This window comes from Ambystoma mexicanum, chromosome 4p (assembly GCF_040938575.1).
Source record: "Ambystoma mexicanum isolate Mex_15411 chromosome 4p, UKY_AmexF1_1, whole genome shotgun sequence".
Taxonomy (NCBI): domain Eukaryota; kingdom Metazoa; phylum Chordata; class Amphibia; order Caudata; family Ambystomatidae; genus Ambystoma; species Ambystoma mexicanum.
Window position 1 is genome coordinate 71739161 of NC_090927.1, and position 72089 is coordinate 71811249.

The 72089-nt window shown below is 46.8% G+C and overlaps 1 pseudogene; it reads right to left on the reverse strand.

Annotated features, from left to right (window-relative positions):
- Positions 1-24897: 24897 nt before the first annotated feature.
- On the reverse strand, positions 24898-25746 carry LOC138452764 (zinc finger protein 567-like; annotated as a pseudogene).
- Positions 25747-72089: the final 46343 nt, after the last annotated feature.

Sequence of the window (72089 nt, forward strand, 5' to 3'; positions counted from 1 at the left end):
TATACTGTAGGTTTCTCCCCACTGTTTAGGTTCTGACTATTGCTCAGTGGAAAAACCCAAAGGCCAGGGCCTTATCTGTCTAAAGTCCCCCTGGGACTTCCTAAACGGACCCTATATTAGCAATGTGATGATAGGGTGTGCCTCTCAGACACAGTTCCTGACTCAGGGCTCTTCTCATCATGCTCACATGCTCCTTCCTTTCCCCCTGTCTGTCTGGTGTTCTTCTCTCGCTACTCTCCAGCTCCCAACTCCACCCACCTTCTCTCCTTCTGCCTGCGTCTTCCTCCTCTGGCCCTCTGGGCTTTCTCACTCCTACTTCCACTTGCCCCCACCCTTCAATGTTACTTTTTCCTCCTCCATACTCATAGCCCCTCTTTCACGCTGGAGCTTTGCCGACCCATCCAGCTGCAGGAGCAGCTCCCCCATCACCTTCACCCCTCCGGGTGCCAAGGTAAGGTCTGGGCAGCATTAGAGAGCCCGAGCGAATATCGCGGAAGTTTCCTCATCCCGCGACCTAATTTCTATATACAGAAGCATCCGTTGCTGTTGCAATATCCACCCGTAGCCTTTTTAAAAAAACGTGGATTCTCTACTTTATTCTGCAAAACCGAGTGCAGCCGCCATTGTGCACCACGAGGACCCTGCACACTTCATGATGGCCGCCCAGGCCTCCTGCACCCTCCCCAGCCAGTGCCTCTGTCTCAGGAGCATTGTGAATGGCAGCCAGCTTTAACAACTAGCCAATCATCCTCGCCGGCTGGCGAGCGCCGGCCCACGAAGGAAGGCACAGGAAGAAAGGCACCTGACTGAGCTGACCAAGCGTGCCGCGCTGCGGGCTGCTCAGGTCTAAGCTCCCCTAGTGTGCATTGCCTCTACTCTCTCCAGGACTGTTGCTACCACGGTGAGACAATCCTTAAACAATTCCAAATGGTATTAAACACTGCATGATACTACAAGCCCTTCTCACTCATACCAGTGACTCACTCCATATCTACTAAGCATAGCGTACTACTGCTACTGCCCTATCTTGTCTGTACCCTATATGTGTTCCGCCCGAGGCACGGACGTGTGTACTTACTAGTGTACCTTAACGCTCCAAACGCTATAGTGTGACGCTGAGCAGCTTATACTATATTTAAACACAGCACTGCCATGTCTCTTTCAATGTCATTGTCTATATCATGCATTTGTTTTATACACAGCAGTATACAGCATGCCTGTAGGTCTTTAGCAAGCCCTGCTACTGCAGCTGTCTCAAGCACATAGGTGCACAGTCACTTTCAGCCTGATCTAATGTGTTTAGTCAGTACTACCTTTGCCCTGTCTAGCACATAGGTGCACAGTCGCTTTTAGCCTGCCCTAATGTGTTTAGTCAGTACTACCTTTGCCTTGTCTAGCACATAGATACACAGTCGCTTTTAGCCTGATCTAATGTGTTTAGTCAGTACTACCTTTGCCTTGTCTAGCACATAGGTGCACAGTTGCTTTTAGCCTGCCCTAATGTGTTTAGTTGGTACTACCTTTGCCTTGTCTAGCACATAGGTGCACAGTCGCTTTTAGCCTGATCTAATGTGTTTAGTCAGTACTACCTTTGCCTTGTCTAGCACATAGGTGCACAGTCACTTTTAGCCTGCCCTAATGTGTTTAGTCGGTACTACCTTTGCCTTGTCTAGCACATGGGTGAATAGCTGCCTCAGATTGGTCAGATTGTCATTAACAAGCCCAGCCTTTGCCCCTGCTCACATAGCCTAACCTTACAACTAGGTTACCTCTCTCCACTATAGAAACACCTACCTTGCACGTCTCCTACCCTCCCAATTAAGTGATAGCCTTGAATAATGTCAAGTTTACTTAGTATCTACTGCATCATGGCCACTGCTATATTCCGTGCCTCCAGTAATCAGGTCAGCCATACAGAGGTCCCCCTAGGTGGACCGGTACCCTTCTCGCTCCTATCGACTGACACTACCACCGACACTCCTGTCTACTCTGATCATAAACACCAGGCTATGCCAGCCTATGACTCCCAGCCTAGCTCTACATACGATAGAAATAATAAACTACGAGCTAGACTTAACAAACTTCACGAGATACCTAGACGACTCCTCCCTCTTACAAAACGTGAAACGAAACCCCACATTGATAAGGATTGTAATGTTTCCAATACCACCTCAGCCACAATGAACCTACAAATACCTAAATATAAGACAAAATCTAGTGCTAAGAGTGTTCCAAATCTTACACAATTTAAAGCAGAAACTAAGGATCACTCCTACAAAGGAGCGCTTCTCAATGCTAGGTCATTAGTCGCCCATGCCCTCGACATAGCTGATTTACTCACTGAGGCGAATTTAGACTTCATTGCAATAACTGAGACCTGGCTACACAAGGCAGCAGGCCTGTCACTCATGTTGGCCATCCCTAACGGCTATACCATATGCAGGCAATACCGAGAGGGCACCAGCGGAGGTGGTATTGCCATTATTTCCAAATCGAATCTATCGCTAAGGCTAGCTCCTTCCCAAACCTATCAATCTTGTGAAGCCCTCACTGCAAAACTCATCATAAATAATACTCAATCCTTAACCGTTTACCTAATCTACAGACCTCCAGGCCCGCTTGGGACCTTTGAAGAGGATCTGCATATGCTACTAACCAACAATGCTAAAACTAATTCACAACTGCTGGTACTAGGGGGCTTCAACCTAGGATGATTTAACGACCAAGCGGACGTGCACGCCTTGGCCATTGCCAACGCCATTAACTCCCTAGGACTCTCCCAAAAAGTCAATAATTCTACCCACACGAAGGGTAGAATATTAGATTGGGTCGCCGACTCTAACTGTACAGCAGCCATCTCGTCTATCTCGCCGTTATCATGGACTGACCACTCATTAGTGTCCTTCAACCTCTTAACTTCCTGGCCATCCCCCATAGCTGCTCCTACGGCACCATCGTGCCTGACCAGAAACAAGAAGAACATGACAATAGACAATGCCATTCCTGCCATCCTCCCCACGTTAAATGCATTAACTGTCAACTCAGACCCCAGTACTCTCGTTCATGAGTATAACAAAATAATGACTGAGACTATGGACAAAATTGCCCCACTTAAAATGTGCACAAGTAAACCCAAAGCCCACCTAAACAAATGGTTTACACCTGAACTTAAGGCCCTACGCCTTACTAAGAGAAAATGTGAATCTAACTGGAAACTATGCCCAACCAATGAAAATAAGCCCAACCTAATATCCATCTCACGCCACTATAAAAAGGAAGTTTGCCTGGCTAAGAGGGAACTCGTATAACGATCGTATTGCCAATTCTAATTCAAGCATGAAGGAACTCTTCTCCATACTAAAGGAACTTGAATCACCCATTGCCATACCAGAGACCGGACCTGGTGCACAGATATTCAACATGCCCTAGCTAACAAAATAAATACCCTCCAAAACAAAATCCAACTAACAAAAAGAATCGCTCAACCTCGCTAATCTGCCCATGCCACCACCTAAGGTCACCCACAATCCCCAAACTAGTAAATTCTCCTTCACCAAAACCACTACACTAGAGGTAGAGAAAATAATCCTCACCCTCAAACCATCCAACTGCAAAGGCGACATCTGCCCAGCACAGCTAATAAAAGACGCTGCCAGAGATGTATCACCTTTTATCTCCAAACTTGTTAACGCGTCCTTCTCCACAGGCATCATACCTGCTAACCTAAAACAATCTTGGGGGCTCCCGCTGCTCAAAAAGCAGACATTAGACTCTCTGATCCCTACTAATTACCGTCCATTTGCAACTATGAGCCGCAGTCTCTATCTGTAGAAGAACTACAACAAGAAAATGAATTCCTGCAGATTTTGTTATCCCAACCAGTGGAAAACACTCATGTGTTTCCTGACAATTCTTCTAACACTGCTACAACTGAATTTTCTGCTACACTAGATTCTGAAGCTTTAGATCAGGCTAACGGTACATACCTGCTTCAAGAACAACTCCTACGCCTTAGAAGACAGACCGAAGATCTCTATGATGACTTTGTTTATTTACATAGTAAAAATTTAATGAAGGGACACAATATTCCAGACCTTCTGACACTATGTCCTACACTCGGTATTCTGTCTTTAAAGATCGACATGATAAGGCCTGGAATTGCCACGCAGAAAAGAATACAGACTTTTACCAAGCAGATGGAAGACCTAAATTTAGCATATGCATCCCTTCTAAAGTCTGATACAGCTCTTTCACCTTCAAACTACAGTAACTCAGGTTGTTGTACAGACAGTAAAAAATTAACTCCTTCGGTGGGCCAAATCACTAACACTGCCATTACACCACAAGACAATTGCAATCTTCTGATTAGAGATCCTCCTGAGTCAAAGGATTGTTCCGCTCTTACCTCTGACTAATGTCCTTTACTCACACTTACAGCCTCTTCTGAAGTGATCAAATCAGAAATGTACTCTGCTTCTAAGGGTTTTTATACCCCTGACCCACTTAGCAATCTGAGCACACCAGACTTTGAAGATCAGCCTTCAGAACGCCTACCCTATCCTGACCCACATCTGTCATACTACCTGTTACTCTATCTGCTAACCCAATCTCTGATGCTCCTCCTGTTAATACTTCTAAATCTGCCACTGTTGCAGCATCTCACATCACTCTTTCTGCAGTAGAAGCACCCCCTTCCTCTCTGCCTGCAAAGACAGAACCTGTTGCTAAGTCAGATAACAACTTTTCTTTTAGGACTACAGCTCCGGTTGTTCCTGCAGGTGCCTCTGCAGCACTAGAACTACCAGAATCTACTGTGTCAGTCTCAGGTGCGTCACTGGCCACTGGTTCTTCTACGGCACCCAGACACCCAGTTGCTACAGCATCGGAACTATCTACAGCCATTCATGATCTCCCTGCTGCGGTGGCTTCTGAACTTCTTACAAATCATGGAGAACCCTCCACTGTGACTCCTGAACTTTCTGCGGCTAATCTTGACTTTGCCATTGCTGCTTCTGATGCCTTGAAAAACCTTCCTAGAGCAACCAACTCTGCTGTACCTCTGGCTCCACCTTCCAACACCTTACTGTTGCCTTTCAAAGCAAGATTTGCCATGGAGCCTTCAGCAGTTTTTCACAGTTCCTCTGAACACACTGTTGGTTTTGTGCTCCAAAGACTTTGTCTTTTCTGAATTCTACCTCAAAGGTTCAGAACATTAATACTGTCTCCGTCCTTCAAGACTCTCACCTTGCAACCTTAAACAGTTTTTGGTGCCTCATGATGTGCCTTTTTGGAAAAAGGCTCTTTCACGGTGTGACAGACATTCTTCTTGTAGGTCGGTCTTCAGGGAGCCTGAAGAGGGGCCTGGAGAGGGGCATACTGTCATGCCTGCGCCATGGGTGCATACATTGGCGATCATTATGGACTAATGGTTATTCATTTATCTACAGAAAACTCTTGGATCAACTGCTATTCACTTCTTGGACCTTATTTCCCATTTGCAAGACTTTGGTGCTTTTCTATTTTTCCCAACAAACTACATTTACCACAATGCACTTGGCTATAACTATCTATTCCTGGCAATTCCTATTTGTCATCATCGGAACTACAATCCCCAGAAGCCCTAGGGATCAGCTCTGCTTCCACCAGCTCAGGAACAGAGAGGGAGGAGGCAGGGGCTCAGGCTCTTGCATTAAGAGTCCTTCCAGCACCTTTTTGCTTCGAGCTACGGATCTTTGTATGCGGTTCCTCCTTACTCCGGCTTTGGATCCAGTGCCCTGCCGGGCTCCTGCTTTGCAGCCGATCACGCTCTGCTGTTTTCCAGCCTCCGTCCTTGCCCTGCCGGGCTCTCTGCTCTGCAGCCAATCACGCTCTGCTGCTTTCCAGCCTCCGCCTTTGCCCTTCCGGGCTTCTGCACAGGTTAGCTGCCAGCATATGTTAAAGCAGAGGTGTCTCTCGTCCTTTTTGCATAGACTTGCATAATAGCCTGGCAGTTAAGGGTTTAAGCACAATTTAGACTAAGGCAGGACATCTTTCTGTTAGATAAAAATGTCATAAGTCAGGGTGACTCGTAAGCTTTCTCGAAGCACAGTTCAGCCCAAGGCCAATCGCCTGTCTTTTAGATAAAAAATGGAACAGACCAGGTGATTTACGCCCTTCAGCATAACTCCTTTTAATAGGTCACCGTGTGATGGGCACTGGTGGACATTAGCTATCATGTTTAAACATGTACCTTCCTTCTGTGGTTTGATGCGCTAAAGAAATGTCCCTTCAGATGGAAAACCGCAGAGAGAATTGAACCTGACATGCCTCCATGCTACTTCTCCCTCCTCCCTGCTACTACTAACACTCCACCCCACCTTCTACTCAAAAGTACTTTGCATTCACTCTGTGCACTCCCTCCCAACACCTACACTCATCTAGCCTTCACACACATTCAACGTATTACTGGTTAAACCCCACAACCAATAACTCAACCCTCCCTAAAATCCTGTCCACGATCAAATTCACCATCTTTCCTCCTGCTGGTCTCGTTTGGTCTCAATACAAGTTTGGGGTGCAGTAGAAAAGCAGCAGTGAATCCATTACTGCCACTTTTCCTACACCACCGAATAATCGTTTGTGGCAGATTTACAGCAAGCGGGATTACCACACAGTAAATCTGCTGATTCTCATAGGTAAAGTGACAGATTCACCTCCAGCTTGTTGCCAGTGGTAACTCCTCCACTTTACCATAAAAAATCAGTGGATTTACCATGCAGTAATTCCACCAGCAGCAAATCCACCAAAATATTGACTCCAAAAATGGGGAGTTAGCACCACTGGTAATCCCATGGTAACCCTATGGGACCAAGTGGCGGTAACGGTAATTGAATTTGGTGGTAATTCAGTGGAACTACTGCCAAATTCGTACTGAAGCCCTTAGTCTGCTACCTTCTTCTGAAAACCCCCCAACTTCCTGTTTCTTGTGCTCTTTCTCATCACCCTTTCCGTCCTCTGATTGGATGTCTGATCCTGACCAATCTGGTCCTATCTTCCCCACCTGGGAATGGCCACAAGTACAGAAAGCTTCAATGAGTGTGTTAAGCCCCACCTCCTTTGCCTGCACAGGACCCCTATGTTGCAATAATGGCGAACTGTGTGGCCGGGTGTCCGGGTTTGTGCTAGGTGCCTGTGTTGCTGATACCCTCAACGTAAGACTGTTGGAGCGTTTCTGCTCTTGTATTTGTGTCTGGTGGTCTATTCTTGTCAGGTTTTGGCAGCAACTCACCCATTAGGGCTGGTGATTGCAGCATCCAGGAGAGCCATGCAGACTCTCTCGGTTCCCCTGGGCTGATACTTCCCAACCGCGTTGTATCTGTGTGTCGTGGCTGGGCAGCCTTGCAGTCTCCTGTCCTTCCCGCTTCGCAGCTCTCTTCTCTGGCTGGCTCTGCTGGTTTGGCGATGTTTGTGTGAGATCTCCGGTGTTACGGTTTACAAAGTTCATAAGAGAAGTTGGAGTCAACATTTAAGTTTCCTGCTCGGATGGAAGATACATGGGTGCCTCCTATGGAATGGTGGTGTTAGGAGCAGGTAAAGGATAGGAGCCTCCATATTTATTCTATGATGAAGATTGATGGGAGAGACAACATGGGAAGAACAGAAAGCAGCAGATGAGTATTGTAAATCAGTGAGGATAGTGATCTCCACAAATGACGGTCAGCATTAGTGGAAAGGAGGATGGTCAGAAGACAGGGGTGAGGAAAAGGATGGGGGCAAGTATCTATGGACCCCCATGGATTATATGATGGACAGGAAATGTGTGTAAATTCTGTGACTCAAAAATGAGGACCCGCATTTATATAGAGTGATGGATAGATCTATGCAAGAGTGGATGACGGCAGTACAGACAGTGTGTCACACCGCAGGGGTGGGGGTATTTGTAACCCCTACCTAACCACTGAACTCAAATGGAGTACTACACTCTATGACAAACCTGAGGGTATTCTCACTCCTACTCCCCAGGCATCCTCTTCTCAGGTGGCCAGGAAACAGCCATCGCTATTGGATCCAGACCATAGTGGTGGAGAAGCAAGAGAGGATCACCTGGGTGGAGGGTCCTTGGAGATTGGGAGTGGGGTACCCAGAGGCGAGACCTGGTATCCCCCTTTCCCTATTGACAACCAGCCCTTCCCCCAGCCTTTATAGGATACTTTAAAACCTCTCCCCTCATTTGCCTGCATTTGACCTCTAAAAGTACTCGGGAAGAGGTGACTGGGAGTAATGAACACTAAGACTTCAGTTCACTACTTTGGTACTGGGACGAAGAAGATGCTTGCAGAATGTTCTGAAAGTCAGGTATGTACCTTTAGCAAGGGTCGGGCACACCTAATTGGGAATCCACACCTGCAACCTGTCAAGGGGCTGCTGGTGTATAAAGGAAGACCAGTGAAACAGTCTAGAGAGCAGCAAGAGGACCAGCAGCAGGGACACCTGTATGGGAGACCAGCAGAGAACCTGTGTCATGAGGAAACAGTTGTGGTGGGACCTGAGAGGAAGTCAGTACGTTGGCCATGCCCCAGACAGCCTTTGGAGCGCAAGGCAAGTCGAGCTGTTAGGCTGCCACAGGTGTGGGAGCCTCCCTTGCCCAGAGAAAGCAGCTGAAGCTGCAAACAAGGAACAAGCGAGAGGTGACGCTGTCCGCGTCTGTCGAGTCGGGTTGCAGAGCTGCTGGCGTGTGCTTTGAAGTACCTGGAATATGAGCGGGGCTCGGGTAGCCTGGCCCGCGCACCTGTGATGCGGCTCAGAAGTGGGAGGCACCTGAAGTGCAAGCGTGAATTGCAGAGCCCGGCCCGCCCGTGAAGCTGAATAGAAGCCACGAAGCAGCCGGAGGAGGAACGCCAAATACCAGTGAGTGGAAAGAGGAGTCACTAAAGTCTGGGGGCGCTCCTTGGGGCTATGCGTGAATACTAAGGTGATGTACGACCAATATTGAACTCTGAACTGTATTATCTATACTGAATACTGAGCTGAATGAAATCTTGAACAAAGTTTAAATTACATAGATTGAATACTGAATTGGTGATCTTTCACAGGCATAACTAAGAGTTGATGAAAGCAGCAGGGGAAGTGCCCTTTTTGAAGCAACCCGCAGGAAAAGGGCACCAATGTGAAAGCGTGTGACAGAAAGGTGGGGAATACAGAAAACCACCTCAAAGGGAACCTTTATGAAAAAAAAAAGTGCGGCCAAACCAAAGATTGACAAGAGGTGTGTGACACATAATGGCAAAGCCAAGAGGTTAACCAGGAGATGCCATTAGAGTGTGAATCTTTGCATAAAGCCAAGATGCAGACAAAGTGAAGCAAAGTGCTAAAGTGCCTAGGGTTCCTGGTTGCGCGACCTCTGATGGGTGGGCCATGCGGTCTGACAACTGCGCCTAGACCAGTGAGCTCTACCTATTGGAAACTAAAGATATTGAGCCTCATTACGAGTATGACGGTTATTCTGCTGTAAATCCGGAAAACTAACTGGCGTTACCGCCACTTGGTCAGGTGGAATTTCCACCTGATTACAAGTGGTGGTAGCATTGTAAATCCCTTTTATGTTGGTTCCAATTAAAGGCAGCAGTCATTCCACCAATTCTGCCAATTTTTTGGCGTTGAATGGGAAGATTTACCTCCAGGGTTTTGCTCATAATTTGGCGTAGTGAGAAAATTGAGGTAACTCAGTTACCTCAAATTTTAACCACTTACCGCCAAACTCGTAATGAGGCCCATTGTGTAATAAACTAAGGTGAAGTGCCAGAAAGCTTAGGGATCCTGGTTGCATGACCTGTGATGGGTGGACCGTGCGGTCTAACAACTGCGCCTAGATCAGTGAGCCATACCTATTGGAAACTAAAGATATTGTGCAATAAACTAAGAAGTGCCGGAAAGCTTAGCGATCCTGGTTGCGTGACCTGTGATGGGTGGATCATGTGGTCTGATAACTGCGCCTAGACTAGAAAGCCTTGCATTGTGAAAGCCTGAAAGCCAAAGATATTGCAAAATGTAACAAGAAGGAACTCTACAAGTAAACTGGTGAGGCAAACTAGAAGAGGGTCAAGCTGGTCTGGATTTGTGTTGAACTTTGAACGACTGAACACATCTCAGTTGTTGCATTGAACTCTTAGGGAAGGGAACCCTGAGACCTGAGGAACTACAAATACTGTCTTGAAGACTGAGCCTCAAGACCTGTTTCTTTTGAATTGTGTGGTTCGTAAATTCAGGAGGGGAACCCGAGAATTGTGTGCAACCGTATTGCAGTGAACTGGAGAAAGGTAACCTTGAAACCTTTGTGGAACTGTTTTGAACTTGGGGAAGGGGAGCTGGAAAAGGCGCTAGAGCTGGAAGTAGCTAAGAACGTTATGTTGATCACCATTTACTTGATTATTAACATCCCTACACGTTGTTTTGTTTTACTTGTGAGGGCGAGCATAGGGTTTGGACACAGACAGACCTTTAAATTGAAATCTTTGGCTCAGACTTTCCGTAGTTTCTTTCAGGTAGTGAAATCCCACCTTAGCACAGGGCAAGTTAGACCACCTACCATCCTGACATTTGAGTTAATAAATGACTTTGTTTTGAATCTTGAATCTGTTGTCTGTGTCGTACTTCATGATGCCTTCACACCTCTACCTTGGTTGACACGGGTTCCGTGATGTTTGCAAAACAGGTCACCACGGGACAGTCAATGGGGGGAAGAGGGTTGGGGAGAGGTTGTGGATAGAAGACTCTGCAAGCAGGGAAGAAAGCTTCCTGTTCTAACCTCAGGAAGAATTCTTCCCTGCTTGCATTCACAAAATAACCCAAACTGACGGGCTGTAATTAAATCAAATGTTATGACTTCCTCATGTCCAATGAAACATGAATGGATAGGTACGGGGGTTGTAAGGGAAAAGTCATGCAAAACCTGTACACATCTGTAACACCCTCTTAAATGAGTGTCTGCACAGTCCTGTTCACTCGGCGCTCCCAATAACCCCAAATCCTGCCTGTAACCTATTTAACCAGAATAATGGACATACACACGAAGAGAACCTAATGATACAAATACACATGAGCGCAGTACACTGAAATGATGATCACAGGATGACATGAAACATAAATGAGAGGGTAAACATGAAAACCTGAGGTACCAACACAGAGGCTACCTATGCCCCCATGAACACTGCACCCTGATTTGCCTTGCAATAGTTGCTCTCAGCATTCTTTCTCATAGCTCAAAAAAGACTGTCTGTGCTTCCAACCCTTGTACTTCAGCGTATGGATTGCAGAAGGGGGAATTCAGAAATCACCACACTGTTTCCTCACAGGGAGTGCATAGGCACACAATGAACTCCCAAAACTCATGTTATGCAAGGCAAATCACAACCCCTGCCTGGGCGCAACTTAACAGTAGAGCACTAGCGTTCCACTTATACATTCATTAACTTGCTTCAGTGTAGCAAGGTACTTATCTTAGGCTCGAGGAGACTCTCGGCATCCCCGAGCATGTACCTGAGGGTGTGATACACTAATCCGTTGTTCGCAACTGAAGACCCTGCAAGCAGGGAAGAATGCTTCCCGTTCCGACCTCGGGCTGACTTCCCAAGTCTCACCGCCGCTTTGAGGATGTGGCGAGTGGGAAATGACGCTTCCTGCTTCCGACCTCAGGCTGGCTTCCCATTCCTCCCTGCTGCCCCCGCAGGTTCACGCCCACCCAGAGTCCATCTTAAAATCTTGTGTCCAGCATCCTGCTCTGTGTCCTGCTCCGTGTCCTGCCTGGGCCCTAAGGATTCACAGCACCAGGGCTTGTCAACCCACAAATGATGGCTAAAGCCACACACAGCCCCACACACCCTTACAGTACCTTCTCTCCAAGGACCCCACATAGGGCCAGGTTTATCCGGATGTCTCCTGTGAAATAGTCTCATTAGTCTTGGTGAATGTACTGCTTCAGCTGGCTCCCAGGAGCAATCCTCAGGTCCATATCCTTTCCAGTCCGCTAGATGCCAGAGTCGTCTATGACGCCTCGTGGAATCCAAAATACCAAGTACCTCATAGTGTTCTTACCCATCTTCCATGATGATGGTGGCTTCTTCGACCAGATCCCAGGCGTTTCTGGTTTAATTATAGTTACATGAAAAATAGTATGTATTTTCAACGTTCAAGGACATTTTAATTTAACGGCAGAGTCAGAAAGGCATTCAACAATCACATAAGGGCCAATAAAGTGGCGTGGCATCAGTTTACATGCTTCCACCATGCAAATGTTTTGCGTGTACAACCAAACTCTGTCCCCCACCATGTACTTAGGGGATTCTTGGCTCCGTTGATCTGCATACCTTTCATAAGTGTTGTGCACTCTTTTCAGGTTTTGACGTGCCTCCTGCCGGATGTCCGTAAGCACCTGTTTGCGCTCCATGATTGCCTGCGTTTTTATTATCATTGGAACGTGTTCTGGGAGCATGTTTTGTTCTTGGCCATATAGTCACATGTTTGGTTACATAACTAATTAAGCACATTCAGAGTTATTATAAGTGATCTCTGCTACCCAGAGAGCCTTTCCCAAGAACTCATACCCTCTGACAGTAAGCACCGTAAATATTGCTCCATGGTCTGATTCACCCATTCAGTTTGACCATCTGTTTTAGGGTGACAACAAGTAGATAGAGCACAGTTGGTTACTAGCAATCGACCGAAAGCTCCCCAAAACCGCTCTGTGAATTGCGAACCCCTATCAGACACAACAGACCGCGGCAACCCCTGCAATCATACAATGTTTTGCAGGAATAACTCTGCTAACTGGCCCGCACTCGGAACACCAATACAGGGAATGAAATGTGCCTGCTTTGAGAAGTAATTTACCACTACCATGATAGTGTCATACCTGTTGTCTTCAGGAAAAAATCAGTAACAAAATACATTGAAATATGTGACCAAGGTCTTCCGTTGTAGGCAAGGGATTTAATAGCTGATGCTTTTTCACTGGATCAGCCTTGTTCCTTGTGTAAATATAACACTGTTGAATGTAGTATGTACCTATTGATTCCTACCTAGCCACTAAAAGTATTTTCCAACCTTTTTCCGTATTTTTCAATCCCTGGCATGTCCTGCTAGAGGGAATCGATGACACCACAGCAGTGCCTTCCCCTGTAATTGTGCAGTGGGAAGAAGCAATCAATTTGCACGGTATGGCAAACTCTCCCGCATTGACCTGCGAGAGTCCCTTGACACCCAAGCTTGCTGCTTCCCTTTTGTGACATGTTGCGTGACATCTTTTAAAAGACTCTGGGCCTCATTATATGTTTGCTGGTCCAGAAACAAGGGTGCCAGTAAGCTCACTGGCACCCTTATTTCTGGACCGGCAAACTAGGAGTCTGCCTGCCAGAGTCACTGTGCCTGACAGGTCTGACCCTGCAGAATACCAATTAAATACAACTACATAATCATCAATGAAATTGTGGCGGGCTGGTGGAAGTGTATGTGCAGACATCAGGTTGGTAATTGCTGCTAGAGGGTTGTAGGGATACAGTAAACAACCACTGAGTGTGGGGGATGGCAGGGAGGCACTGCATGGGTACAACTGGTGGCTCAGTGGCCCGTTTCGGAGATCAGAGAGTGGGCAGGTTACTAGTGCATTCTCTCAGTCATCCAGGACTCCAGCAGGGGAGAGGAGGTAGAGAAAGCTCAACACATGAGGAAGCATCAGAAGTGTCCCCGGAACCAGAGAAGGTTCACCTCCAGTTCTATTGAGGCAGGGAGGCTGTACCAGAGGGAGGCCCTAGCCGAAGATAGACACTAGCCACCAACTAATTGCTGAGAGAAGTAACTGACCCTGATGGAGTAGGAAAGGGATGATCAAATACCATGAGAAGGAAGTGAATTGGGAAGATGGATTTGAAGGAACTGCGGCACCAGGACCCATAAGGCCATGTGGAGAATGCACAGTGATTGCAAATGAGCAGTGGTAGCCACTAGGATCCAGAGCCATCATCACAGTCCCAGGGAGAAACAATACCTGGCACCAAGACAAAAGGACAATCCCCACTATCCAGGTCAAGATGAGTTGCAGAGGGAAGAGAGTAGAGGCACAGAAATCTGGGCATAGGCCGTTGCAGTACCCCACTATAGGTATGACCAGTCCTCTGGAGACAGTGAGCTACTGGGGAAATGAGAGAGAAGGTGGAAACCCCTTGAGGAGGTGCAGCTGGCAGGGTCACCATTCAGAGGCGTCAGAGATGTGCGGAGAGAAGGCAAGTCTGGAGAGCAAGATTGTCACAGGCTATCCACCATCACAGGTTGGAGCAGGAAGAGGGCAAAGAGAGCCTGGACAGAGAGTGACATGGAAGGAGTGAGCAGGTGTGGTGATGGGCTTTGTCACGGTGTGCAGCACATTGTGCGTATGCAGACTGCAGGACAACAGGCATGTGTCAGTCCACCATGACATGGTTCACCCATGGCAGTCATGTAAATGCAGGCAGAACTGGCAGACAATCATTTCACTTAATCCAAGCAACATACACATGTCCTGGACACACACGCATCACCGCTCACCAGACAATTCCTCGTAAATTGGCAGGTCTCCCACACCTTGGATCTGCTCCACATCAATCATAGCACCTATGATCTCCTCATGTGGAGTGATTCCTTCGTCCTCTTGTGGTAACCCACCTCCAGTCACCAGAGTAGAGGTGTAGTTGGCACCCAGCTTATCTTTGGCCTGGCACTGGAGGTCATACCAACGCTTCATTGCATCAGAAGCTGAGCGCCTCTCATGGCCCAAGGGGTTAATACGATCAGTGACACACTGCCAGTGGGCCTTACGCTGGGCAGGCGTACGTGGGCTCCCTGGCTGCACAAGCATGTTGTGTTCATGTTCCTGCACGTAGTCCACAAGGATCTGGAGTTCCTCATCACTAAAGCTCCTCTTCCTCGACATGTGGGACTCCTGTGCCGTGCCTTGGGACTGAGACTGTTTGCCTACTGCACGCTTTGCCTTCTTGCAAGGTTGTGCAGATCCTGAGTGGCTGGACCCCTTGGGTCAGTAGATGCTGGAGCACTGGTGGACTGGGCTCTGTCATCACCCACTGATGCTGTGACTGTAGGTAGACTTTCAGGCATCTGTACCTGTGTGCTGGAGGCTGGACCTTTGTCACACGTCTCTTGGCCTTGGAGACACAGACATCCGCCCCAGGGTCTCTGCGGGCCTGGACCGGGACCACTACATGGCTGGCTGGGTGACCCTGAGCCAGGGTGATGGTTGGTGCAGTTGCCCCTGCACCTTCCTCACCCTGCCTGGTGTGGACAGCTGATGGCAATGCTGCCCCAGGACCACGGGTGCTGGGGATGTCCGCATCAGCTGCATCTCCCTGACCCCGTTGGGTGGAGGGCATGGTTCTCCGTGCACAGCCCCGGGCACCTTGGCCACCTCCACCTCCATGGCCACCTCTGCCTTTCTTCCAACTAGGTCCCCTTCCAGTCATGACACTGATAGATTAGTGTAATGGGAGGTGCAGCTATCAATTGTCATGGGAAATTTGAGTGAGGGAGCAGTGTATGTGATGTTAAACGTACCAGTGTGCCCCAGCAAGGCTCAATGTAACCCCTGGGGAAAAATTGAATGGGCCGCATAACGCACATGCACCCCGAATATGAAAAAACATGTATGCGACCCCTCGGTAACCCAGGTGTAAAGGAAAACCTAATGCAGTACACTGTGGCACCCAGCAACACAAAATATACGTACAGGAAGGACACGTAAGCTACAGTGATGTTAAATAAGGGTTTACACGAAACACAGTGGCACCCACCGAACGCAAAATGCATACGCAACTCACCATCAGCCTCAAAAGTGCACGCGTGTGTGCGCAGAGGCAATCCACCACCAAAACAAGAGGCTTGCACGCAGTGAAGAGATTGCGTGGAAACAAAGTCCACACGTCAGTCCACTATAACTCGCGCAAGCGTGGGCTGGTCTCCTGCGCAATACTTTATCCTGATCCTGAACGCCACACCCAATGTTCAGCACGTGTCATGTAACTTACGCGCTTAGGGCCTTTCCTCTGATTTCACCCTAATGTGCTGTTTTCGCATGTGCAGAGTCACTCTGTTTCCGGCTGGCCATGCGAGTAACACGGAAGACCCATGCTCCTGCCTATCAGCCCATTTACCTGCCTGCAAGTGCCCTGAGCTGCCTCCTACGAGCCATCTACTGCTGCCTGCCCACTGTGTGCGCGCCTGCTGCCCACGTGCCCTGCAATTTAGGTGCCTGCTCTACAGCCATTGTCAGTGCTTCTGTTGTCATCGGACCTGTGACCACCTCTTCAGATCCAGAAGACCAATGACATGCAAGACCACCGCTCCACAGCCCAGCCCCAGGACCTACCTTGCCCACCCACATCTACCTCGGGGGTTGTCATGTCTGAACCAACATCATAGGAGGCAAGTGGCAATACCCCAGCAGCGAGGCAGAGGGCTGTCAGTTTCTCATCCAGGGAAGTTGACATCCTGGTGGAGCAAGTCCTGGGGCATCATGATGCCCTCTTCCACAGACCATCACAAGTCGGCAAGGAAGGACGGAGTAAGATCTGGGCGGACATCGTGGGTGCCATCAATGCGGAAGGGGTGGCACCCTGCGACTACAACCATGTCCACAAGCGCAGGGAGGACTTCAAGACCACGACCCACAAGAAGGCCAGGTGCTTCCTCCCGGCTGGTGAGAACCAAGGGGGGCGCCAGGGCCGTTTGAACACCAACAACATGCGGGTCACCAACAACATGCGGGACCTGGAGCAGTTCTACCCAGTGCTGCATGCCCAGGTCATGGAATTGCAGCTCTGTATGGAGTTGACTGGTAAGTGTCCATGTGTTGTTGTCCTCGACCGGGCATGTGCATGTTGATGTGTGTTTGGAGTGTGCACCTTGACCTTATGTCAGGCATGGCTCATGTACAGATGTCGGTGTGCATATCCCATACAGGGCTGCATGTGTGTCCATTCCAGCATGTGACACACCAACAGCGTTTCTCTTGCAATGTGTGATGCGCGGCAGCATGTAACAACATGCGCATGGTTGCATACATGTGTTTGGGCGTGGCCATGTGAGAGGTGTGACATGTGTTTTTGGCAACATCATGGACATGCATGGTGTACATCTGCATGTGTCTGGGAAGTGAGTCTGTGACTGGCCAATAATCCTGGATGGATGTTACTGGATCATTTGAATGTGTGCTTGACTCATGCTGGCCATTTTAGCTTGAGTGGACTCTAATAGTTATGTGGCCTGCTTCATTAATGTCAGATGATGTGTGTGGATGCAATGTGTATGTCCCATGATGTGAGGGAGATGCACAATATTGAGGTGCTGACAGTGGCTTGTCCTAGCATGTGATTGTCTGTTGTCCCGTGCACTGTTTTGGAAAACTTTTATTTATGTATTTGTTTCATGCACATTTTATTGATTTTATGAGAATAAGTATGACTTTAATACTGGTTTATAATATATTTTTTTGTTGGTACTCAAAGTGGTGTTTGGTCGCCATGATTTTGTGCACGTTTCACTCTTCTTTACTCTGTTCTGTGTCCATTATGATTAGCAATATTGTTCATGTGTACGCACACATGCATGCATGTGTCATGTTTGACATCCATTTGCATGGGACATGTTCTGGTGTGCATGACCAATGAATGGGTGGTAAGGTGCACTTAAGAGTGTGCAGCGTGTGGTGGCATTTCATTTCACATGTGCAGCAGAAATGTGTATTGGTCCACATTGTGCTGGGGGGGCGTGGGTTGGGCGAGTGATAGGAGTGTGACATGTTTTCAATTTTGTCACAGGATTAGCTTGATGCAGTGTAAGGACCTTCGCAGCCATGTATTTTTGCTAATTTAATTGTCTCTCATGTACTTTGACATCCTGCTTTGCAATTCATATACACATGGATGCAACCCCAGCAAATTCACGTGGAAACTCATTGCGTACCCCAGACGCACCCCAGCCAAACCGCGTGGGAACTCATTGAGTACCCCGGATGTACCCCAGCCAAGTCGCGTGGAAACTCATTGCATGCCCTGGATGCACCCCAGCCAAATAGCCTGGGAACTCATTGCAGACCCCGGACGAACCCCAGCTAAATTGCGTGGAAACTCATTGCGGACGCACCAAAGCCAAATCGCGTGGGAACTCATTGCGTATCCCGGACGCACTCCAGCCAAGTCGCATGGAAACTCATTGCGTACCCGGATGCACCCCAACCAAATTGCGTGGGGCCTCAGCGTGTACACCGTACGCACCGTACATACGCAATTTGGATGGGGGGCTGTTAGCTGATCCAGGGATGGTGCAGGGCTTTTCACTGGTAGGCATTTCGCTTGCTTTTTGCTGCGCGTGGGGGCATGTTGGAGGTGTTACCGGCGCAGCTTGATGTTCCTTGCTAATGATGACTCGAAAAATCCATGAATACGTGTGCCGCGCAATTGTTTCCTTGCACCATGGCTGGCGCACATGTGGCGCAAGCTCCTTCTCGGCGCTCAGCACTTGTACCTTTTCTCCGCTGGATTCTATGAATCGGGCCCTTAGAGTGCTCAAATTTCATCTGTGAGCTCACTAGTACCATGCCATTACAGCCATCCAATTTAAATTCAGCAAACATGTCCAGTAAAGGGACAGACAATATCATCTTTCGGGCCAATGTCCGACCTTTGGTAAAGGAAACCTTCCTTTTTCGTTTCCTCTGGCACTAAGTTGAAGAAGGTAGATGCCCTTGCCATCATGGAGTGGAACAACCCCACTTCATCTGGGGGAGAAATTCTGGGGGCATCATTGGCACCTATCGGGTCCCCATCCACAGGAATAAAGTCGTTGAACTCATCCAGGTCGGTCGGTGGTGCGGTATCAGTGCTTGTTGCAGTATCAGTCTGTGGTGTGTCCCCCACTGGTGCCGCTGGGCCAGATGGTGGCATTGGTGGACGACATTGGGTAGCCGAGCGATGACTATGCGAAGGCCTTGGAGAGCTGTACCTGGGGTCACACCCTGACGGGGCTGCTATTGGTGGTAGCTGCTGTTGTATCTCTGAGACCAGAGAACTCAGCACAGTCGGGATGTCCTGAGACATGTCCCTAGTGGCCTGTGGGGGGGGTGCAGGTGGAAGCACTGACGGGGGCTAATGCATCTCACTGGGCTAGTATGCTTTGTGATTGTATGTGGCTGTTCCCACCCGTGTCCAGGCATTCCTGCAATGTTTCCTTCTCATCTCAGAACTTGTGCAGATTGCCAGGATCGGACCGCTTGCGACCTTCTTCCGACCCACTACCAGTTTGGGAAGAAAATCTGTTGGTGGTAACAGATCCTTTGGTCTTGTCACCTACTTCACAGCAGAAGATACTACCGGTGCCTTTACCGACTGAGAGGTCGTAGTCGACGAGGCAGTAGTTGTGGTCGGAGTGGTTGTGGGCCTTGGAGACAGTGATGCCCTGGATTTCTCCCTGGTCATCGATGGTGTCACCGACTGTGCTGTCGAAGGGGATGTGCCGCCCACAGTCGTCAACCGAACAACCCTCGACGGGGGCCTGGTAGTTGAAGTCGTGGTCGTAGGCATCGCTAACGGAGGTCTGTGCTTGTGCGGCATCGCCGCCGATGAACATAGAAGTCGATGAGGACCTTGACATGGCCTCTGTGCAGGAATGCTTTCTTGGTTTATCCTTCGACGAAGGGCCACGTTTCGAAGGTCTCACAGATGAAATAACAATAACACCCACCAGTAAGTTACTGTGGACGTGTATGGTGACGGAGAGCATGCGTGCCCCGGACCAGGACCTGCAGCCACAGCGTCTCAAGTCGGCTCAGCAGCATGGTGCTTGGCCTTACGGACACCCTGTGGGGATACATCCTCAGCTGATCTCAACCTCTTACCGAAGGGAGAGTGCTCCAGAGGTCGCCTGGATCTGTGATCTGCCTGAGCGTATCTGGAGGCCACGCCTGGGGGCCCCGTCTTCCTTTAGCCTTATGGGCCATACTGCTTTTTCATGGGTTCCACTGCTTCCCATTGCCGACTTTTCCCTGGTTCGCTTTCCTGTGCATCTTCCTCTAGCGTAGGGAGGCTATAGCAGCATGTTCTGCCCGGCGTCTCACTGGGAAGGAAGCACTACCTCGTGTTCATCTCCATTGAGTGGGTGCCTTTTGAGCTGGTGTTGCTGCGTTGCGATTTTTGGGGGGCCTTCTGCAGGCCCTCTACCCACGTGATCTCTACCTATAGATTGGCAAGTGGCTGGTATAATATCACTAATCTGTTCTCACTTCTCCTACTCAGTGAGTGGGGATAATCTCCTGGTGCCTCTGGTTTAGCAGATTCTCATTATAAAAGTGTTCGGATGATACTCTCCAGCTTTTGATAGTTGTTTGAGGGAATACCTAGATCCAAGTGCATGGATGCGGAAATCACAGGTGTCCCATAGTCGCGCCTAAAATGGTAGACAGGACTATACTAGAAGAGGTTCCTATTAGTTGCAAATGTAACCAACTGTACATTGGCACACAGCTATCGCAGCTTATCAGGGGAGGGGCACATCTTGTAGGGATTGCCATAGCTAATGCCCTGTGCTTTTGTTGGGGTGTAACCTGTTGGTAGGTAACTTGTGCTGCCCTCTTTTCTCTGAATATCACTAGGGCATTTCGTCATGCTTATTGTGGCAAGAGAACAACCATGTTTTAAGTGTTTGTTACTGCAGCCCTCCCATTTCTCGAGTACTACACCATTCTGTGTGGCTAGCTGCAGTGCAAACATTGCCAACATGTTTTGTCAACAATTCATATTCTGCCTGTGCAAAAGGATCTTTGAACAACGTCTTGCTAAGAGCTGTAAAGTCATATTTTGCTTATAGTGGGACGTGTTAGGAAGGTTTTTCAAAGTCTCTAACTGGGATAGGACTTGGAATAGCCAACCTTGGGTTAACAAGGTTTCTTTCAACCCCAGCTGATCAAGCCACTTACTGTAGTAGCATGACCAAGCAGCAAGGCTGAACTAAGGAGGAAAGGGGCACTGTTGTGTAGTACAACACTTAGCAGATCAGGTAAGTAAAAGACCCACGCAGGTAAGTTCTAAAAATAACATTCTAATTACAACGCTACACCAAGGCACATTTTACTATCATAAGGTAAGTACAGGTCATATACACAACTCACAGTTGGTCACCCACATGGGTTATACACGGCATAACACATAGATAGTTCATGCAAACTGTTAAGAGAGCAGGTGATATTATCTCACAGGTAGGCCCAAACGCATATAATAAACTTAAAAGCCCAGCCCTAGTCTACCCCAAGTCTCTGAAGGTCTTTTACTGGTTCCAAAAGTTTCTAGAGGATGGAGGCGAGTAGTCAGGAGGACATACTCAAATTGAGCAGGTACAGTACAAACTTTAGTTAATGCATGCATAGGAGACAATAGAAGATTTGGATTTAAGAAGCCTTCAGTCTGGATCTGGTTCAAAAAGGAGCAGCTACTACCCCTGGTAGTCTTGGGAGTGACCCACAGAAGTATTGACCCAGACATCACTGCCCTGGGACAGCCTCAGATAGTGCTATGGTAAGCAGGGCTTTTTCCCAAAAGCAACCCTATGGGGAGGGAAGTAGATCAATAGATATAAGCAATCTCAGAACCCCGATCCCTCTAAAGTTAGGAACAGGCCCAGACGATAGCAAATCTCTGGTAGAAGCAAGGCTCACTGTTGTATTTTTCAGGCAGCAAATCTCTGGTAGAAGCAAGGCTCACTGTTGTATTTTTCAGGCAGCAAATCTCTGGTAGAAGCAAGGCTCACTGTTGTATTTTTCAGGCAGCAAATCTCTGGTAGCAGCAAGGCTCACTGTTGAATTTTTCAGGCAGCAAATCTCTGGTAGCAGCAAGGCTCACTGTTGAATTTTTCAGGCAGCAAATCTCTGGTAGCAGCAAGGCTCACTGTTGAATTTTTCAGGCAGCAAATAGTTGGTAGAAGTAAGGCTCACTGTTGTATTTTTCAGGCAGCAAATAGTTGGTAGAAGTAAGGCTCACTGTTGTATTTTTCAGGCAGCAAATCGCTGGTAGAAGCAAGGCTCACTGTTGAATTTTCAGGCAGGGTCACGTGATCACGGTTTCGAGGTCAGTAACCCCTGGTCCTCTTTGGAAGCAGCTGGTGGGCTCAGACGGTAGGTAGGACACCTGGGTTTGGTTACACAATGAAGAATGGGCCTCTCGAGGAGATCTTCACAAATAAACTTTTGAATTGACCCCGGGCAGGGTTAGAAGACACCCGACTCAGCCTTTATGATGCCCATGTTGATTTCTAGCCATTTGGGCAGCTGGATGTCCATGCAATGGGAGTGCACGAGTTCCGGGCCTTGCAGAGCAAATGCAGCAGTACATACTCCAGCAGATGAGAACTGGCAATCAATCACGAGCAGGACAGGTGACTGGTTGGTCCCACTAGTCTTAGGGAGAAAGGCACCTCGCAGAGGTTATCCGTGTCCATTAGAAGGTCGAGGTGTGTAATGCAGTGGTTTATACTGGTCACTGGTGCAGTCCTCCGGCGTCCCTCAGTCTTCTTCTCCTTTGAGGCGCTCCTGGTCCAGTGGTTGGCTGAGTTCCTAGGTCCAGCTCATTTCCTTATATCGAGAAAGGGGCTGGGACTGAACACAGCCCTCCAATAAGGACACTTGTAACATTGAAACCTGGAGGTGGCTGTCCAATGGGGGATAGCCAGCCTTCCAGCATCTACCACAGCAATAAACGGTCTCCTGGAGGAACGTGGTCTGGGGGCGACCTCTTCCCACTTTCTGCCAGCACACACACACACAAAGCAGAGGCACACACACAAAGGAGAGTCTTTGCTGTGCTTTCTGAAAGAAAACTTCAAAGGTGCATGAAAGGAAAAGCCCCCCAACCTGGAAAGGAAGAAGGTCGGCCAAAAAAGGACAGGACATCTTGAACAGGACTTAAAACGGCAAGGGGAGCCATTTTGACTACATGGCCCCCTATAGTATATTATCGTGCAGCAGCCTGGATGAATGCATTCACAAATTAGGCAAAAAGAAACAAATACCACCAGCCTGTTCAGGGGATGCCTAGAAAGTATTGTCAATTTCAACACAGTTAAGGGGGTATAAAGTGTCCCCACAACGCTCCATTGGGTATGGATGTACTGCAATTAGTAGAAAATACCAGTCACAAAACTATTACTGAACTGGGGCACCTGGAGACACCCCAGTGAATCCAAAACGACATTGCAATAAGCACCCTATGGTTTCATGGTAGCATACTACCTATGGTTGGGTCTGCCATAGGAAGGCACAGGGCTAAAAAAAAACTAGGGGAGTGGGGATCTCCCCTTCACTGGCTCTCTGTAAGAGGGGTCCAGTGAACCCCAAAGTGCATGCAAGAGGTGGGCGATACAAAAAGATCTCACTCACCTCTGGAGTGAGACAAATATCCTAGAGGCTCTGGCAGTAGTGCTGGAAGGCTCAGGACAGAGGGAAAGATTTGCAAACCTAAATCCCCCTATCAAGATATGTTATGCAACCTTCAAGCAAGTTTATATGGTTGATGTGCTTCAGAGCTAACTCGGGGTACTTATCAGGACCATATAAAATGACAGTCTCTTCTTATGTGCAATACAGCATTAACATAATGGGCTCGATTGGTGGGCACTTTTCTGTATGTATGTAAAGTGTGCCTCAGCTGCTGTGAAGTGAGCAGACAATGCTGGGACTTGTCTTGATGCAACCTGAATGCTGCCACCCTGTAGTAGACTGGTATTGGGACATCAAAGTGCTATGCCATATTCTAGGCACAAAAACAAAATCATCTCTTCCTCTGTGTTAAGTTTAACAATCTGAATCAAACTGGCACTTCTTCCATGAACAGACAGGAGAATTCACTTTTACCAAAAAAGGCAAGCTTTAACGGTCAAAGATATCACATCTGATGTGGGTATTACCCGCTGCCTTGCACAGTAACTGATCTTACCCCTTACAGCCGGTGTTCCCAGCTTATGTGGTCACATAATATTGCAAAACATTACATTTGCCGACAGCAGACTTACCAAAAGCAATCGTGTTGTATCTTTATTCGTTTCAGCAATCAACAAGCTTAGAGTAAGCCAGAAATATATTGTGAACATTTCAACAAGTTACTTCCTTTACCATCACATAAACAAGTAACTTGGAGAGCATACAAGTTAAATAACGTATTCAAATAGGTATAAAATGAACCAAACAAAGACAGGCTGCTGAATGAATTACCGCTAGGATATAACAGACACACAGCATATTCAAAACAAATGCAGAATCATTGTACTCCATATTATTGGTATTCAATGCCAAATATGGCATCATTAACCATTTGCATAGTGAAGCATTGTTTATTCACACAAGAAGTGAACATCCAACAAGTTGTCTTCAGTACAACAATTCGAATGGAAAGTCCCTTGATTGCAAGACTCCACTTTTGGCAGGTGTCACGTTGAGTGGTGTTGCATCGTGTATAACATTTGACATGCAAGTATATAAAAGCACTATGAAATTCCAATTTGATAATGATATTTAAAGCCATGAAAACTTGAAGGCAATCTTGTTGAGTTCTGTGATTCATCAAAAGGGTCTTTGAATAAATCATTCCATAATCAAATGTGTGGAAGGACTCGGCCAGGACTGCGTGTTGCAGGGTTCCAGATGCACGACGAGAATGTTCCTCTTAGTAACTGCAGAGAGCTGTGATCTTTAGGTGAATTGTTCTCATCAATCTGTTGCCTCTTATCACGCTCGTGAATGAGGATTTTCTGTCATTAAGTGCACTGCTATACTTTTCCCCCCCATGAGGATTCTCTCATATAGACTTAAGGTTTCCTGTGATTGAAAGCACTTGTAAGGATTTACTCCTGTGTGGGTTTCTCATGTATAATTAGACGTTTTTTCCTCACTGACAATTTTCTGCTATTCTGCTTTTCTGACATACAGGACATTGATAAGGTTTTTTTTCTTGTGTGGGTTTTTTCATGTCGAGTTAGATTTTATTATCTAAAGCTTTACTGACATTCACTGCACTGATAAGGTTTTTAACCTGTATGGGTTTTTTCATGATGGCTTAGATTGGTTTTCCCACTGAAGCTTTTCTCACATTCACTGCACTGATAAAGCTTTTCCCCTGCGTGGGTTTTTTCATGATGACTTAGATTGGTTTTCCCACTGAAGCTTTTCTCACATTCACTGCACTGATAAGGTTTTTCCCCTGTATGGGTTTTTTCATGATGACTTAAATTGGTTTTCCCACTGAAACTTTTATCACATTCACTGCACTGATAAAGCTTTTCCCCTGTGTGGGTTTTTCATGTTGACTTAGACTGTATTTCCTACTGAAGCGTTTCTCACATTCAGGACATTTGTATGGTTTTTCTCCTGTGTGGCATCTCTCATGTCGATTTAAAATGACTTTCTGACTGAAGCTTTTCTCACATTCACTGCACTGATAAGGTTTCTCTCCTGTGTATTTTTTTTCATGTTGACTTAGATTGGTTTTCTGACTGAACCTTTTCTCACATTCACTACACTGATAAGGTTGTTCTCCAGTGTGTCTTCTCTCATGTCGCGTTAAACTAGTTTTCCTACTGAAGCTTTTCTCACATTCAGTGCACGGATACATGCATTTTGTCTCCTGTATGGGGTTTCTCATGCAGAGTTACACAGCTTTTGCATCTCAAGCATTTCTGATATTCTGTGGACATATAGGGCTTCTCCTATGTGGGTACTCTCATGTTAATTTAAAATGAGTTTTTGAGTGAAGTCTTTCTGACGTTGAGTGCACTGATGAGGATTTCCTCCTGTGCGAGTATGTTCATGTTGAGTTCCTGAAGCTTTTCTGACATTCAGAACACGGATTCGTATTTTCTTCAGGGTTCATTTCTCCAAGTTCGGTTTTAGCAATACACTTAACCTCATTTCAGAGTCAGAATATGTTTAGCTAATGTTAAATAAACATCTGCCTGCAAAGTGTTCTTTATAATTGAATTTAGTAAAGGACAGCTCAATTTAGAAGCACATACATTGCCATCTCTTTGGCCAATTCTATTTTGCATTTACAAGAACTTCTCCCAGGTTTGTGCTTTCATGGATAATCAGATTCATTTTATAGACAAAGTTTCTCTCTAAATGAGTCCATTGGACTTATATGTTCCCCAAGGTTATTGTGTTCAGGTTAGGTAACCAGTGCTGGTGCATGGATAGGTTTACCTCTCATTCACATCCTGTTGTAAAATAATAGCTTGCCCCTTTAAATGAATGTTTTATTAAGATTTGTATTTGAATCAGGTATACTGTTCGCCCATTTGCTTTGTTCACTCTTGAGAAAATAATCTTTATCCCGATTACCCTGTGACACTTTATTATGGAGTGCATCTGATTAACAATAACACCTTCATCAGTAGCTTTCTCTACTCTTTCTCCAGTCCTCAAACACATAGGGCATCTAGAAGCCGCCCATTCTCAGACCGCTCTGGCATCAAGTTGCTGGTGTTTTTAGGCATATTCACTGGAAACCATCTTGCTCGTTGGTGTGTCTTTCAGTCAGCTGTAAGAGTAAAAACACAAATGTAAAGCAGCACATGCAAAATGACATATTTGGTCTGTTTAAGTTTTGATGCTAATACTTTAAGATGTGGTACAGAGACTCAGATTCTTTGTTGCTTTTCAGGCAAGGTTGACAGGGCGAAGGACAAGTGTAAAACATGAATTATTTCTCATAATAGGACCGCTGAAGAGATCACCAAAGAGGCCGCACATAACCACATCACAATCAAACCGCTGCAAACATTACTGCCTCAATGAAGCCTGACTTACCTGAACCTATGGCACACACTACCCCTCAACCAATGATATCCCACAGGCCTACTTATGATAAGAGACTCCTCCTAAGAAAAGAATGGGCTGTTCCACCTCAAATCAAATAACTCTCTCAAAAGCACACAAGCTCCTCAGTTTATCCCTTTGACCTCATTAAACATTGGCCTCATTAATATTACATTTTTATCCATCAATCTTCAGGCCGTCACCTTTGGTTCACTGCTCTAATAATGAAATGGATATCCTTATGATCACTGGGACCCGAATTACGAACTGATTAGCAGCCTTGCTTGCCCCACCAGAAAATGACAAAGGAACCAGGCCCCTGAATACTGCATAATCTCAGCCGGCCACCATTCTAGGGCCACCTGGTCCCAAGATAACACCTGGACCCTATATTTCTTTGCTCATGAAGCTGCATGAGTTTCTACAAATGGAAGACATTGAAGGAAAAAACTCCTGGACGCTACGCCATGTACTTTAATTAATGGTCAGTCAAATGAAGACACCTTCTGATGATGACACGTGTTTCGGCTCAAATCAGGGCTGTAACAGAAATACTTTAAACAAAGTTTCCACGTGGCGGTTATCAGGTAAGTTATATAAGGGTTTAATCCCAAAGTCCAAGTCTCGTGCAGCTTCTGTCTCTTGCGTCGGCTGCATGAGCTGCACAAGTCTGGGAGTTTTTCCTTTAATGTCAAGCATTTTATTACGGTTTAGGCTTTTTACCTTTACACTCCAGCGAACTGCGACGCTGAATCTATTTGGTTTCACTACAACCTAATCCAAAGGAGTGAACTAAGAATTGAAAGGAGTCGCCTGGAGGATCAACTTTCAACAAAGCTCCCTTTTTCTACAAATGGAAGCCAGCTAATAAAATATATTATGATGCACCTGGTGTAAGGTTCAGCTGTGAACCATGCAGGATGAGGAGAGCAGAGCCAATCCTCAGAGATCCTGAGAATGGCAAGAGGGATCCACTAAGCCACTCAATTTGGTTATATCCTGCATTATAAAACGAGACACAGATCCTTCCATGGTAAAGGGGGTTTGGAGGGTGCCTGGGTGTTAGGGAGAATTCTCATTTATGGATAATTTCCCTCACCTAGTGAGTCCCTCAGGAGCTTTGCTGGATTTCAGGGGTTTATTTTTTTTCATCTGAAAAGAGTGTGAGCCTTTTTTTCCCACTCTTACGTGTGTTTTGCTGTGTGTATTTCTACTTTTTGTGTGATCTTGGGCCCTGGAGCTACACCACTCCATGAGCCCCACTTTTGTGTGTGTTACACAGCACCTTCAGTGCAGTGACGCAGGGTTGTCTTCGAGACTTCCCACTGACTCAATTTTTCTGGGGCTGACTACTGTCCCCCAGAAACATGTAAAGTTGCCATTGACTTTATGTAGTCTTTTAAAACTACAGACCCAGTACACCCCATCTTACATGGAGTACTGGAAAGGGTTGATTCCTACCCCTTTTTGTCTGTGCCTCTTGGAGCTTTGTTTTGCTCTCTTAACATTTAGACTTGGCTGGTGGCAGTGGTATCTACCCTAACTTTTCTACCGCGATTATACTATATAAACGTAGTACTGTTTTAGGCTATTGTATTAGCCTCGAACATAAAACTGCTTGACCAAATACTTTTTATTTTGGCTCCGGTCAGGTTTAGTCACCATTTCTTTTGTTAAGGTCCTTCTTGTGTTTTACTTTTCGCGCCAAACCAGGTTTGCATTCATTGTTCACCGACCTTTGGCAGGCTTCTGTCCAGAAGCCCTCCTTTGGCGTCTGGGTGTCTAGGTGGGCTGAATGTGAGGGAGGGGTTTAGTCACCCCCTGCACAGGGTCTCCTTGGAGATCCAAGTCGCACTTTGTGTTGATTGGCTGAGGTGGTTGTCCGGGCCGGACAACACCCTTGCTGAGTGATTGACAGCCAGTCTGTGTGAATGGGGGATTTTGGCATAAAAGGCAGGACTCTTGGGCTGGATGTCAGAGTCGCCACTGGAACTGCAAGAACCGAAGAGAAGCGGAGAAGACGGCTGTGGCAACTCCCGAGTCCCGATGAAGCCCTGCTGCAGTCCTGAGCTATCTACCCTTCAACGACAGAAAATATCCAGTCCAATGAATGCAAACCTGGTTTGGCGCGAAAAGTAAAACACAAGAAGGACCTTAACAAAAAAAAATGGTGACTAAACCTGACCGGAGCCAAAATAAAAAGTATTTGGTCAAGCAGTTTTATGTTCGAGGCTAATACAATAGCCTAAAACAGTACCACGTTTATATAGTATAATCGCGGTAGAAAAGTCTTCCCTTGAGCCTGGTGGGATCAACCAGCTCATCTTCCACAGCCAGAGGATCCTCTTCTTGTTTGAAATTGCTGCACACAGATGTAGTGGTCCGGATAGCCATCTGAAGAGCCTCTCCTGTTTTAAAGGAGCACACCTTTTATTCACGGTTGCTTTGCTGCTGCTGGCCTCACCCCTGGGTAGTGCAGATTGCTCCAGACGTCCTTCTTGTCCCCACGACTGAAGCTCGAGGAACCGTGAGTCTGCAGGAACTACCAGGAACAACTGCCATGGCACCAGCTTTCTGCAACGAATAAGGTACTGTGTCTGACTTCGAGGAATTGGGGTGAACCCTTCTTCCTCACCAAAGGCTTGTCCTTTTTCTTCCTTCCCTCTTAAAACTTTTGCTTCCCTGTGTGACAATATCTAAGTACTCCTGGTACTCTCCAATCGTGAACTGTACTAACCGTGTGATCCCCGGCAAAAGGAACCCTGTTCCACTTGACACTGGCGCAGGCCTATTGACTTTTTTTTTTGTAAAATGTAAGTTTTATTCGTTTTAACATAAGGGGGAAACATACATATACTGCGCGTATTACGCACGCTTTGTTGCTTGAATGTTACATGAACATGAAACTAAGGTAACAATATAGTAACAAATAACTTTCCCCCCTACGGTGGAGTGTCAGTTTCCTCTCCTCGCCCCTACTGTATCTGGTTTCCGGTAGAAAAAGGATGTCGAGCTTCGCTCTCTTGAACTCTCTGGACACAAGGTACCTCTTGGTGGGGGAATTAAGTCCCTTAACGTTCAGTGTGCCGACTTTAATTGTGCCATGCCTGTCCCTTGTTGTGTCATATTTGTCGACCACTTGTAGATTTTCTTGATGGTGTCGAGTCCCGTCGACCATCTCTCGGTACTGCTGCAGTGGAAGTTATCTGATGAAAGCCCCTGATTAGCTTAGGCTGTGGTATTATGAACTGCCCTCCCCCCTCCCTCCCTCTCGAAGTATTCACTGTGATACCCCTTGCCCTCTGTTCACTTTCTCCCTCTTTCCTCTTTTCAATGAGGGTCATCGTCTTGGTTCAGTGGCGTCCGGATTGGACCTGTGGTATGCAGCCAGTCCAATATCGGACCACCTGTGGGGACCGTTGCTGCACGGTCCCTGTCCCAAATATTGCCGTTATAACGTTGTGAGCCCCTGCCCCCCAACACTTAAATTCCAAACAATTACTTATACGTAAAGTAAATACTGATACATGTGGTTTCATAGTTCCTTGTCGGCCGGCTGTTCCCTCCTGCACGTTCTAGCAGAGGCTTCCGTGTGGGTCAGGCCCCGCATCAGAGGTGCACAGGATGCCGAAGTGGTAGCGTATGTCTGTGCAGCATCATCCAGACACTCGTTGCAGTGATTCAAGATGGAGGGGAATATTATAATTTGTTGCCCTCTGGTGTATCGTTGGGCCGCCTGTTACTTCTTTGATCCCTTCACTCTTTTCCTCCTTGGGCCCTGGAGCTCCCATCTCGCTCTGTTCTGCTCTGGCTCCTCTCTTGCTCCATCGCTCGGGCCTGTTCCGAGAAGGTCTGTGATGCAGTCTCTGATCTCTTCTTTGGATCGCAGCTGTATCTTTCTGCTTCCGTGCTCGAACGTGAGGGAGAAGGGGTAGCCCCACCTGTATCTCGTGCCCTAATCCTTGAGCCATTTTGTTAGAGGGCTCCAGAGACATCGCAGGGCCAGGGTGAGTGAGGACAAATCCTGGAAAATGGTTATCTGCGAACCCCCCCAGCGTGAGGGGGCCCCCAGATCTGGCTTTCGTGATTATCCTCATTCTGTCCTGATATCGATGAAATCTGACAAGGGCAGACCTTGGGCCACCTGGAGGATCACCCGCTCTATGTCTTCTCTCGGTTGTGGGTTCATCAATGTTCTCATCTGCTGCCAGGATTTTAATGATATCGTGTATCGATTGTTTGAGGTCCTCTTCTGTTTCCCCATCGCGTTCCGGTATTCCGAAGAACCGTAGGTTGTTTCTTCTTTCCCTATTTTCCAAATCGTCCACCTTGAGACGAATTTGCTCCTCCCACTTCTCTATGTTGCGTGTCCTAAAATCCATTTGGGTTCCAAGGGTATCTATTGAGGCTTGATTGTTCTCAACACCCTCCAGTCTCTCTTCGATGTTGTCTACTCTCTGGCCCTCATTCTGACTCAGGCGTTAAGGGGTTTACGGCGCCGTAAACGGCGCCGACCCTTAACGCCTGATTACAAGGTTCCCTTTGCGGGATGGCTTTTAACGGCTGCTTTTTTGCAGCCGTTAAAATCCATGCCGCAAAGGGACCTTGGCGATAATTACGGCACCGTAATTTACGGTGCCGTAATTATCGCCTTTCCCCATTCCCATTATGCCCTATGGGGCGAAAATGGGAATGGGGAAGGGTAAAATGGGAAATGGGGATTTACCGCCCCACTCACCTTGGAATGGGGCGGTAAAGCCGCCAACCACCATGGCGTAAACGTAGTTTACGCCATGGTGGTAAGGGTATGACCCAGGCGATAACTTACCGCCTGGGTCGTAATGAGGGCCTCTGGGTCAACGTGTCAATTTTGCCGCCGAGGTTGGCCCACATGAATTTAGATTTTTCTCACAAGGCAGCTATGTCGCCCTTGGTGGCTGCCGCTCCCATCTCTGAGGCTTCGGTAGACATTGTATTTTGTGTTCGGAGCTCGGGAGGAGTGGAGCGTATGCGTATTTGGCTTACTTGCTTGTAATGGTCATGAAGCAGTCGTCGGGACAGAGGAGGCACACGCCCCTATTTTGGGGGCCTTACCCTCTGTATTAGCCCGTTGTGGGGTGCGTGGGCTGTTATTTTTTCCACGCAGGCAGGGGCTGGTTTTGGCATTGAGTTGGGACATCCGATGCGCACTGCTGGAATGGTGGTGGCGTCTCTACACCCTGTGGTATATTCAAATTGTCCACGGGGTGGGAGGAGGCACTCGCCCTAGTTCCAGGGGCCCTACCCTCCGTCCGGCCCGGCGTCTATTGGCGCATCAAGTGCGCCTCGAGGGGCGTCTCGGTGTTCAAGATGACCTGTGCATGGTCTGTGGAGGGCCTGGGTGCAATTGGTATCTTTATTTGGAGTCTGAGGCACAGTTTCAGTCTCAGGGGGAGGCACTGGTTTTCTGTGTCACTGCTAGCCACTTGCGTCCATGCCAGCGCATTCGGGGACCGGCCGACGGCTCATCCGTGCCGCTGAGAGTCCAACACCTCAGCTTATTCGGAGGAGGGCACAGATTTGGGGGCCCAACCCTCCAAACAACCTTTGATGTGGCCGTGACCCCCCTTGTCTTGTTCATCGTATGCAGCGATGGTATGTTCCGTGGGGGTTATATGGCTGGTCCACTGTTGGGTTCTGGGTTATCTGTTGTGGTGTTTTGGATGGGTGAGCGAAGGCTGCGGTGTAGGTTGCCCAATCCGATGGGTGGGGCTGTGGTCTCCTTGGCCCGGAGCGCTCTGGCGTACTGGGGGGCTGCATAGGTGTCGGTGGCTACTGCAGCTTTATGCCAGGGCCTGAAGGGGGGGTCCTGTTGTGGTCGTTAGTATAAGGTATCACTGGGTATTGGTCCACCCCACTCTGGTATATGGGGGTCTGGGGCACTTTGTGGTCCGCTGGCTTTCACTTCATCCACTAGGTTAGAAAGGCCTTTCCGGGGTCGGGACTGTTTTGAAGTACCCAAGGTACTACTGCACTCTTTCAAGGGCTCAGTTCATGGGGTTGCCGGGCACAGGTTTGCAGAGTTGTGGGTTGGGGCGGTGGGTTTCGTGTCCTTGGAGGCTCTGTGAGCTGCCCGCTTCTGGGGCAAGACAGAGTGCGAGGTGTGGTCACCTCACACTGGGACTACGTGCATCCAGCCAGGAGGATATTGTGTGTGATCGGGCCTCCCTGCGGGTCCGCTCGGAGCTCTCCACTATGCCGCTGCACTGTTTCTCTGCCCGGCACTCGGACACCTTTGTGGCACAAGGTCCAAAGCAGGCGCGCGCTGGAGGGCCGCGGGGGCTCGCAGCGGAATGCTGGGCCTCGGCCCACCCCGGGGGGAGGGCCTGCAGACCACCCCAATACGGCCTGCGCATGATGGAGCGCAGGGGTTTGCCTACGCATCCCCTCTCACCGAGACCGACCTCTTATTCCGCTGGGGCTGTGGGAAGGAGGACGAAGGCTCCTCTGTCTGCTGTGCTGGTGCGCGGCCCGCTGCCTGCAAGCCCACGGCGGGCGACTGGGCCTCCCGATGCTCCCCTGGGCACAGCTCTTCTTCTCTTTCCGGCGTGCGCTGTGGTGGGGGGGGCACAGAACGGCAGACTTTCCGCAGGGAAGGTTTGTTCGTTTTTCTCCAAAATTTCGCTCAGCAGGTGGGGGGCTGTCTCATGCTGGTGTACACCGGTTGTTATGCCCTCGAGGGGTCAAAAGTGGGGGCTCAAACCACTTCTTGAGACCGTGAGATGGAGCTCACACGGAGGTGTTCCGCATTCGTGCGCCCCCTGGTGGCCATAGGCCTATTGACTTTTACTCACTTGTAGGAAAGTGTCCTCTGATACTATCTGCCTTGACAAAAGTATTGCCTATGATTTTTATCTACAATTCTCTTGTGGTAATTCATGTGCTAAGTGTGTTTGACTTCGGTTCCATTTCTTCCCGCGGGTACACTTATGTTTAGTAAGACCGAACTGTTCTGCACAAGGGGATCTGGTTGTGTGTAGTGTATTTGAAGTGTGGTTTTATTTTACTAGAAGTGAAGTGTTTTGTGAACAGATGGTTTAAAAAATAAATGTACTTACATTTTTTGACCAGAAACCTTGAGTCAGTGTTTGCTTGAGTCACAGTAATTGTAGTCCTTTGTCTAATCACTACTACTGCTCATTTACTCTTGAGACAAGTCTGGCTGCTCAGCCATTGCTACCACTCTTTCTGTGTAGTACTGGCTTGTAGCAAAGGTGAACTTGTATTGCCACTTGTAGTCTTAATTGTGTGCAGTGGTCCCTAAGGGCACTGCATATGATGCTGCCTAACACTGGGAGTATGCAGGCAGGGGGGCCTGAGGTGAGAAGAAAGAATGGGAGCAAAGGAGAAAGAAGTAGAGAGATGAAAATACTGGACATCGGGGAAAGGCTGCAGCTGGACGAGGGAGAGAGGCGAGAGACACATCAAATGGGGGGGGAGTAGTAGATTGGGAAAGGCTGGAGGAGTGAGAAAAAGACATAGGAGGAAAGCAAGTGCAGCAGATTTGTGAGGTAAAGGCTGGGTCAAGGAGGGGAAGAGCAGGAAAGAAAAGGAAGCTAGATGGACATGTCCAAAGAGAGACTGAGCAATGCTAAAGAGTGTCTGGGTTGGCAGGAAAGGACCCTGGCTCATAACGGACCATGGATCCTGCCCCAGACACAATGCATTGCTGAAGGCCGGTGAAAAAAAGGGGCAGAGGTCAAGCGCCCTTAAATTGAGGCATACCACCCTTGGCTGAGGGGCATGGAGAGAAGCAGCCGGACAAATAATCCATGATAGATGGGGAAGAAAATAGATGGTCACTGGCTAGTCTCTTGGGTATCAGGATTATGATGACCCGTTAGATGTTTATCCTTCCACCAGGCCCAGAAGAGCCAACCCTCTAACATGTCCAGAAGGGACAATGTTAAGTTTACTAGAAAATACCACCTGGACCATAAATTGTTGTAGAGTAAGGACTGGGTGATCTCACTTGTATCCCTCAGATTAAACAAGGTGCGAAGTCCTGCTTTTCAGCCGTGTGTTATAATGCAGATTTTTCCTTTTTCGTTCCAATCCCTTCAACTGTTTACAACCAAGGACGTTGTTCAGTTGTTCCTTGACTTGGGCCACTCAGTTTATCTGGGTCCGCCCGGACTTTGACGAGCACAATTTATTAAAAATGCAGCAGGACGTTTAATTACCAAACCAAGCCCATTGTCTCCCGATCAGGCAACACGTCCAGATTAAACTCCTCTGTCAAAGTCTTTGCTGCTTCTAACTTTAGGCTCGATCGTTCTCTCCTCTCCTCTCTTTATTCTCTACTATTCTAGCAGAGCTTATTGATACACTCTACATTTGTGGCAGTTTGTTTGCCATTTTAAGAGTTAGAGATCCATCTCATTTGTGGCTGCCTCTCTGAGGGACTTTCTTCTCCATTTCTTGCAAATATTATTATTGTTGTTCTCCAGGATCTGGCATGGATTCACATGCTAATGAATATTACCCACCATCAGGCCGGGAATACTCAGTAAGAAAAAGAAAGCAGTCTTGCCTTAAAAGCTTGAACATGGCCTCTCTCATATTATCCAATCACTGGAGAATGGGTCATACTGTACCCATCCAATGACAACTGTCTCCCTGAGTCCCGCCCCCGGCGGTCATCTTTGGATTGTTATTGTAAGCATCGGTGCAGGGGGTCCACATGAGTTGCCCTTCGAGCTAAGATTGTTGTTTTTTTTCAACAGAAAAAAAGATTCCTATTTTTGTCCGAAATTTCTTGTCCGTTGACTCATAGTCAGTACCTGTAAGGTGATCCGTTGCCGGGGAAGATCGCCAGCTACAGCGTCGAATCTTCATGACAAGTTTGGAAGGCCTGCTGAGGCCTACTTCGCCCCTTGCCATGTCAGAGGAAGGCAAGTGGGGTCTGTTCAGGCTCTGCACCCAGTGTGGTTTGAGGAACAACAACTATGTGGAGGACAATCACACGAGGTGCCTCGATTGTCTGCATCCCGACCATGAGGAAGACTGACGTGACATCTGCCAAAGTTTCCCAGCAAAGACCAGAAGGGACTGCTACTGATGGTTGGTGGCATGGCTGAAGAAAGACAGGCCCCTGGCGTGGCCTCCTGGCATGCTCAGGCAGATCACAGATCCATTTGACTTCTGGAGCGCTCTCCCTCGGGTAAGAGGTAGAGATCAGCCAAGATGTATCCCCACAGGGTGTCCGTAAGGCTCAGCACCATGCTGCTGAGCTGACTTGAGATGCTGTGGCTGCTGGTCCTGGTTCGGGGCATGCGTGCGCTCCGTCACTATACACGTCCACGGTAAGCTTAACGGTGGGTGTTATTTCATCATTGAGACCTTTGAAACGTGGCCCTTTGTCGAAGTATAAACCAAGAAAGCATTCCTGTAAGGAAGCCATGTCAAGGTCCTTGCCGACGTCTATGTCCACAGAGTCCTCCGTCAATGATTCCTACGACCACGACTTTGCTGACCAGGCCCCTGTTGATGGTTGCCCAGTCGACGACTGTGGGCAGCATATCCCCGTAGACAGCGCAGTCAGTGACACCATCAATGAGCAGGGAGAAATCCAGGGCATCCCTGTCTCCAAGGCCAACAACCGCTCCGACCATAACTACTACCTCGCCGACTACGACTACTCAGTCGGTAAAGGCACCGGTAGTATCTTTTGCTCTGAAATAGGCGGCAAGACGAAAGGATCTGTTACCACCAACATATTTTCTTCCCAGACTGGTAGTGTGTCATAAGGAGGTCGCAAGCGGCCCGATCCTGGCGATCTACACAAGTTCTGAGGAGGAAACGTTGCAGGAATGCCTGGACAAGGGTGGGAACCGCCGCACAAAGTCACCAAAGCATACTAGCGCAGTGAGACGCATTAGCCCCCCATCAGTGCTTCCGCCTGCGCCCCCCCCCACAGACCACTAGGGACATGTCTCAGGGCATTACTGTGCTGAGTTCTCTGGTCTCAAAGATACAACAGCGGCTACCACCAAAAGCAGCCCCATCAGGGTGCGACCCTACGTACAGCTCTCCAAGGCCTTTGCAGGCGGCACCAGTGGGGGACACACCACAGACTGATACTGCAACAAGCACTGATACCGGCACCACATATATGGATGAGTTTGACAACTTTATTCCTGTGGATAGGGCTACCCCAGAGTTTCTCCCCCAGATGAAATGGGGTCGTTCATTTTTTTGCACTTTGACACATAGAAAAATTATTTTTTCCTCTGTAAAAGAAACAATTAGAGTGCTAAAAATTAATTTGTGCGCTCACTTGGACCATGCCATTGTAGACATCTAATTTAAGTTCTGGAAACATTGAATACATTTTTGATGCTCCAAGGCAGACAAACTCAACATTTTACCTGATACAGAATTCCATGTCATCGGACCGAAAAAGCCAATTGACACAAAAAGTTGATTTTGTTTCCCTGTGCATGTTCTCCCTGTTTGTAGATATCCATTCAATGCAGCTTGTTCTAAAGCCCCTGAATACAAGCTTTAGCTTTTTTTCCATTTATTGCATTTCTCACAAACATTTTGAAAATGTTGCACATTGCGTCACTGGTGATGCAGAGAGAAATGTGTTTTTTCTCAGTGTAGGAAGTCGAAAAAGCCCTATGACACAAACAGTGAACAAACTATTAAAACGGCTACCTACCTATGTGATACAGACCAATACATGACCTGTGAGTTAATTGATGTTCTAATGCCTAAGATACAAGCACACTTCATCTCCTGAATGTTTTTGTATATTTAGGTTAGATGCATATGTGGGACACTCCACTGAATATTTAATTCTTCTTTGTATTCGTAAATGCTGCATCATGGAGTCCGTGTTTCTCTTCGTGCTTCAGGTACATCGACATTCTTAAGTATTTTCATATCATTTCAACATAGGTGCATATATTTTCTTCAGGATTTTCTTTTGCTGTCATTAGACTTTGTTTAATGTACATCCATATCAGGAACCCTTTTATTCATGGCTGATTTTCGACAACTCGGCAAGGGACATCCTTCCTGGTAGTTTTCTTCCACTGTTTCAAAATGGGGGTATCTTCTGAATGGCTGCCTGAGTGCATATCGTTTTTAATATAGTCGACAGGGTATGGACATATCGCATAAACTTGAGCATGGGTTCCCAATTGGAGCTACTCGTCTGTCATTCCAATAGGGCGGGGGTTAGGTGGCAGTGACGAAGGAGAAAGCATCCACCTGCTCCTATACAATACAATTGACAATCGTGCATTACTGCCAATTAATGCAGGAGAAAAATAAGGAAAAAGCTGAGAATAGAGAACAGGAGGAAGCCAAGTTAGTTCAGAAGTAGTTTTCTGAAATAGCCATTGAGGGAGCGGTACTGGCAAGTAATGAGGGAGGGGTGACACAGGAGACACAGCCAGCGCAGCAAAACAATGCAAGACATCCCGTGGATCAGAGTGGGTACAATTTCTGGTCTAGAGGAAGAGGGAATGGATATAGAGGTGGACGACGAGGTGGATTTCGAAACTTTCAAGGAAGAAGAGGATTTAATGGTGGAGAGCCACAGCAATGCTGGAATTGTGGGAGAATGGGACATATAGCTAGGACATGCAGAAGCAGAGGATGCATGCAGGAGAACTGGCAAGCTCCAAAAAGGGGGATGGGATATGCTCCGCGAAATAATACAGAACCACAGGAATATTATGCCCAAGATCAAACGTATGCTCAGACATATGCGCCACAACCCCAACAAATGCAGCCAGTGCTGCTGCAAATGCAATCACCACAAGGGAAACCACATCAGGCACCCATGCAAGCACAATAAGTACAACAGCAGCAAGCACAGATATAGCAGACTACGGTACCACAATGGAGCATGACTGCGGGAACACAAACTAGCAAGAACAAAAGAAACGACCACTGGTATAATAAAATATTTTCTAGATCGTAATTCAGATCTTACTTATTATGAGTGGGGATTGTAAATGTATTATCCCACTTACCATCACCTGGTCAAGACACTATCCGGAGATGTGCATACATTTATATTTTATTCACATACCATAGTTTGGTTCAATCCATATGCAAAAGTAAAACAACAGTCAGTGAAAATTGACAAAGAATAAGTATAAATGCAGACAGATACTCCAAAAAATGAAGATTAACCAAGGAACAAGACCTTTGAAATACATAGATTGAATTAGAAAGAAAAAAGGGATTAAACAAAGTAGGAGGCCCAAAGAGGGTTATGAAAATTAAAGCAAAATCACGTTGGTGATACAATTCAATAATTTTGTTCTCCATAAACAATGAATCATGAATAGAGAAAAAAAAACAAGATCACATTTAGAAAACAGTTCTATGATTATTTCTCCTGAAATTACTCCTGAAGTAACACGCTGTGTGGATAATTTTACTGTTTACAGGTATACCAGAGGGACACTGAAAGTCCGCAGACTTGGAGAGCCCAACTGCCTCCCCCAGGTCAAACGAAGGACTCAGTCAACAGCAAGTTCAAACTGTGGTTTATTACAGGCAAAACCAACAGAGATCAGCACAGGAAGAATCCATGCACATCTCGCTCTTCCTCGGCTCGAAGGCCGGTTTTACTACCCAATGGCATCAGCATTTCATCACAACTTAGGCCCCTTTCCAGAAAGCCTATCTGGCCATGTGATTGGGTATTGAGTATGTCATGCACAGGATGTTGTTATGCTGGCCCTCGCATGTCAGATGACTGGCCTGGTCCATCCCCAAGTTGCTAACTATAAAATTGTTGCATTATTGTGGACTTACTATTGGTTTCCACCCCCTAGGGTACTAAACTGTGATTGGCTAGAGCGGTTGTCCCCAGGCCTGGGATCTGCAAAGATTCTCAGCTCACTGACTTTGGGCCTCATTCTGAGATTGGAGGTAGCCATGGTGCTATTTGCGCCATGGCTGCCTCCAATACCGGGTCTGGCACCGGTCTGGTTGAATGGGGACGTACCAGGTCATTCCGACCCTGGAGGACCCGGTAAGTCCCTATTCACCAAACCATTCTCCATTCCCATTTGAGCCCCCATAGAGCTCCATGGGAATGGGGAAGGCGCTAATAACGGGCCCGCGAATAGCAGGCCCGTTATTAGCGCCCTGGTCCCTTAGCAGGACCCGTAAAGGACGTGTGGTCAGATCACACGTCCTTTATGGTTCCCGCTAAGGGACCTCGGAATTGGGTGGTAAGGGATTACTGGCACCGGTCTCCTTACCGTTGCCCGGTATCCCTTACTGCCCACCTCGGAATGAGGCCCTATGTGTCTGTATTGTAAGTTGTGTGTACCACCTTATCTTATGAGAGTGCTATCCTAACCGGAGCAACACTTGTTGCATACTTGTTGCTGTCTGTGACTGGCAGCCTGGGATAAGCTCTCCTTTCCCACCGCTGATCGCTGTTCGTTGTCTGCTTTGGCCGTGTCACGTGTTCACAGAACACACATTTGAGCTGTGCAGCTCTGAATTTTGAGGATTTATTAGTCTTTTCTGCAGATGGTCCCTTTGTCGTCTGGCGATTGGAATGTCATCCATATCTCTTGACCTTAGTTGCGGGTCCTGTCTCAGACATCCTGCTCTCTGTCCAGCCTGAATCAGCTCAGCTCGTCTCTTGCTCAGAGATCTGAGGCCCGCTGTAATTTTCCTAAACCTTACAATGCAGTCTCTACAGTATTCATGCTATAGTACATTTCCATAGCTAAATCACCCTTGGTTCTGTCAGGTCCCATAGGTGCTCCTGCAGTTCCATAGGGTTATTTGCGTGTAAGCATCTGCTAGGTTTGCTTAGGATCTCTTGCTTCTTGTGGTTTCCTGGTTGCTGCGCTTGGCTAATGACAAAAATAATAAAGCAATGACAGTGTTTTTAAATGTCTGTCCTCTAACTATAGAACAGTACACTCATGTTCTTCATGTATGTGCGTGTTTGTGTCCGAAGTGTGAATGGCTCGTGTGCTTCATGTCTAACGCTGCTATATCATGGTGTCTCCAATGACGCAAGCAACATGGCTTTCTGGTGTTTAGTCCAAACTGTCCATACAAGTGTCTTTAATCATGGCCTGTGGCTGTTCATCCACACATGGATAGATTTGTATGTCCCTTGATCGTTATCGCTGGCTGAGGGGATACCTCTCAACATACTTGTCAATCATAGGTCAGCTGGGAATTCATCCAAAATAGAATGGGTGATTGCAGTGCCTTCTGACCTTCTTCTCTGTCATGAATTTAGCAGGAGGGGGGTGTCAGGCTACCCAATCCCTCTTCACCTAAATCTGGTTTCAGCTATTTATTTGCATTCCCTAGGATGCACTGAGAACCGGTTAATCTGGCAGCTCATCATACACCTAATTATCCATTGATCTGGGGCAGTTGTAAGTTGTTTAATAGGGTCTGCCAACATGAAAAAATGGCTGTGTAATGATAACTGGGAAGGTCGCATATGGGTGTAGTTTTCCCAGAAAGTTCACGTTTCTATGGTACCAGTGGTAAAACCGCCTTCCTCATGGCATGAGTTAAAGACCCTGAAAAGACATACATAAGTGTTAGGAGTGTCTGGACAAGTGATGGTAAAATTACAATTCAAATGCCTCTATGGAGAACCCAGGGGTTGAGTTACCCTTAGGTTATAGCTCCATATCTTGTCCCCAACGGGTGGAGGGGGGACAGCGGTAGATAGCGGGCAACACAGGCATCTGCTGGTCTACGTGGACGAGATTACCCCTGCAAGTGAAAAGGAAAAGGGGCTCCTCATGTGTAGCTCACAAATCCTGATGTAGAGAGAAATTAACCCCTGGGTGAGTTGGAAATGATTGTAAACCGGTGGTCCCACTCTTCCTTGTAGCAGCGGGGCGAGTCTAGTGCTCGGGGTTTTGTTACAGGTGCATAGGAATGGGTAGGGGTTGCAGTGGGGTCCCTTTGGTAGTGGTGGAGCCTCTCCAATTGCAAAGGAGGTGACCGGGTGAAGCATTGTGAGGAGACCAAGGCCTGATCTGCTCCTGGGCAGAGCTTGTCCTCTTGTAGGGCAGAAAGGCGAGTGCATATTAAAAGAAAAAAATAATAATAAAACATGTGTCAAATACTGGTGGTTGGGAGATGTGGGTGGATCATTCTGAGTGATAAAAGAGGTCTGGTGCAAGGGGTTGTCTACTGTGTCCCCGTAGGTCCATGTGTTACCTATGACCGCCTTTCGCATATATGCAGGGGAGTAGCCGTGACTTTGGAGCGCTTCTTTCTGCATCCCCTGTGTCAGATCAAAAGGCAGGTAGGAGAGTGTGTTAAACATGTAAAAAGCAGCATCAGAATGCTGGGGGGATGCTGTCCTGTTACTCTTCTGGCGTCAGAGCTTACCTGGATTCATGTGCGTCTCGTGGAGAGTTTGCGGCATCTACAACCCAGTCAGTGTGGATACAGTTGTATGCTGCGTAGTCATTGAAACCGCATGGAAACCAATGCGATTGTCCCACGGGTTGGGGCTTGTTGGCATCAAGACGTACCAGCGTCATTGTCATGGAAACTGGGACACACCACTGTGTTCTATGTGGACGTGGCTTGACTTCGGTATTGTTGTAGCTCCTATGGGCCGCCGTGATGTGGCTATCATGCAAGGGTGGTCACCCGGGTGTGATCACACAACAGGCACCCGCACCCAAAATGGTGTGTGTGACTGATCGGAGGAAATCTTTTAACGCTGTCATGACCCCTGGCCTTGGCAGTCAGGCCACCTGGGCTGCACTACGGTCTTCCATCATGGCCCCAAGGGCCCCATTATGTCCCCCAAGACTCTTTTGCAGTCAGTCCTGGCGCCTTTGGAAAACTGGAACTCACAATGGCATTTTCACAACATGGATGCCCCCCCATGGCTCAGTTCCAGAACTGAGCCATGCGGTCTACCATTTAGGGTGTGGTCAGGCCTGGGGGCACTTGGGATACCTGCAGACTCTATAAGCCATGCCCAAGCTGGAGAACGCGCTTCACGTTACTCTGCTGGTCGCAGCGTGACGCTCACCGCAGTCTGTCGGATCTTCCTCTGCATTCCGGGCCTGATACCTGCAAGAACAAGAACACTGTTAGTATTTGCTTATCTATTAGCGAGCCCTGCTTCTGTCATCCGCTCCAGAATCCCGAACATCCAGCATCTCGGTGAACGCTCGCTCTCTCTTGGAAGTCGCAACCTGAGAAGAACAGAGAAGCAGAATTGAATTAGTAAGCGTTTATTCTTCAACATTGAAAAAACAACCAAAAGGCGCACGCTTACCTGAATTTGACTTGCTTTTGGTCCACATCCATTCCGGGCCTTCCAAACGACCTGCAAGAATAAAGACAAGGTTGATTAACAGGCATAAGTGCTAGAAGGTGGTTCGAAAAACACTTTACTCACCGCTCTCCATCTTCTCGGTAACATACACCCCGGAACATCACGGCGGCCTGCAAGAAAGGAACAACAAACAGGTTAGCACAAGAAAAGCACATAGCACCGCGCTCCGCGCTTTCACTTATCATCTCGTGCACAGCCCCAGGCAGCACGGCATCACCAGAACTCCTTCCGCGCTTAAGAAAGAAGGAAATACATTAATAGGGGCAATTACAAATAAAGGACAAGCTACCAAAACAGCAGACTTACCTGACAAACTGAGTCGCAGTAGGTCTGGACTCTGGGGGGCCTGCACCAGTGAAGCAACTAGATTGCGACGCGCCCTTCCACAACGCACACCTTCACAGAACAGCAGGACCAAGAGCGCACCATACCAAAAAACAATGTGAGGAGAGCACTAAGGGGTTGTTGGGTCCACAAGGGAGGTGGGCTCTGGGCTACAAGAGACAATAAGCTAAAACCTAAACACCCATGTATTTTCAGACCTGGTCCTCAGCCAAACAAGAGTCCAAGGGGGTGGGTCCAAGGTTGGAAGCAGTCCATCCAGATTGGGTGGCGTCCCCGTGGATACCAGGTGAGCGTTACACACAGGTACAGGGATGAATTTATATCCACAATAGGACAGACTTGATGTGTTCAGTACGATCAGTGACATTGCACACCCCCAAGAGGAACCAAGGGTCAAGGTTACGATAGGAAGGAAGATATTTTCATTTTTAGTAGACACAGGAGCTACTCGTTCCTATGTCTGTGGGGGAAAATACCCAATGTAAGGTACTGCCATGAATACTCAAGGGATTTCTGGGGCAACGTATTCAGTTCCTTTTACAGACTAATTACCAATTTCCATAGGGGAACATACCATGATTATACTCCAAGCAGACACCAGTCAATATATTGGGACGTGACTTAATGACAAAGCTTAACATGACAACATCTTTTGCTTGTTTGTTTGTTTGTGCATTTATATAGCGCTCCGTACCCTCAGGTATCTGAGCGCTGCTTATTTCCCACGGTGTGTGGTGCTCATTTATCGACCTCAGAAGGATGAAAGGCTGATCCTTAAAATGGAAGCCATCTGTCAAACCAAGAAGATCTATATTGCGTTTGTCGACCTGTCCAGTGCATTTGACACCATCGATCGTGGAATGCTCTGGGATAAACTGGAGAAACGGAACTGTCCAGGAAACTTATTAGATCCTATTAAAGAGCTACACACCGACACGGAAATTAAAATCAGATTAGATGCTGGGGGGACGCTCAGCGAATCCACAAAAACAAACAAAGGAGTAACACAGGGTTCCCCGTCGGCAGCAACTTTATTTGGCTTCTACCTGTCCGATATCAGAGAATCCATCGAAGCAGTAAACTCCAATCCACCGAGAATGAATGGAACGAGCGTAAACTGGTTGCTATATGCAGATGATATCGTACTGCTCGATTTAACACCTATTGGACTGGCAAGAAAACTAAAGAGTCTGGAAGAATATGTGGAGAAAAATAAATTGAAAATCAATCCTGCAAAATCGGAAATCATAATTCTACAAGATCTCACACGAAATAACAAGCAAGTCAAAAGAAATAATTTGACCTGGAAACTGAACAACGAAAAATTGAATTGCGTCAAAAAGGTAAAATACCTGGGAATGTGGATTAAAAGCAACATAAATGATGCTCCGTGGGCCGAAAACGCAAAGCAAAAATGCAAACAACTAGCATGTCAAGGACTGATAATAAACAAAAGATATGGGAAGTTTTCCTTGCTACCTGTTTTAGCTCACTACAATCAAAAAGCAGTCCCAACATTGATTTATGGAGCATAATGCGCTCTAGGAGTTGCCTCGAATCTATGGGGACAACTAGAAAATCAATACTGGAGGAGTGTCCTTCAACTACAAAAAGGCATTCCAAACGCATGTCTACGGTATGAACTAAATCTAATATCCATAAATGCACGAGTCTTGTGGAACATGCTGTCAACCTACAGGAAAATAATTATTGACAAATGTACACCACAATTTGTAATATTACGAGATGCAATGGAAGGAAACAAGGAATCTGTACTGAAAAAATGGATTGACGCATGCCAAAGCCATCTTGCTGAAATAGGCACTAACTCGGAAATGCTGAAAACTAACCCAAACTATGTGAAAAAAAAGCTATGGGTACGAGATTGGTGTGCAACAGTGGACGATAGAAATCGCCATACACTGATGAAAGATGTGGCTACTGAAGCAAAGGACCAAAAAAAACAGCTACAATACGTGGTAAAAACAGCTAATGCCAGACACAGAAGGATGCTCCTAAAATTCAGGTTAAATCTGTTTGACACAAGATCAAGTTTAGCCCTGAGATATCGGAAGCCTCATGTGATAGAGAGTTGCCGATTCTGTAATGACCACTCTGAGACATTAAAACATCTCACGTTATATTGCTCTGGTCTAACAGATTTGAGAACTGTGCATCTGAGCAAGGTAATTAACCAATACGCTTTGGTTGAAATTTGCAAATCCACTACAGAAAGACGTTTTTGGCCTGATAAATTTCCTACAAAAATTGGAAATCTTATTATCAACGGAAAAATAAGAGACATTGCCTGAAGAATCGGAAACTACAAAAGGGCAGAGATGCCGAAACAGCAACCGGAGAGACTAACTGAAACAACATACACTGATGAGCGCATAGTAGCTGTGATCAACGTGGATTGAACTTTACTCCACCGTGAATAGCCTCTATTTTTAGTCTGCTTCCGACACCTTTCTATGTGATGAATGGAACAAACTGTGCTAACTTGGGCCAATAGGGCTGTTTGCGAAATCTCTGACTTTTGTAAATGTGTATCGAAGGGAAAATATTTCAAAAAGTTTGTATAAACTGAATGAAATTAAAAAAAAAAAAAAAGAAAGGTTGATTTTGGCCCTGCCGGGATTCGAACCTGCGTCAGCTGGTTCTGCACAGATGTCAAAGCAAGTGCTCTACTCACTGTGCTATCTGACCGGCAGACAAAGGAATAGTCGCTCTACTCCAGGGATACACTATATTAATGTTGGAGAGTTTATACTAGCTTTTACAAGCCAGACGGCATTATAAGGAATACCTTTAGATTCAGAAGTATTTTTGAATGGGGTAAACATTCTATTATCCTGGTTACCAAGGTTGGAAAGTTAAATATTGAGAATACCTGATTAATTTTTGTTCAGACCAGAAATCCCCATGGACAATGAGGAAGGGCAGATCATTCCCTTAGAACAAGAAGCAGTAGTTGTCAGAGAAGAAAGGGTAGTGCTACATGGAACAGACGATGAGGGAAGGGGATGGAGGACAGCAATAGCCCTCAGTGAAGGGTACAGGTTGACAGATTTGTCTGACGAAGAGCTGTTTATGGATGACTATTCTGACGATGAACTGGTGCTAGTATCATTTATTGAATTAAATTGAAAAATCTAGCTATACAGCAGAGAATGGCATTAGTAAACAGAAAGATGCATTTTTTTCAGGAAGACTTAAAGAAAGTGCCAGAGATTTTATTGACTAAGAACCCATATGATGTGGCGCTATTAAAAGGGATAGGTGCAGTTAAGAGTACATTAAAACCAGGAGCTCTTTTACCATGAGCAAAGCAGTATCCCATGTCCAGAGAGGCGGATGAAGGTATATTTGAGACCATCTCCGTTTTAATGAAGCAAGGCATATTGGGGCTATCAGATTCATTGTGTAACACGGCTGTGTACCCTGTAAAAAAAATCAAAGGGGGATTTGTGAAGATTTATCCAGGACCTTCACTCCCTAAACAATATAGTCAAAGCCGAGTTTTCTTTGGTTCCAAACCCTGGGACAATATTATGTAATATCCCACCCATGGCCAATTATTTTAGGAATTACCCTAAAAGACAGAAAATAAAAGACCTTCTAGCCCAATTGTTCATTTTCAGCTAGTACCAAAAGTTAGGTTGATACAGAATCTCAAATCACAATAAATTGTCTTACCTTTTTTAACGTTTTCTGTAAATCTTCACCTTTAAATCTTCTGTTCTAATATCTTTAGCTTCTGTAAATAAAGATGTATTTTTTATTGCAATACCACATTTTTTAAACTACTTAATTGCTTATGAAATGAGATACTTCACACATTTTATTTATAAATTAATTTTGAATTTATAATGAACTTTCTGCTAGCTAGCTTATTTTAATGTATTTAATTTCAATTTTGCTGTTTGTCCACTAGATGGCATTCGTTTCAGACTTCACTATTGAGAATATAGTAAACCCATTACGTTAAATTACATTTTCTTGTTTCTGGTTTACAAGCGCTGACATTTTTTTTTTATAGCAGTCCTATTCGTGTGTTGAAAGAGTCCTGTTACGATTCATGCCCCTGACTCCCTGACTCCCCCCATCCCCCAAGTACAACAGCCCCCCGGCAACAGTGGGACTACAGCTCTTAAAAGTGGCCCCAAGGGCCTTTCAATACCTTAAAAGAAACACTTGGAGTCAGTCCTGGCACCCCTGGCGCCAGGCTCAATATCAAGAATAGGACAAGTATCCTACATGGGTCTAAACCCAACATGGAGGCTTGTAGGACAGTTTTGTTTCTAGAACTGAACTATGTAGGCCAGTGTTTTGGGTGTGATTGGGGCCTTCGGGTGTGGCTGGCTATATAAGCCACACCCAAGTTGGAACAAACGCTTTGCGTTATTCTACACTCCTGCAGCATAACGCGCACTGTGTCCAGATCCTGCTTACCTGCTTACCTGACCTCAAGCTCGATCCTGAAGTCCTCGAACTTGACGCCATCACCGATCTGGAGGAAAATAGAAGAAGAACAGCATTACTACCAAAATTTACCTGGATAAGCAGTGGACCTTGAAACCATTCCAGCGCTTCATTCGTTCACTGCTCCGGAACATCACCGCAACCTGCAACGGAGGGAGAAAGAGAAGAGAGAATAAAAAAAGCAGGTTAGCATCTCTAACAATAAATCTACGAACAGCGCTGCGCTCCACGCATCAACACTTACCTGTAATCTTCGCCGGCTGGGGCTGCAATCTCTTCTTCATCCAGCTTCTCATCAAGAGCTCTAGTGGCTGCTATACCTGCGGAGACAAAAGACATTATTTGGAGATTTATAACATCGAAAAGAAGGACAAAACAGAGAGAGGAGAAAGGGAAAGATTAGAGACTGAAAGGCCACATAACTCACCTCAAGGCAGCAAACAAGAGTCACAGCCACAGCTGGTCTGGATCCGATACAAAGGCCCACGGACCAGTGAAACAACTAGGTCCAACGGAACACCCGCACTCACAACTGCACCCCTCCACAAGAGAAGCAGGACGGAGAGCTCAAGACTTATCGATCCAAGGTGAGAAATAACCCCAGGGGAAAGGGATTCGAGATCAGAGGGAGGTGAGAGTTTCTCCAACCAAGGACCCCAAACCTAATTGCTCCTTTCACCTGTCATAGGAACTGCTCCCACCAGGCGAAGAGCGAAGCAGAGCATCGTGCGGCGCCCCTGTGGAGACCAGGTGAGCGTTACAGAACGCAAAGCCTTAAAATCAAATCTCCACCTGGGCGTCATGGAAAGCTCAGAGACTGACCAGCTAGCTCAGTTATTGGGGGAATTACAGGCCGAGGTGCACTCCGCCCGGCAAGAAACTAACGCTCTTAGGAGGAAGTTGATTGTCACCAAGGATTGCACCGATGAGTTAGCCAGACAATTACTTCAAACACAAGACGGCCAGGCCCTGTTGCCAGGAAGCATGCCATCAGTTCCAGCTTCATCCGTCATCCCAGTACAGGTAGTTCTTCCTGGAGCAGTCCCCTTTGCCCCACCGGAACGTTTTACCGGGGATCCAAAAAAATATGCAGTGTTCATGAACCAGTGTCGCCTCCATTTCCTCTGCAGACCTGGAGCCTTTGCTAATGACCAGTCGTGGGTTACTTTCGTGCTGTCGAACCTGGGTGGCCTTGCCGCAGATTGGTCAGTACCATTGGTGAGCCAGGATGACCCACTCCTGTGGGATTTCAGAGGGTTTCAACAGGAAATGGAAAAATTGTTCCCCCGACACACCCAGGGTCAAGCCCTGGACAACAAACTCCTATCTCTCTGCCAAGGCAGTCAAGATTTGCTAACGTATATCGCTACCTTCAACAGACTAGTCATTGAAACCGGTTGGCCTGCAGAGAAACGAACCACATTATTCCATCGAGGTCTACGAGGGGAACTAAAAGACGTGCTAGCCCAGGTAGTAAACCCCCCAAAAGACTGTGCAGAGTTCATCAACCCGGTTGTACAGTTAGACCACAGGCTGCAAGATCGAAGAACTGACCAAGCCAGAATGGACAGTCGTGCTATCTACGTACGCCCAAAAGAGACCATCTCTCGATCATCGGAGAACTCTTCTGAACTCATGCAGATAGGAGGAGTACAGAGTCTGTTGACCAAAGCTGAAAGAGACAAGGCAACAGCAATTATGTCTGTACTGTGGGAAATCAGGTCACTTCTTCTGAGAATGTCTTGTGAAACCTCCTAGGAGAACAGTTGGAGCTACAGACAAAGAAGAAGAACGAGTCAGAAAACTCCCAGGCCCGGCAAGTGTAGAGGTACGTTTGTCGAGCGAAAGGAAGGAGCCACATACCTTGCACCTAGCCCTGCCTGTGATTTTGATCGGTCACCAACAACCGTCTCGGATGCATGCTGTGGAGGCATACATAGATAGCGGAGCCGTTGGTAACTATATAGACCAAGACCTGGCAACAAGGATGGGGCTTCCCCTCTGTCAAAAAATGACAACTGAGAAGGTCACCACTGTCAACGGCACAGAAATATCCTCTGGTCCTGTGACGCAACGCACAGCGGAAATGACCCTTCTGTGTCAAGACGGACATCGGGAAGCCATTGCCTTCGACCTTATCAAGGCCCCTCATTTTCAGCTGATTCTAGGGATGCCGTGGTTGGTGGCTCATAATCCCAACATCGACTGGCGTGCAAAAAGTCTGACCTTCTCCAACGAGTGTTCTCATATGTGCCAACAAGTAAAAGTGTCATTGTCAGAGCCGAAGAGACTTGTCCAAGGTAAGGAGGCAGTGGTACTGGCCGTAACGAATATGCTACCAAGCGAATATCAAGTCTACCAATCCGTCTTCCAGAAGGAGCAGGCCAATACTCTGCCACCTCACAGGTTATATGACTGCCAAATCGAGCTCCTACATGGTGCGCAAATTCCATGTAGTAGGATTTACGCACTCACCGAAACTGAGAATCTCCACCTGAAATCCTATCTGGACCAATATCTGGCAAACGGTTTTATCTGCCCATTCAAGTCCCCGGCAGCCTCACCCCTCTTCTTCATACCTAATAAGGAGGGGGGCTTGAGAACGTGCATCGACTATCGAGCATTAAATCAAGTGACTGTAAAAAAACGCTATCCTCTACCCCTTATCCCAGAATTGCTGGACCAAGTCAAGGATGCCCACATTTACATCAAACTGGACCTCAGGGGGGCATACCATCTCATGTGTGTGAAGAAATGAGACAAATGGAAAAACCACCATTCGCACCAAATATGGACTGTACGAATATCAGTTGATGCCCTTTGGGCTTTGCAATGCACCCGCAGCATTCCAGTACTTCATGAACGACGTACTGCATGAGCTGATTAACGTATGTGTCCCATTCTACATCAATGACATCTTGGTGTACTCTGCTTCTAAGCAGGACCATGTTAAACACAGCCGCTCTGTTCTTGCAAAACTCCGGCAGCACCAACTATATGCCAAACTTGAGAAATGCTCCTTCCATGTCACTGAAGTAGAGTTCCTTGGTTTTGTTCTCACTCCCAGAGACGTCCGAATGGATATGCATAAGGTGGATGCCATTCTTAATTGGCCTTAACCATCACCAGTCAAAGGGGTTCAGAGCATGCTCGGCTTTGCAAACTTTTATCGCCGATTTATTGTTATTGTTATTTTGCATTTATATAGCGCCTTATATACCATTGGTATGGTCTGAAGGCGCTGGTAGGTTGAACGCCCTTGGGAACTGATGTTCATAGCAGTGGAGAGAGTAGAGAGAGTCAAAAAGGGTGTATGTGGGCACCGGGTATGTGTGCAGCTCGTGCGGTATCCGTGTAATAGCTGCATTCTAGCGGTAGGTGTGCTGGTTGAGAGGTCAGGAGTATGTGTTCGTTCTGGCAGGATTTATCCAGACCGGATGTGGCTGTGTTAGGCCTGAGGAGAACACCTGGCTGGGGGGTGTGTTACCAGCAGTGATTACTTAGAATGATGTGGAGTGAGCGGCGAGTGTTGGTATGAGAACAGTTATACCGAATGGTGTCATAGTATCACTGTGTTCTAGTTGAGTGGTGATGTAAGGAGAGAGTAAGCGTGGTGGTGGGATAAGATGGGTTATATACCCTTTCAGATATTCTCTGCATTCCAAATCATACTATATATGTCGCATGCTCTAGTCCGTTCCATGCACTCCTATCCACTCTATGCATCCCAGTCTGCTCCATATATTTCGGTCACGCATTCATGCATTCCGGCTTGCCGCGTGCGTTCGAGTTCGCTCCGTGCGCTCCAGTTCGCCATGCCTACTCCAGTCATTGTGGGTTAAATGCTCTTTAAGCGTTCTCTGCGTTCCAAACCATACTTTATACGTTATGCAATTCTATGTGCTTCAGTCCGTTCCATGCGCTCCTATCCACTCTTGTCTGCCCCACGTGTGCACTCTTGTCTGCCTCAAACATGTACCCACTCACCCCCTCTACCCACTCACCCCCTCTACCCACTCAAGCCCTCTATGCGCTCACCCCCTCTACGCGCTCATCCCTTCTATGCGCTCATCCCTTCTACGCGCTCATCCCTTCTATGCACTCATCCCTTCTACACACTCATCCTTTTTACGTGCTCAACCCCTCTATGCAATTCAACCCCCTTTACGCACTCATCCCCGCTACGCACTCATCCCTCTATGCATTCATCCCTTCTATGCACTTATCTGATCCCCGTACTCACTTGCTCCCCGCACTCATCTGCGCCCCATACTCATCTGCTTTAAGTACTCGTGTCTTTCACGCATTCAACATCAGTATCCTGTCCTATATATTCATCTCTACACTCATCTGTTCTATACCTTCATCCGTTCTGTACACTCATTCACTCTTTACACTTATCCACTCATACGCTCTATCTACTCATCCGCTTTATCCATTCAACCACTCTGTACACTTATCCACTCATCCACTCTATTCACTCATCTGCCCTATCCACTCATCCGCCCTATCCACTCATTCTCTCATCCGTTCTATCCACTTGTCTGTTCTATCCTCTCATCCACTCTATTCACTCATTCACCCTATCCATTCATCCGCCCTATCCACTCATTATCTCATCCGTTCTATCCACTTGTCCGTTCTCTCCCGAGTTTCTCCCAGATTGCACACTGATTACTTCCTTATTACGAAAAAACAAACGTTTCCAATGGACAGATGAGGCAGAGAAGGCTTTCCAAGAACTCAAGAAAAGATTTACCTCAGCCCCGGTGCTACTACACCTTCGCCCAGATCTCCCATATGCAGTGGAAACCGATGCCTCCAGCATGGCAATGGGGGCTGTTCTCTCCCAGAGGTATCCCGAGACTGGTCAGCTACACCCAGTGGCCTTTTGGTCATGTACATTTTCCACACCAGAGCTTAACTACGCAATAACAGATAAGGAGCTCATAGCAATTAAGACAGCCTTTAAGGCTTGGCGACATTATCTTCTAGGCGCTAGACATACCATCACGGTAATCACAGATCATCGTAATCTACAATACCTCAAGACAGCAAAAGCTCAGTCATCTCGTCAACTCTGGTGGGCTGTTTTCTTTGCAGAATATGATTATGTGATTACGTACTGACCCGGAGTCCGGAACGGAAAGGCCGATGCTCTGTACCGCACGGGCATCGATGAGAACGCATATTTACCCCCAGACCCTGTAGCCATCATTTTGAGTGAAAGACTACTAGGCCTTACGACAACTTTATCCCTGGATGATCTCCAAAAAGGAATTCAACTCCTAATGAATAATGAAGCTTTACAAGAGTGGACCACCAGGAGTGAACATCATACGACAAGGGACCAACTCCCATATTCCAGAGGCCGTCTTTATCTACTAAGTAAAGCATTGCAGGAACAAGTCGTCTCCAGCTATCACGACTCCCTTCTACAGCCCTTGGAAAATCCACCCACACCTTGGCACACACTCTCCCATGACTTCATCACAGATCTACCTCCCTGCCATGGTTTTAACACCATCTTAGTGGTATTAGACCTGTTCTCCAAAATGGCCCACTTCATTCCACTCAAGGGTCTACCAACCACTTCCAGTTTGGCAAAGGTGTTTTTAGAGAAAATAGTACGATTACATGGTTTCCCTTCCATCATGATCTCAGACCGGGGTAGCCAATTTATTTCCAACTTCTGGAAGAAGAGTTGTGAGATTGCCCAAATTGATATCCGTCTATCCACTAGTCACCATCCCCAAACTGATGGTCAAATTGAGCAGACAAACCAAACATTGGAGCAATACCTGAGGTGCATGCTACATCAAGTTGAACGGAATTGGAGGGACGTGCTATGGAGAGCCGAATATGTCTCCAATAATTCACTACACGCCAGCACTGGACAGCGCCCATTTTATACCATGTATGGAAGGCATCCACGTACTTCCAAGTTGGATCTCCCCATGGCCTTGGAAATGCCAGCATTAAAAACCTTACATACAACCATCACTCAGGCCTTTAAAAAGGCAGCAGAACACCTGGCTCGAGCTAAAGAGAGACATAAAATGTTCTCTGACCAACATCGAAGGAAGGCCCCTGAATACCAAGTCGGAGACGAAGTCTGGTTGGCAACCCGGCATGTGCCCATAAAAGGAACTCAAACCTTTTGCCCCAGGTACTTAGGACCATACACCATCAAAGCCATTATACACCCTGTGGCTGTAAAACTAGCCTTACCGTCAAACATGCAGATCCATCCAGTGTTCCATGTATCACTCCTAAAACTTGTTCAGGCTGGAACTCGGGTCAAGACACCACCAAATCCAGTATTGATTAATGGAGAACCCGAATTTGAAGTCAGAGATATCCTGGATTCCAAATTCACCAGATCCAAGTTGTTTTATTTAGTGAACTGGAAGGGATACGGCCCTCAGGACAGGACATGGGAGCCCAGTGATCACATCCATGCGCCATGTCTGGTGAAACGTTTCTATCAGAGTCATCCAACCAAACCAGGACCAGACTGAGGGAGCACCGTGAGAGGGGCCTTAGGGGGGAGTGCTGTCAAGATTCATGCCCCTGACCCCCACCGCATAACTGCCCCCGGCAACAATGGGACTACAGCTCTTAAAAGTGGCCCCAAGGGCCTTTCAATACCTTAAAAGAAACACTTGGAGTCAATCCTGGCACCTCTGGCCCGTAGAAAGTATCTGACATGGGTATAACCCCAACATGGAGGCCTGTAGGACAGTTCTGTTCCTAGAACTGAACTATGCAGACCAGTGTTTTGGGTGTGGTCAGGGCCCTCAGGTGTGGCTGGCTATATAAGCCACACCCGAGTTGGAACACACCCTTTGTGTTATTATGCACACCTGCAGCATAATGCTCACCGTGTCCAGATCCTGCTTACCTGCTTACCTGACCTCTGGCCCAATCCTGAAGTCCTCGAACTTGACAACATCACCGATCTGGAGGAAAATAGAAGAAGAACAGCATTACTAGCAACACTTACCTGGATAAGCAATGGACCTAGAAACCATTCCAGCGCTTTGCTCGTTCACCGCTCCGGAAAATCACTACAACCTGCAATGGAGGGAGAAAGAGAAGAGAGAATAAAAAAAGCAGGTTAGCAACTCTAGTAATAAATCTACGAACAGCGCTGTGCTCCGCACATCAACACTTACCTATAATCTTAGCCGGCAGGCGCTGCAATCTCTTCTTCATCCGGCTTCTCGTCAAGAGCTCCAAAGGCAGCCATACCTGTGGAAACTGCTCCCCTAAACATCCCTGAAGACCTGCTCTCTAACCTCGATTCCAATACCCCATGTGTCCTCATCTTGCTTGATCTCTCTTCTGCCTTTGACACTGTCAACCACATCATCCTGCTCAACCGTCTCCGTGATAACCTGGGTATCTCTGGCCTGGCTGACCTCTTTCCTCTCCAACAGACCCTCCCAGGTCCAACTTGGGTCCTTCCTCTCCAATATCTTTTTCTCTTCCTGTGGTGTTCCCCAAGGATCTAACCTCTCTCCCTGGCTGTTCAACCAATACCTGACACTCCTTGCCCACCGCATCGCCGGTCTCTGTCCCAACTTTCAGTGCTATGAAGATGATACCCAGCTCATTTTCAGGCTCCCCTCAGCTTCCTCCTCTCCTTCCCTCATCTCTGACTGTCTGTCTGCTACCCAGGAGTGGTGTGCCGCCAATGACCTCTGCCTTAATGCCAGTAAGACTGAGATTTACTCATTGGCACACCCACTCCCTCCTTCCCTGCCGCTCTCTTGGCTATTGCTGATCTTTTTATGGACTCCATGCTTGGTAAGTATTTGTATTTTGTTTATTTATATGGCGCACCGGGCCGCAGGCAACTGGGCGCATATTTTAGGAGGCAAAGTTACAATTACATATGTGGAGGGAAAAGGTGAAGGAAAAAAAGTGGCTCTACCAGCCTACAGACAAATTGCGGGTAGAGCTGCACTATGGCAAATCTATATACAGTATAAAATACAAAAAGCATCATTTGCTGTCTTTAGTGCAGGAATCAGGAGGCGTAGCCGGCGATTCAAGTTCCTTCAGAATCTTAAACAATTCTTTAGTATTAGAATCCGCTTGTGTAATACGCTTGTTGAAAATATCTTTTTTAGCATGGAAAATAGCCTCTTTATAGTTGATGGAAGCTAAGATAAGACTATCCTTATGGGTGTCAGAAGGATGGCCTTTCGAACGGGCTTCAGTATTACGTTTTTCTTTAAGTAGCACTCTCAACTGTGGTGTAAACCATGAATTAAGATGTGCACGTGGTTTAGATTTCCTAGGTTTGATTGGGGCAATTGAGTTCAGAGTTGTGAGCATGACATGGTTATAAGTGTCCACTAGAATCGACGGATCAGAGCAGGACATAGACGCTTTGCTGAGTGTGGGAAGGATGAGAGGGAGGAGCTTGTCTCTTGTTATATCCCTTTTATTTCTAGTCGGCAGGGCCGGGGCAATAGTTTGTTTGGGACATTGGACAGCTTCTATGTTAAAGGTGATAGTATGGTGGTCAGACCATGTACAAGGTGAGTTAGTCTGCAGGTTAATGTTGCAATGTTACAATTTAATGTGAGTAGGTTCTTGTAGGTTCTTGAATGTGGTGAGTGAACCCCAGGTTAGTTAGAGTATTAGCAAGGTCAGCCGCAATGAGGTTGTTCGGGTCTTGGAAGCCCAGCTTGAGGTCCACCATTAGGATAATTTGGGATTTAGTTTTCGAATTATCTAATAGTAGGGAAGTGATGTCATCTACATAGGATGAGGCTGGGCCAGGCGGTCTGTAGATGAGATGTAGAGTGGCAATTTGATTCGGAGAGATGGGAAGCTTGACTGACAGTAACCCAACTGAGGGCAACTTTAGGTTAGGCATTGCTCTGAGGCCAAGTGAGTTATTAAGAATAAAGGCTACCCCGCCTCCTCTATATTGCGGGGTGTTGTGGTCACATCTAGTGATAGAATAGTGCGTAGGCATGTCAAGGGAGAGTAGTGGCCCAGAGGAGCCATGTCCCTGATATAACGATTAAAATCAAGGTCTTGAGTCTTAATGAGGTCTGCGATATCCAATGCATGAGCAGGGAGGGACCTAGCATAGATTAATGCACCCTTAATCGGCGTGTCTTTGGGGGTGTGAGGTAAGGTGTTGTGATTGGGCTTGTGGTCGGTTGTGGAGGGCTCAGGGTGACTATGGCTAGGAAGTGATAGATTGGTCAGGGAACAAGGCTTCGGCGTAGGGCAAGTAGCACAGGCTTTCTAGAGCCCAATCTGTTGTTTCTTAGATACAGAGCGCAAGGTTGATTAGGTAAAGGTTTCTTAGCGAAGTGTTCTCACCATAAGGCAGGTGAATTTAGAAAGGGACTAGCGGATATAGATGTATCGCTGAGTAGTGCGTCACTTAGCTGTGGCCTGCCCCCAGTATGCATTTGTGAAGGGGGTAAGTGCTGAGATAACTGATTCAGGGTGGCACTATTGGCCAGGTTTGTCATGATGCAAGTGGCTACGTTAGGTGTGATGGAACAAAGGATCTGTGAGTAGGCAGTGTGAGTGGGTACCCAAGCTAATGTAGTTAGAAATATGAATAACCATTGAGAGGGTAACGCTAGGTTGCACATGAGCATATTGAACAGCTGTGATGCACTGTTAGGCAGAATCCTGTGCAGTGCCCTTAGGGACCACTACACACAATTAAGACCACAGGTGGCAATACATGTTTTACCTTTGGTACAAGCCTGTACTACTATGTCAGAGTGGTAGCAGTGGCGGAGGAGCCAGGCTTATCTCAAGAGTATATGAACAGTAGCAGAGATTACACAAAGGGGACCACAATTACTGTGACTCAAGCAAACACTGACTCAAGGTTTCAGGTAGAAAAATATAAGTACATTTATTTTTAAACCGTAAACACAACACTTCTATTCAAAATCACACGTAAAATACACTACAATCAACCAATTCACTTTGGTACACTCTAACTCAAGGTAAGTACCCTATGTTTTAACGGACCGGTGTTGTGAAACAAAAGACGTTACTGGGAATACGGATGCGATCACTTTTTGACAGTAATGACAGTTCGATCTTACTAAAGAAAAGTGTATCCCCGGCAAGAAATGTTACCGGGGCAAAAACACACTTAGTCAACCAGAGAGAGTTGAGGGCAAAAATCACAGGCAATACTTTTGTCAAGGCAGACAGAATCAGAGAACACTCTTAGACAGAAATTCAAGAGTCAATAGGCCGGAGCCCGTGTCAAGTGGAACCGGGTTCCGGTTGTTGAGGATCACACAGTCGGACAGTTCAATATTCAACGTTGCCAGGAGTACTTAGATATTGTTAAGAGAGGAAGCAAAAGTTATAAGAAGGAGGGAAGACACGGGCAAGCCTTGGAGGCGGAGAAAAGGGATTCACCCTAATTCCTCAAGCAGAACACAGTACCTTATGCAATGAAGAAACTGGTGCCACAGCAGTTGTTCCTGGTAGTTTCCTGCAAACCTACGGTTCCTGGAGCTTCATACGAAGGAGGACGTCTGGAGGGGTCTGCACCACACAGGGATGAGGGTGGCAGCAGCGACGGTGAATAAAAGGTGCACTCCTTAAAAACAGGAGAGGCTCTTCAGATGGTGTTGCGCTCACCTGGTATCCACAGGGACGCCACCCAGCCGGGTTACTCTCTGATATGCTTCTCAGCTTTGCCCTGATGTGGTCTGCGGGGAAGGTTCTGCCTCAAAATACAGGAGGACTGTGTTCAAGACTGACCGACTGGGGTAAGTATCCTCCCCCACCCCCGTATGATTTCAGTCCCTCTGGCGCCCTCTCCTCACCTTGTGGTAGAATTAGGCATGCTCTCCGTCCTGCCTTCTTTGCAGGGGCATGTTGTCTTTCATGGGCAAGTGCGGTCCAGTTACTTCACTGACGCCGGCCCGTTTGATTTTGCTCAGGTAGGTCTTATTGCTGTTCTTTAGTTTTGTTGCTATCCTGCATGCCTTTCTTTGTTTAAAATGTCTCTTTTTTCTCCCTTAGGTATGCAGGGCTTCAGCGCGGCGAACTGGCTTGGTTGAGCTCTGCTGGTAAATGATGGCGCATTAGGAGCGCTATGATATGGTAAGTAAGCGCTGTGCGCAGCACTGCGAAGTCTTGCCTTTGCTAACCTGTGTTTTCCTTCCTCGTAGGTCGCGATGTACTTCTGCGCGAGTGGAATGTCCGGAGTGGTGCCAGCCGAGAGGCACCAGCCAGGTAAGCCTTTTGAGCAGTTTGTAATTTGTAAATGTCTCTACTGCTTTCTTTAATGTTGCCTCTATCTTCCACTTTCAGGTCGTTCTGTCTGGGAGGCGTGCAGATTCGAGGAAGCTGTTCTCAGTAGCTGCGAATGTTTAAAGATGAAAACTGCAGGTAAGATGCTGCTGCTAATGATGTTCCTTTTGTCTCCTGGCAGGTTCTGCTTCTCCGAGGTTCGAGGGAATAGCTGGACACGGTGAGTGTCACGTTGCAAGCTGCAAAGTAACGTGAAGCGTGTTGTCTGGCTCGGGTGTGGTTTAAATGGCCCCAACAAAATAGTCCAGGTAAAGTCAGGCCTGGACTGGCCCACCGGGACACCGGGAGTTTTCCCGGTAGGCCTCGAGGTGTAGGGCCTCTTTTCTTGGTGGAGGGATACATAATCAAAGGGAAATCATGACATAATCCCATGCATCCAGCCAGGCTGGGCTGGGTGGAGTTTGCGCGGCGTGCTGCCTGGATGACCTTTCTGCCCGTGGCTTGTGCGTCTGCAAATTATGGGAGTCATTGGCCAGGCACATCACTGAAACTGCACGTTCCTAGTGTGCTGCTCGCATGCGCATGTGCGGCCCAACGCATGCCAGTTACAGTTTTGGTGACTCGACGATGAGGCAGGCTGTGGGCCTGCACCATCTGCATTGACTGTTTGGCACTGGCTCAGGGCAGCAGGTCTCGTTTCTTTCACAGAAAGGTAAGGCGGCATGAGTACCAACTTAAGTCTATCACAGCGCTGCAAAATGCTGTTTAAGAGAGCGACTGCAGGCACGTAATGAGAAATTCGTCCTTGTTCCTTTCCTTCCCGACAGTATATAAATGTGACTGGCATTGGGGTCTGAAATGGTTCATAATCATAAGGTCAAGTGAGGAGTTAGGCGCCGCTGCACTGGGAAGCGCTATAAGTATGTGCGTATGTAGCATACGTTAGTATAGCGCAAACCTAGCTAGAAAACAGAAGAGCGATACAGAGGGGCGAACGCTAATAAGGGGGTAGCAACGTGCTTGGCACTGAGATTTGGATGAACATTGTGGGCACTGCAGGAAACATAACGTGCACACTGCACATGCATGCGGAGGACGACTTCCGATGCATTGATATGGGATTTGTTTTAAACACGGAAACATGGTTCGAAATATGGATCTCACTTGTTGTTCCCCTCCCAACTTTGCTTTTTAAAAGTTTCCAGAAAAAGCACATCTCTGTGAAATAATTTGCCACTGCAATGCGTACATGGTATGCTTTAAGCACATTTATGGCACGATGATGCATTAGCCATCGGTAGGCGCGATTGCACGGGAGAGGAGGAAGAATAAATCACGATTAGCTGGTGTCAACTGTCACCTCTACACTGGCTCACATGGGCTTTCTTTCGGATTCTTAGTGTGCGGTTGAAGGTCCTTGTGCAGTGACTTGGTATCTACGTATTGGGCATAACCACAGCAATATGCAGAAAGCTTCACAAGGTTTAAAATTTGGCGGCCCGAAACTTCCAGAACGGTTTCTTTCTAAAATAAAAGTGTAAGAACAGGAAAACTTAATTTAAAAAAGTAGAGGAGCACTGCTCCCAACGGCTCCCACTCACTTCGACCACTGGAATTGGCTTAAGTGCCACATAGAAGCTGAAACTATGGCCATTTCCACCTGCTTTCAGCCCCTCTCCAACCAAAACACATCCTCCTGTGATCTCTTTGAGCTAGTTGTATCAAGCCTTACCATCAAACTGTGTGCTCAAAGTGCCTGCCAGTGTTTTCTCAAAGCATTCTTCTGAGAGTTAATGACTTAATTGGAACTGCAAAAGCACTACCGGTGTAATAAAAATGTCAACCAGGTCTGCCTTCAGCCACTCGATTTATAAGCACTATACATGTCCTTCACTGAAGTCCTGTTCAAAACAAGCATTGACAAAGCCAACTGTTTAAGCTTGTGCATCAATATTAGGCATTCACCAGGCACTGCTGTTATATGCCCAGGTACACTCACCACTTTCCACCTGCTATAATCCAGGTACACTCACCACTTTCCACCTGCTATAATCCAGTTAGTACGACTACAGCAGTGCCTGACAAATTCCTCTCCCACCATGCCTACACAAGCCAACACTGTTGGCATTGCCAGTGCTCATTTAATAGTGCCTTTTATCTGTATCCCCTTCCTAGCATGAGAATAGGATGAAATGGATTAGGGATGCATGTTGTCTGGGTACCTTTAAACTAGATGAATTAATTTTTCTCATCTGCAAAATGTGCAATGTCCCTGGTCCCTCTATCATCTACTTTGAAAGATCATGAATTTATTTAAGACATGACTTTTCAATCCATATATGTTTAAAACATGCTTCAAATGCACTCATTTCGACTAATTCTAGTCAACATTTTCTTGGGGGAAACTCAAATCCCCTCATAGAAGGAGGGTTGAGCTCCCGTCATGTGCACGCTCGTTCAGTGAACTATGGGGCCACTTTGAAAAATATTCCAGGGCCACTTTTGGTTCCCAGTCCGGCTCTGGGTAAAGTAGTCCCTAGGCTACCACACCCAAAACACTAGACCGCATAGCTTGGTTCTTAGGAACCAAGCTATGTGGATGCCTCCATGTTGGCTGACAATACAATAAAGTAGTTCCCAAGCACATTGTTTTTCATGGTGTATGAGCCTGGCGCCATAGGCGCCAGGACTACCCCCATGAGGGCTTTTGAAGAGGATGCCAGGCTCTAGAGGCCCGAGTCCTGGCTCCACCTGGCCAATGAGTTTGCCAGAAGGGGTTTTGGGCGAGGGTCATGACAGATGGCTATCCGGACCACTACAGCAGTGTGCAGCGATGTCGAACAAGAAGAGGATCCTCTGGCTGTGGACGATGAGCTGGTTATCCCCACCAGGCTCAAGGGAAGAAGACTCCGGACTGGATCTTCTCTGGTCGTCGAAGGGTAGATAGCTCAGGACTGCAGCAGGGCTTCACCGGGACAGGGTAGTTGCAGCAGCCATCTTCTTCTCCGCTTCTCTTTGGTTCCTTGTAGTTCCAGTGGCGACTCTGACTTCTAGCCCAATAGACCTGCCTTTTATGCAAAAATCCCCCATTCACACAGCCTGGCTGTCAATCACGCAGCAGGGGGTTGTCCAGCCCGGACAACCACCTCAGCCAATCATGGCAAAGTGCGACTTGGGTTTCCTAGGATACCCTGTGCAGGGGATGATTACACCCCTCCCTCACATTCAGCCCACCCAGACACCCAGGTGCCTGGAGGAGGGCTTCTTGGCAGAAGCCCGCCAAAAGACAGTGAACAAAGAAGGCAAACCTGGTTTGCCGCACAAAGTAAAACACAAAACGGACTTTAACAAAAAGAAATGGCGAATAAACCCGACCTGAGCCAAAAGAAAAAGTATTTGGTCAAGCGGGTTTAAGTTCGAGGCTAATATAATAGCCTAAAACAATACCACGTTTATATAGTATAATCGCGGTAGAAAAGTTACGGTAGATACCACTGCCACCAGCCAAGTCTAAATGTTAAAAGAGCGAAACAATGCTATAAGAGGTACAGTTAAAAATAGCTAAGGATTAACCCTTTCCAGTACTCCATGTAAGATGGGGTGTACTGGATCTGTGGTTAAATGGCTAAGTAAAGTTAATGGCAACTTTACCCTTTTCTTGTCCACAATCACAAAAGCAGATGAAATACACATGGCAAAAACACAGGTAAGAGTGGGAAAAAGAGGCACACTCTTACCAAGAGAAAAAAAGTAACTCCAGAAATCCAGCAAAGCTGCTGGGGGACTCACTAGGTGAGCGAAATTAGCCATAAAATGTGAATTCTCCCTAACACTCGCCCCCCCCCCAGACTAAGGGACAGGATGATTTAATCCACTCCTGGATGGATCTCATACCTCTAGTCGGTTATATACATCCTAGAGAGACCATCAGCACTTTGGTGGTGACTTCCCGCTCTGTGCTCAATGGAAAAATCAAATCTTTGTAGGCAGATTGCCCATCTGAGTAACTTTGGGTTTTCCCCTTTCATTTGCATCAGTCATCTCAGAGGTTGGTGGTCAGTCTGATTGATGAAGGTAGATCCATACAAGTATGGTATAAACCTCTTCAGTAACACACAATAGCAAAACATTCACGTTCTATGTTTGCCCACCTTGTCTCAGGATCCTTTAACTTCCTGCTGATGAAACAAATGGGGTGTTCCCTACCTTTCTCATCCAGTTGCCTAAGGACTGCACCTATACCTACATTAGAAGCATCAGTTTGTACAATGAAGGTTTGGTGATAGTCAGGAGCCCTTAGGACTGGAGCTTGACAAAGGGCTTTCTTCAGACCTTCAAAGGCTTGATTGCACTCCTCATTCCACCTGACCTTTTTGGGAATTTGGGAGAAGAGATGACATTCAAGGGAGAAGCTATGGTCCCATAGTTCTCTATGAAGTTCCTGTAATACCCAGTGAGACCTAAGAGGGCTCTCACTTGGGTTTGAGTAGTAGGGGAGGTCCTAGTTTTGTACAGCTTGTACTTTGCTAGGCAATGGCCTTATTTCACCTCCTCCTACCTCATGTCCAAGGTAGACCACTGTACTCTGACCAATTTGACATTTGCTTGCCTTTATGGTCAGATGGGCCTGTTCCAGAACCTGCAATACATATCCTAGGTGTTCCATATGTTCTTTCCATGTAGGGCTGAACACTGCAATATCATCCAAGTATGCCATGCTGAAGTATCCATCCCATTCAGAACTTGATTGACCATCCTCTGAAATGTAGCAGGTGCATTCTTTAGTCCAAAAGACATTACCTTAAATTGGTAGAGGCCAGCTGTGGTGGAGAATGCAGTTTTCTCCTTGGCATGGTCTGTCAGGGCTATTTGCCAATATCCTGACGTTAGGTCAAATGTGCTGAGGTACTTGGCTGCACCAAGTTTGTCCACCAGCTCATCTGTCTTAGGTAAAGGATGGGCATCAGTCTTTGTGACTGCATTTAGACTTCTATAGTCCATGCAGAATCTCAACTCCTGGGATCCTGCCTTTGGTACAAGCACAACTGGTCTAGACCATGGGCTGGTAGAGGGCTCTATAACCCCAAGATCAAGCATGTTGTTGACCTCATTACTTATATGGATTCTTACATTGTCTGACATTCTGTACCCCCTGCTTTTGACAGGCAATGTCAGGTACGTCAACCTCAATCTCTGATTCTGTCCTCTCACACACTTCCTCACCTGAGGATTCAGTTGTGGGTGCCTTCGTTTTCTTCCTTTATCTTACTGTTGATTTCTTTTTATGCAGGTATGGTCGGCCTCGGTACGATGCCACAATGGTTGCCAGAAAAAATCCAGAAACCAGAGGCCCCGGATCCGCAGCCGCCAGGAAGGGGAAAAACCCGCACGGGCAAAAAAAACAATGTATATTCGGAGATCAACGTGATGGAACTCCAGGAGTGAAGGTAAGTGGTTGATACACAAATTAGAACTTCACTACACCTTAAGCGCAGAGAAAAGGGCGTAGCTAAGGAAGTAGATTGCAGAATCCCCGTGAAAACAAAGGAGAGGAGAAAGATGCGATTTTAAAAAAGGAGCCCAGAGAAAAACGGGCAAGGCGGGAGCCGGCGCAGCGAGAAAAGCGGCAAAAAAGGGGGGCAGTCTAGGAGAGAAGGAGAGCCAGAGAGGAAAGGAGAAGGAGAGGCAGTACCTGAGGAGTAGGGCTGAGAGCCGAAGGAAAGAGGGGCTCAGCGGAGCCAAGGGAAAACTTCAAACGGAGCGCTGGCAACAAAGTGGAAAGAAACACAGTTGCAACGTGCTCGCTGCCGGCTGGAAACCACTGAAAAAGCCGGCGGCGGCCATGATGGAAAGAAACACTAGACCACTGAAAGCGTTGCAGTCTAACGTAATGGAGTAATTCTATGGCGGCTGCGTTGCCATCGGTCCTATACCATCACATAGAAGGGGCGCATTACAGGCAAACAGTCACCAGTGAGTATGTCATGCTGTCCTCCAAGGGGTCAAGCCTGGTGAAAGTGAGAACAGGGAGGCAAACTGATTTAATAGTAACTTGCACTCATCCTGCTGGTAAGATGTGAGACTGGAAGAGAGATTAACTCTTTCCACTTGCTCATCTAAAGGTAAGCCTCTGAGGAGGTCAGGCAGAGGTTCACTCTCCTCCTCCTCCTGAGCTGAAGCTAGAAGCAGAGCTCCTACATCAGGTCTAGAGACATAAGCCTTTAAACGGTTGGTGTGAAAGACTCTGGGAGCCTCCTTAGGATTGCCTAAGTCCACCAGATAGTTCACCTCTCCAAGTTTACCAACAACTTTGAAGGGTCCTATCCATTTGTCCTGCAAGGCCCTCTGCCTTGTGGGGACCATAACAAGAAGAAGCTGGTCTTGAGAGAACTCAACCATGTTAGCCTTCTGGTCATGCCAATGTTTGACCAGAGCTTGACCAGCCTTCAAGTTATCACTTGCTTCTGCCATCATGTGACATTCTCCTCCGGAGACCTATCACATAGTCAGTCAATCTGACTGGCTTGGGGGAAGGAGCACTCTCCAACCCCTCCTTAATCAGGGCCAATGGACCTCTGACTGGATGGCCATAGAGAAGTTTGAAGGGCTGAATCCTACTCCCTCCTGAGGGACATCCCTATATGCAAAGAGAAGGCATGGCAATAGAAGGTCCCGCTTTCTTCTAAGGGGTTCTTCTAAAGCACCTATCATGCTCTTCATAGTGCTGTTAAACCTCTCCACCAACCCATTGGTTTGGGGATGGTAGGCAGTTGAGAACTTGTAGGTGTCTCCACAGGTTTTCCACATGGCTTGCATGTAGTGGGACATAAAGTCTGATCCCCTGTCAGATATCACCTCCTTAGGAAAACCTACTCTGGTAAAAATACCAAGTAGGGCCTTAGCCACAGCCGGAGCCGTAACAGTCCTCATAAGTATGGCTTCAGGAAATCTAGTGGCATGATCCACTACAACCAGGATAAACCTGTTGCCTGAAGATGTGGGAGGGTAAAGAGGACCAACAATGTCAATCCCAACCCTCTCAAAAGGAACTCCCACCACTCGGAGAGACACCAAGGGTGCCACATTCTTGGCTCCACTCTTGCCAGAGGTTTGGCAAGTGTGGCAGCTTCTGCAGAATTTGTCTACTTCTGAACCCATTTTAGGCCAGTAGAAGTAAAGACAGAGCCTTTCCTTGGCCTTCCTAAAACCTAAGTGACCAACCAAAGGTATCTCCTGGTCTAACTGCAGAAACTGGCGTCTGTTCACTAGAGGTACTACAAGTTTCTTGCAGTCTCCAGGGGTTGACTCAGTTTGTTCACTGTAGAAGTGGCCATCTTCCCAGTGCAACCTATACTTCCCAAGCACAGTCCCACTGAGCTGAGACGCTGCCTGTAGGTGAAGACCTTCCAGGGTAGGACACTCTTTGTCCTTTCCTGAAGTCTGCCCTGTTGAGTCCACCTTCTGCCAGTAAAGACTGCAGCTCAGGATGGTCAACAGGGTCAAGATCTCCTACCAGAGTAAGATCTTCTTCTAGATCTGATCCCTCAGTATCTAGCTGAATCATACAGGGTTGAACCTCACATTCAGCCTCAGCTGGTGGAGGAGTCACAGATGTGACTTTGGACAGTCTTGGAGATGCTGGTTTTTTGCTGGCAGACTTGGGTTTCCCCTTTGTCTCTTTCTGTCTTGCAATAGCAGTAAGTAAGTCCTGTGGACTTGGGGTGATGGTTTCCTCTCGCATGTCCCCAGGAGACCCTCTCAATGTTCTCTCCCTTGCAGACCTAGTGAGCTCCTGCTTCCTTCTGCTGGGTGACCTGGGGGTACTAGGCACAACTCCAAGAGTTTTATGGTCATTACCCAGCAGAAGCCTCCCAGGTACGTTATTTTACACACTTACAGGTATTCTGACAGTCATGTCATTACACTGGATGAGAGCTGGTAACTGGGCAACCATTTGCACAGGGCCTCCAGCTAATTTGGTTAGGTGTTTGGGTGCCTTAGCAACATCCTCCACCTTGAAAAAACATTCATCAACCACAGTTCTGCTGGCTCCAGTGTCTCTGATGGCAGGGGTTTCCTGACCATTCACAAGAACACTATCTTTGTAATACTCTTTAGTATTATCTGGATTGAGTTATAGACATCTAAGTTCTGTTGTTCCCAAATACCCAGGGACACTAAAGAAACACTAGCTGAGACTCTCATGGGCTCATCAGCTAGTTACTGAAAGTTTCCACTGGCCATAGATACTTCATCCACCTGGGAGAAGGCTAAGGAGACAGTGTGGACCCCTGAAGGTTTACCCTTACATCTGGGATCTCCTTTCACATGGTCATTTAACCCACAAACAAAGCATTTTCCAAATGCTCTCTGGAATGGGGGTTTGTTCTGACCTCCATCTGGTTTGGGACCAGATGGTACACTAGCCTGATTCGGTTCCCCTTGTGGTTTACCCTGGTTATGTTTGGGGCCCTCTTTTGGAGTGGGATTATTGGAATTCTCTTTGTTGTCTTTCTTTGACTGCCTTCCCTCATCCTTTTTCTGAGTAGCCCCAGAATCCTTGTGAGTAGCCCTATTGGCAACCCACAAGTCAGCAGCCTTAGCTAGCTTCTTAGGATCTATCTCCTTTGAATCAGCCAAGTGCTGTCTAAGCTCAGGGGAGCAGACATCAAAAATAGACTCCAACATTACAAGATTCCTTAAACCTTCAGAAGTGTTCACTTTGTAACCCTTAACCCAACCATCTAAGTTTTTCAAACATTCACACACCCAGGTAGCCCAAGGGGTACCATCATGTGTTTTGAGGGTTCTAAACCTCTTAAGATACTGGGAAGGGGTTTTCCCAAACCTAGCTATTAATGCTAGTTTCACACACTCATAATCCTGTTTATCCTCCTCCCCCAACTGCATTACAGCATCCCTTGCAACAGGGGGAAGCCTACAGAAAGGCCAGGAAATCAGTGTCACACATTTCTCCTCTTCTCACCTGTTTCTCTTTACTTGTGAGCTTCTTGGAAGTGGCTTACTTCTTTCGCACTGTCCGAGACTTGTATAGGCCTGGGCGCGGGTCTTCGGATTCCAGCGTGGGGTCTCCGGCTGTCCTTTGCCGGGTAACGTTCAGTATCCAGGACGTGGAGCCAGGAGGGAGGTAGAGTACCAGGCTCGGAGTGGTCCAAAGCACCGTAGCACCGAGCACAGGACTAATCCAGGAATAGGGCACGTATAAGAGGTAAGGAGGGAAATGAACAGGGCTCCAGGAATTAAGAAGAAAGGAAAAAAGGAATTGGAGTACGGAAGCGGACTCCGACAACACACGTTTAACTACTCCAAGCAGTAGCGTTGAGACGTGCAGAGCCGCGGGGGTGTGGCTGTTTTCTAGGAAGTTGAACATAACGCGCAAGGGCTGGAGTGCAGCGTTTCAGAATCGTCGGCCATGTTGGAAGGATCACAGAGTTCATATCGCGGTGCATCATGGACCATGAAGTCCAGAATGGACGAATTCGGTGGTTAATGACAGTATGCCTCCTCCTAAATCCTGCACCTCCGGTTTTGCTTGGGTGGATTCGATGATATCTTTGTATTAAACGGGGGGCATTCATGTTTGAGACAGGTTCCCAGGTGCGCTCGATGGGAGGATATCCTTTCCATTCAACCAGATACTGGCGTTGACCTTGTTTGTATCTGGAATCACATTTATTCTTTATATTTGAACACTGACTTTCCTTTGCATACATATTTTCCTTTTTACACTTGTTGTATACGATTTAGTGCAGGCATTAGGTTGTGTTAGTATAGGCCATTTTGATTTGACGGGCACAACTAGGACTGTTTTATTTATTATTTGATGGTCGAGACTGCTCCCATCTTAGCTATAGGGCAAAGTAGGAGTTTCTCCAACCCCACTCAAACTTCAATAAAGGTTTTACAAATTGTACCTTTTGTGCCAGTGTTATACGCGTAATACCATGCCTCCCATACGAGTCAATGCAGTGTTTTATAGAAGCAATACTGTGGTTCTGCATTATGAAACAACTTAAATTGTTAAGAATGGAATTGCTTTAATAAAGTTAATAATACTGGTCTTTGCCAAAGAGAATATATGTTTGCCAGAAAGGATATAGTTAGCTTAATAAAAGTATCATTCAGATTACACCTGGTTTAAAAAAGAAAATAAATTTTGCCTAGCACAGCCACACAGACATTTGGCACTTAAGAGTGGAGGAGATGATTTCTATTGCACACTCTCTCCATTAGTCCCTTTGAACTTGCAGTAAACAGAGAAGAGGGTGGCGAGAGCCCTGAGAGGAATTCAAGGAGAGCAGTGCTTTTATTTAACAGTTAAATAGCTAACTTGGCTACACAAATGTCAATTTAATTAGCAAACCTACAGAATTGCATAGCAAATTGCTATATGACACTGCTTAGTTTATGCCTTGCTTATATTTTCTAATGAACCTGTAAGGTATATTAACTTGTATTTATCTGTAACTGATGTAGCTTTGTTATATATAACATGGATCTAACGTATAACAACTTGTATTTACCTGCAAATGTTGTAGCTTAGTTATATTCAACAGCAATTTCTTTTGAAAAGTTGCTTTTTTTATTAAAGCATTCTAATGTTTTCCCCATTTATTTATCATTACATTTCTTGTTATGCACTTCAGAGCACTATACAGTTTATATTGAATGTCATGCCTGTTATGTAGTCACTTTTTTCTACTCTCTCTTCATTTCTTCATGTTTTGCACACTTTTCGATGTTTTTTATGCAGATTTTTGCCACTTATTTTCTGAATTATGCAGTTTTCCTGCATTCCTGGCTCATTTTGTATTGTTGATATGAATTTTCATATGTTTGGTTTGCTACTTCCATCGCCACAATTAGTCGTTGGTGCCATCCCTCCAGTTTATTGTTAGTTTTTGGAGTTCGTCTAAAACGGCTGTTTAGCAATTCCCGTATTCTAATTTAACTTTAGTTTTTTTCCTTCCGCATCTAGTATGTGCCCCTATCCATGTCTCTTCAAAGTAATTTAAGAAACATTCCAGTTCTGTTTCATGGATTCAAAAATAATTATCACTCACTGTTGTCATGTCCGCATTTATTATTTCTTCCTTTGGTACAAACGTTAATGCGCATCGTTTTTTTAACATAGAACTGAAATTTACTGTCTGAACTGTTTAATACATCTTGATACTATAAAAAAAATAGTATTTACGAACAATTCATCCACAGTCTTTTCAGTCGTGATCTATTCAGCTTCAGTTAAGCAACCCAAATTAGTATTTTACAGTTGTCAATTTGAAAAAAAACATTTTTTCTTGATTCCCCTACATGAAGACTCACACGATTTGACTTGCTTTTTCATATAGAAATATGCATCTGAAACATGCTACGCTGCCTTAAAGGAACTGCAAGTGCTCCTCAATCTGTAACAGAGTCCTCCAGATGGACCTGGGAAATGTCCAATTTGAAAGTGCAATAATTCAGTACGTAGATGACATTTTGGTTGGTTATGAGACAGAAGAAAGGTGTAGAGAAGACTCAGTTAAACTCATGACCATACTCTGAGAGAAAGGATACAAGGTAGACAAGGAGAAACTACAATATTGTCAGGAAGAAGTCTTGTATACGGCAGTTGATTTCTCATGAAGGGAGAACATTGACACCTGAAAGAGCAAAAGCAATCATGAAAACAGTAGCATCAAAAACAGTGAGGGAAATGCAGCAATTTCCAGACTTATGCAATTATTGCAGGGCTTGGGTTTTTGATTACAGTACATGCATTCAACCACTTTTAAAGGGACTTAAAGAAGCACAGGTAGATAAGAGCACAATAACATGGACAGACGAAATGACTGAAAGGTTTGAAGAATTAAAAAGGGGCAATCAGTACAGGCCCTGTGTTTGATATTGATATTTTATTTCTATCGCGCTCATACACAAGTGTTTCAGAGCGCGACAAGGCAACAGAGGGGAACAAGGGAGAACAAAAACAATGATCTTACTAGGCCCAGTAACATTGAGAACACGCAAGTGCATGGGAGAGGGGAAAATGCATGGAAGGGGGGAGAAGTGGAAAAGTGCGGAGCAAAAGAGAAACAGATAAATAATAAATACATATTAAAAGGAAACAAACAAGTGTTAGTGCAGCCAGCAAGTGGCAAGTGCCTGGGCCCAGAAGACAGAGGTTAGTGCAGAGAGAGAAAAGGTCAGCAGTGGGGAGGTGGGGCGAAGGCAGAAACAAAGAGGAAGATCTTGAGGTGCTTCCGGACCCAGAGATGGTTCTCCTCAATTTTCAGAGTGGCAGAGAGGCTGTTCCAGAGGGAGGCTCCAGCCGAAGACAGAGATCTACCCCCAGCTTGTTGCTTTGTAAAACGATTGACCCTGAGAGAGTTAGAGGAGCGAAGAGCTCAAGAGGGGAGGTATTTGCAGAGGGATAGCTGAAGGTATTTTGGACCCAGGCCCCAGAAAGCCTTGTGAACAATGCAGAGGGTTTTCAATTTAATCCTTGCAGCCACTTGGAGCCAAGGGAGAGATTTCAGAGTTGGAGAGATACGATCCCAGGGCTTGACGCCAAGGACAAGTCTTGGAGTCCTGTTCTGGATTAGTTGAAGAGGGCGGAGAGTAGAGGCAGGTGGATTTGGGGTTCCCAGATTACAATGAAGAGTTTTATTTATTCTCCCATTTGTTCTCCCATTCGAATGGAGAAGTCATGACAGCAGTTCTAACACAGAAGAGGACTTTAGGGTATGCACA